The following is a 72,089-nucleotide window of genomic DNA, read 5'->3' as shown; positions in this document are numbered from 1 at the left end:
TATTCGTTATAACTCGGATTTGGGCTTATAATATATCGTTGGAAAGATCTTTTAAATCCCCATACAAATATTCAATCATTGGACCCAGAGTATGGACCAAAATAAACTGGAATAAACATTTTTATAAAAAGGACACGAAATGAATGATTTTAAAGGACACGAAATGAATTATTTTGGGTTTAAATGCACGAAAAGAGGAAAATAAGTTATGGTTTGGGGAAATGGACTAGGAGTTGGGTTGGTTCATGAAATGGAAATGTGGATTTAAGCACTCCAAGATTAAATACTCAACCCGACCAATAATGGCGGTGAAAGGTTGTTCATCATCGGGTTTGATTTTGGGGAGACATTTTTAGGTGTCTACAATTATATAAAGACAAATTAGAGTTATAAGTTAAATCACAATATTACACTTTCTCCGTTTTTTAAAATCACAATATTTCTTTCTTTCTTTTTTTTTTTTTTTTGACAACGATCCAAATATAAATATATATATATATATATGTATATATATATATATATATATATATATATATATATATATATATATATATATATATATATATATATATATATATATATATATATATACATATATATATATATATGTATATACATATATATAAACAACAACAAATACAATAAAAAACGGAAAAGACTCTCTTAGTCTTTTTAGGATGTTAAATCATGTTTTTTTTTTTTAAAAAAAAAAAAAAAAAAAAAAAAGATGTTAAATCACAACATTTACAAAACATAATTTTGCACACACTCTTTTGACCGTCTTTTGTAATTTATACATTAAAAATATAATAGTAAAATTGTGTGAGATCTTGTTAGATTTTCCCGAAATATATTTATATAATATCAATTTTTTTAATTTTTTTATTATAACACAACTAAAAATATGTAAATCATAAGATGTATATACACACATGCAAGTGACCATGAATATTATGATTATTCATTTAACTTTTTTTATAAGCTCAATTTTACAGATTAAAGTGTGTCGACCCTTCTACCACACCTCTTTTTAAGGATAATTAGTTAGAACAGAAAGATAGTTTAAAATAAACGTTATTAAAACTAAGAATAATAATTAAAAAAAAACTTTTAGTAAATGAAATTAACCCTTAAAAATTGAAATGAACTCCATATAAACAAAAATAAACTCAACTAATGAAGATAAACCTAAATGAAATGAAAAATAAATAAAATAAACAATTAAAACCCAAAATAACGAAGATAAAAAAAAAATAAACAAAACCCACCACAATAAAAGCAATTTTTTTGTGTGTGTTTAGAGAGCCACACAAGGGCGGGGTGAGAAATGATCTCAGGATCACTTGAGGCTAGGGATGGCAACGGGTCGAATCTGGACCGGGTCCGGATGGACCCGGATCTAGATCCGTTTTAGTATATAGGATCCATATCCGACCCGGATCCGTCGGGTCTAGAAAATGAAGACACGAATCCGGATCCGTCGGGTCCAACGGATCCGGGTCCAAAACGGGTCCAATATATTTTGCCTAATTTTTTTGCAATAAATGTAATGCTCGGGTCAAAAAAATTATTTTAAACTTACGTTGTTAGTTATTAAGTTAAACCCCAAATTAACCAACTTATACACTCATATTTTGAATTAAAATTATAAACAACAAAAAAAAATACGATGTTAAATATGAGCTAGTGAAAAAATAACGATGATATATATAATATAAGCATCCAAAATTCTTTCTCTTGAAAGGGTTAATCTTTATCATTACTAACATTATCAACATTTTTAATAAAGAAACAAACAATTTTAGTTTTTTTTAATAGGAAAAATAAAAAAAAGGGTCCACAGATCTGGATCTGGGTCTAGGGCTCAGACCCAGATCCAGATCCGTTTTTGTCAGCAGGACCCGGATCCGACCTGGATCCGTCGGGTCCAAAATTTGAAGACCCAGATCCGTGAAAAACGGATCTGGATCCACGGATCCGGGTCGGGTCCAGATCCATTGCCATCCCTACTTGAGACCAAGAAGGAAGCTCTAACCACTTGAGCTATCTCTCACTCTCTAAAAAAAAGAAAAAAGGGCCGGCGAAAATTTGAGTACTTCTTTGTTCCTATTTTTTTGCTCCTTTGCAAAAATACGGGCCAAATTAAACATTAAATTCTTTGACGATAAAATATTCTAAGGGCCCGCCTGGATTGGGTGAAATAGGGGGGTAATAGTTAATGAGGTAATAATTATGGGCTTTTGCTTCTGCCTGGATTGGGGTAAATAAGTTAGGCCCGTAAATTTTCCCCCCAAAAGGAGAGAAATGCATTACCGTAGCCCCCCCTAGGGTAACTATTCACCTGAAAATTATTCACCCAATACAACTCATCATCATCCTCTTCTATAACTCAACCACCATTCTTCTCTTTTTTTCCATGGCTAGATATATCTTCCAGATTTCTAGGTATACATGTCATCAAATTATTTTTTCAATTTTACTTTGACATTCTATTTTATATCAATTTGAATTTTTTTCCCTTTTCGATTTTATTGTTTGGTTTCGAGATAAAAAGAAAACAAAACTAAAATTTAAACCTAAAAATTGATTTAGATCCGTGGGATTTTTCTTTTGAAAGCAAGCTAATTGTACTATTTGTAATGAAATTGGATTGATTCGCATATTTTGCATTTGTGCATGTGGAATTTTTGGTTTTTTAAAAATTTAATAAATAAATGAAAAAGATAATGTTGAATTTTTTTTAATTAATTTGACAGTCATCTAAATCAATGAATGTTCTTGTTTCTAAAAAAAAAAAAAGATTGCTGAATATCCAAAATTATTCTGCAAATGTACAACCAAAAAAGAAATAAATAAATTTGCTGAACAAAGTGAATTGCCCTATAGGCTGTAAGTCTGTAACCATTACCTTCATACCAAACCAGTAAAAATATTACCTTTGAAAAAAGTGTCCCCCTAAATTAGTCCCTTGTAATTATTCTTCTCATAAAATCTACCCCCTTAATTATTAACCTTAATCCAGGCAACCCCTAAATCTATAAGAGACAATATATTTGGATTTGTCTCATTGTATATTTTATCAATATCTATTGTAGTTTTTATAATTTTACACGCCAAATGGAGATAAGACCGTGAAGCCCCAAAAAGTTAAAGGAAAAATTGTTAAAAATAATATAACCTTTGGCACATTCTTTTTTAATAACACAACTTTTTGATTATTTTGTAATAATACAACCTTAAGGGAAAGTTCATATTAAACAAGACAAAATCGAATTTTTGGTTGGAAAAAATGGAGCAAAATATTAGATTATTAGTGAACGAGAATGTATAACATGCACTAATTTCTACTCCGTACCATATCTTTTAATATTTCATACTCTTTCCGTGTTTTAATAAGTATTACATTTTGGCCAGCACAAAATTTTAGGCACTTTTATTAACTCAAATAAAATAAGAGGTAAGTGGGATAGTTAGAGTATTAAAAAAATTGTACAAGAAAGATAGTAGGTTTAATAGTTTATTGAAAAGTAACGAATGTGAGGGGAAAAAAAATAAATAAAAAAAAATAAGTATTGAGTTTGAGGGAGGACCATGATAAGAGAGATATATATATTATTAAAGTGTAAATTTTTTGCCAAAATAATGTAATACTTATTAAAACACGTCTGCATTTGATAAGTGTAAACTTATTAAAATACGGAAAGTGTAACGAGTAATATGTAATTTATACTTATTAATGATTAAATATATTATTGGTCAACATTTTACATCGATATGTGTACCAAGTTATCAAAAAATTACGATCGAAATACGTAAATAGAAAGATTTTTGTAAAACGGATGAAGTAATATATAGTGTATATAAAGGTGTCCTGTAGTCTATACGATTATACCTATAATGTCTATATACTCCCTCCGTTTTTAATTACTTGCTCCATTTCTCTTGGGCACGTATGCCGATACTAATCTTTGATCAATTATATGTTTAATTATCAATAAGTATAAATTCTAACAATTAAAAATTAATAATCTATTCATTAAGACAATTCCAACAAGTACCCACAAGACTATATTTTTTCTTATGTATAAATCACAAACATTAGTCAAAGTAGGACAAATGAATAGTGTAAAAAATAAAAATGGAGCAAGTATTTAAAAACGGAGGGAGTATATAATAACTATCCATGTAATATAAAGGAGAATACTTCCAAAAAAAAATGTAGTTTATCACTTCATATTAGTAGGACATGTTTGGTAGATAAACTCTAACCTACAAAAAGTCACCAACGTAAGCCCAAAAAAAAGAAAAAGAAAAAAGAAAAAGAAAAAGCAGCAAACTCAGTAGGACATAAATGGAATTGTGCAATATCTTTGTACTGTACAACTACCCTTTAATAGCAAACCATCAATTCTCTTTTATATAGTATAGATGGTGATTATTATTATTGTTGTTGTTGTTGTTGTTGTTGTTGTTGTTGTTGTTATTATTATTATTATTATTATTATTATTATTATTATTATTATTATTATTATTATTATTATTATTATTATTATTATTATTATTATTACTGCACAAACAATAAACGATAATTATTAAAATTTCATTATAAGCTCCAAATCATAAACGTTTACAAATATAATTTCCATTACAAGAAGTTCCAAATTTCCTTCGCTATATTAAGTTGTTCTTCGTTCATTACAGCCTTATGATTCTCGTTAAACAAATCATAATCTGCTCTTGGTTCGATTTCTATACCACTATTCAATGGGTATATCCAACTCATGTAATCGAAAAAAATTGTGAAGTATGAATGCAGCAACCATAATCGCCAATTGATGTTTAGTGTCCATATTTGGCATCATTGTCAGTATTTTCCATTGAGATTTGAATTGTCCAAAACATCTCAAATCATTCCAATGATTTGTTACTTGTTTGATATTGAATTGCTTTCCATAATTTACGATCAAAGTACTCACTATTCTATCCCAATTAAGCTTTAAATATCCAAATTCTTTCATCTCCAAGCATATGTCCAACAATATGTTCGTACATTCTTCAGACCATGCTACCCTACCAGCCATTACACTATGATAAAAGAGCACTTTGGAATCAATATTTCATGCATAAATTATAGACATTAATGTTGAATTGGCACCAGGATTATAATAAAAAGGATTCTTTTGAAATAAATGAACTGAAGATAAAATATTAATTGTGCTTTACATTTTCATCGATATTACTTGCATTAGGTCAAATGTAAAATTCATGAAATCAAATAAATGTATATTTTCCTACATTATTAAAAAAAAAAAAAAAAAAAAAAAACAATGGACAAATGATAAAATTAATGACATAGAGTGTTGAAGTATTTACTTACGATGGAGATAAAAGACAAACAACCTATTGAACAGATGAATAGAAAAATATTTTAGGAGATTGATTTAGAGTGTGAAAATTATGACACGTACTAAGATGTTTTACATAGGAAAATAGAGGTGTTACCCATAATTGTTCTGAATATTGAAATATGAAATGATAATTTTCAATTCAATTTAGTTAACCATTTTACATTACCAAAAAATTTGTAAAATTCCCTATAACAAAAACAAGTCAAATCTATTTTTTCTATATAACAAAAATCTATGACAAATTTAATCTGTAATTTAGGTTTTTTAGGATCCCATTTTAATACTTTCTTATAAACAAATTCATTTATGATGTGGGATATTGTAAATAATAAAATTATCAAATATTACAAGTCTATTACCTTGTACTATCTGATAATATTAATAGTTTTAGGTTTCTTTTAAAATATTTGTAAGGGATCTAAAATATTTTATAATAATAATAATAATTTTCCTAACAATAATAATAATAATAATAATAATAATAATAATAATAATAATAATAATAATAATAATAATAATAATAATAATAATAATAATAATAATAATAAAACATTAATATGTTTTTTTAAAAAAAAACATTAATATTGGTTAAAATTAAAATTAGAATATTGAAATAATTAAAATAAGTTCAGATTAGAAAAAATAAGTTCACATCAGATCAGATCAGAAAAGATAAGTTCAGATCAGATCAGAAAAAATAAGTTCAGTTTAGATCAGATCAGAAAAAATAAGTTCAGATCAGATTAGATTAGAAAATATAAGTTCAGATAAGATAAGATCAGATTAGATCAGACCAGACCAGATCAGCTAAAATCAGGTGAACTAAACAGGGCCTTAGTCCTTGATAAGCAAGAAGGTTATCCAAAAAATTGCTACTTCTAGCTCAAGGTATTATCTTTATTCCTTTCTTAATTTCCTTAATTATTATTATTATGCTAACTAATGTGTTTGTTTCCATTTCATGTTACCAATAGGGGTAATGACGATATTATGTGCTAAATTAGCCCTAAATCTTTCATTACTCTACATTAGAAATCCAAGCCTATTGGTGAGTGATAGGTTATAAAAGAGGGGGGATTAATTGCATTTTGCATGGCATCTCTTTCTAATGCATTTTAAATATAAAAGGTTAACACAATCATGTGTTCGTCTAAGATATATTTTTAAGAATAATTTCGTTCTTAAAGTGAGCTTAAAGACCTAAGGAATTAAGAGTTTATGTAAAGGATGTTCAAGAGCGAAGAGTTACTTACCACGTCCCAAAGATGGCCTATAAAACAACCCTTACGTCCATAAGTAGTTCAATTTCTTTAGCTCAAGTGATAGAACTTTTCAAGAGTTTTCCAACCGTATCTCACAATAATTTTTTCGATTTTTCTACGAGTTTTAATGATATTTTTAGTTTAAGTTATCAAAGAGATGAAATAGGCACTTTTTCTCTTAATTTTTTTTAAAAAAATTGTATTAATTTATTTTTAAGAAACTAATGGTGTCATGGAACCTATATTACACTATATTATTTATAGAACTTTTATTATTAAGAGTTTTAAGTAATTTTAATTTTATCTAGAGATGACTTTAGAAATAAGAGTTTTTCACAATCTTTAATTCTAAAAAATGTTATAAAATCTTTAATCTTATTTTAAAGATGACTTTAGAAATAAGAGTTTTTAACAAACTTTAATTCAAAATGTTTTTGTTTTAAAAAATCTTTAATATTATTTAAAAGATGACTTTCGAAATAAGTGATGTCTTAGGGACTTTAATTTTATTTTAAGACGACTTTAGAAATAAAAGTTTTAATAGACTTTAAAATTTTTAATAATTTTGTGAACCTTCTTATTTCAAACCCTTTTGTAACATAAGAATGAATCATAACTTTGCTTGTTTGTTTTAATAATTAATGATAGTTAATATAAGGTTATGGCCTCATTTCCAAACATGAGGTTAAGATTAATTATTTAGTTGTATAAGGTTGTAACAATTATCCATTTCCATAAAAATAAGCTTATATCCCATTATAATTACCCGGTGGATTAATTGACAATCGGATATGATTAAATAGTTTATTGTTCCCTTTTATTTGGAAGTAAGGCCTTGACAGGTGTCGTGTTTTACTTAGTCAACTCCATTAAGCCTAAACACGTAACCCTTAAAACTTTACAAAAATTACCCTTGAGTTTTTTTTAAAGTGAGATTATACAGTGAACCCTTACGGCTTAACTCCAAAAAAAAACCTTGACCCGCCAAAAAGTCGTCAATTGGGACGCATTTGTTGAATTGTCTTGTTCAAAAGACATTTTTGGTGATCACAAATCGGGGTGATTTTCCTCAACCAAGGTGGTTCATTTTACTTTTATGAGCGAATCCGTCAAAGATCACAAAAATCCCACTTACAAAAATGACATTTATGTCAACTACCCAAATTACAAACCCAATGGGATTGGTTACTTAAAACATGGCATCAGTCCGAACTACGAAGGTTTTGATCCGTGAGTGAATTCAAAATCTCACTATGATCGGTACGTAGTGCAACTTTGGCGCTCAAACCTACCTTATATTAATTATTATATCAATTTTTTTGTGATTAACCTGTCTTAAAACTTGATTTTTAACAACGCAATAGTAAGAGCTCGTTCCTTATAACAGAAGGGAAGACGAGTTCCAAACATTCGATTTTCTTAACCTAAACCCCGAACCCTGTGCCTTATTTATTTTTTTGGAGTTAACAGTTATTTTTTTTGTTTTATTTCTTAAAATTGACCGTCTTAAAATCCGTCCTTATTCGGATAAAAATAAGGTGGCAACTCTAAGTTTTGTTTATAAGTCCTATCAGACACTTAAGTGGAACTTTTTTAGACTAATCTTTTGTCCACTAAAAACCAGGTACCACAATGGGATTCTCGATCATGAGTGACATCTAAAAACAGACAATTCTATCATACTCCGTACTACTAAGGAACCTAAAGCAACATGATGAGCTATGCAACGGAACAAGACTAATAATCACACATTTAGCAACTTGGTGATAATAACTAGGAAAAATTGCTCCCATTAATCTGAACTTTGCCTCATCCGCCGAAAATAATCCCAACTTTCGTTTATTATCTATTGCACCGAACTTTAGGGGGTATTAATTTTCGTTGCACCCAAATGACTTGCAACCAGTCAATCAGGTAAACATTTTGAATTATTTTTTTTTTGCACACGTGTCAATATGTAATTGGTTGAAAAAAATAGAGAAAAAAAAAATCCTAAAACTAACCCAGCTGCCGCACCTCCACCACCACACCACCACCATCGACAAATTCCCTACTCACCACACTACCACCACCGACGCACTCCCTTCCTAGCCATTACTACCAGAAAACCCATCAAAGGCCTGTAGACACCCATTTGTGTCTCCCCAAAACCAAACCCAGTAATGAATACCTTTCACGTCGAACCATAATCGAATGAGGTGAAAGTGTGAAAAGTCTAGTGTTGCGGTTAGTTTTTGTTAAAATTCTTTCTTTCTGTTTTCGAAAACCCACTCTATTTTATGAAAACGTCCATTCCAGTTTAGTTTGGTCCATGATAAGGGTCCAATAATGGTGTAGTAGGATGGAGCTTGAAAAGACCTTTCCAACGATATATTATAAACCCAATTCCGATGGATAATGAGGAAGTTATGGCCAAAATACTAAACTGGGCCCAAACCGGATTTTACCTACGACCCAATGATCATGAGGAGGGTCCAAAGGTTTAATCCTATTCCTAAACTAATTAGGATTGATTAGAATCTTCTATAAGTTTCTAAAATATCTTAATTATCCTTTTTTTGAAAAGATAAGATTAAGGAATTTGATTTAAATATAAAATTTCCTTTTTTTATAAAACTTTCCTTTTTTAAAGTCCTAATTCTATTCGGATTTAAACATGTTCAAAGACAGTCAGATATTATTTTCGTGCCTCATATTTTTTATCCAAATTTTATATGGTTGGATAGATCTTGAAATTATATTTCCAATGATATATTATAATAATAATTCCGAGCTATAACGGAAAAGATATGAATAAGATATCAAACTCTATCCAAAACTGACACCGTCTCACTATTTCGTTCATATCTTTTATTCTACAATATATTTTAATCTGATTCTAATTGAGTTAGAAAGTAGACTTCAAGATCTTTCCAACGACATCTTATTCATCTTATTCCAATTCCTGGATCAAAAGATATGATAAAAACAAAATCCGCAAAAACTGCTATCTACGAGTTTTATTTCGATTCGAATTTGGATTCTTTTCTTAATTCTTCGACCCTCTTTTTTCCTATAAATAGAGGTCATATCTCCCCGTTTTCATTCACCAATTCTCCTCATTCTTAAGTTTTCATCTACAATCATCATTCATTGTTTTTCATTCACGAATTCTCAACAAACATTAATTCTTTAGCATTCTTTTCTTTCTTCAATTCTTTCTTGCTTTTTCATACAAAATTCCGCATTCGCAAGATCTAGAAACACCTAGCCATATTCGAAGTTTTCTTCGCCCTAGACGTGAAAGGTTTAATTTCTGAGGGTTTGGTCCCAAATCTCTATTTCAATTATTTAATTTAATTGTTTTGATTATTATTTTCCTTGAAGTTACTAACGTGTGTATTTTGTTATTAGAAAGAGGTACGAAGCATCAAAGTAAGTACTTTAATTGATTAATTGATATTATGATGTAGAACTCATGTTTATATTGTTATTATGATATTCCTAGTATCATGTCTAGGTTAATTTTAATATCAAATATGATTGCTACGATGCTTCCTATGTTCTTCCTAATATTTATGATTGTTAATATCATGTTAAGGCTAAAGATTTAATTTTTATTGCTTAGTGACATGCTAGGGTTTGTTATTAATCTTGTTAGTATCATGCCTAGGATCTTGCTATTTTTATTATGCTTTAATATTAACATGAACATGATTATGATTATAATCGTTATAATTTATGATTATGAATATTATTATTATTATTATTATTATTATTATTATTATTATTCATGATATTGATTATTTATTCTTTGTTGCTTGATATTTATTATTTATTGCTTGATCACACCTTTCATGCATGTTTAAAGGGAATTTGGTACTTGTAATCATGCTTAATAAGATAATTAATAATCTTGTTTAGGGTTAATGTGATTATAATTCAAGTGATCGCCAATAATAGTTTGTTTGTGCATTAATATTCAACCAACATAGATTAAACAGGTTTAGGGTTAAACCTATTGATTGCATGTTAATCAGAAAGCGCACATAAATACGATCAGAATAAAGTAGAGGCCTATTATTAGGGTAGGTTCAATCTCTTTTAGGTTGGATTTGTACCATCATCCCCGAACCCTTATTTGGTTCATGACCTTATGGAGTTGACGATCTCTTGGATCGTTAAGGAGTGTAACCTTCACCTCGTGATGGTTTACAAGTTCCTTAAAAACTTGTTGGCGACTCTTTTGCTCTATCTTCTTCCCTTTTGGACGCCACCGTACTTTAGTGTATGATCACAGTGGGGTTCAAGCTAGTGGGATTTAAAGGCTTGAAATTATTCCCTACAGTTTTTGGCAACTCCACTGGGGAGGATTTCTATTTTAATTCCTGAATTTGTTTCGGCAATGATTTAGAATGAGTGGATGACACTCGAAAAGTTCTAAGTATTTCATATGCGTAATTTTGATTAACATTATTGTCATATGCATAAAAAAGATCTCATTGGAAAGACCATCCGTAATGAGTTAAAAACATAGGATTTTACACGTAGGAAATTTGAGGAATGTCTTTCACAACTAGGACTGAAATAACACCGCGCGAAACTGGAAAATTTTATCGAGCACAGAAAGCTGCTGAGGCATGTGGGAAGTAGCGTCAGAGGCCAGAGCTTGGCGCCAGACTTTTAGCCGTAGCGCCAGACGCCAGTATTGGCGCCAGGCGCTACAGTTAAAAGTTGGCGCCAGTCTCTGTTTGCTGGCGCCAATTTCCCCCAATACCGAGCCAGAAATATGCGTTCTAATTTCGACCGGTTTTTTGTATTGTTTGCTCGATCCTACTTCCTGATTGAATTTTTTCTCACTTTTCTGAAACCCATATGTGTTCTACATATGGACATAACCCTCTGGGAATTCATGCTCCATCTACCCGATTTAACGCTCCGTGCAACAAAGGGTACATCCGAGATGTTGAATTCACCAAACCATGGAAGCGAGTTTTTTTTTCTAAAACTCGCGGTGTCCCATCCACTCGCGCCAACCCTTCACGGTTAGGCTTCCGCGCGGTGCATCCGGACAATTAACCATGGACCCTCTATTGACTAACCCATATCCCGAACTTTAGAGAACCAGAGCCATGGTTAGGTTGCAAACTCATTGCATCATATTGTGCCTACTTGACTAATTGTGCATTATTTGTTGTGCATACTCTATGAGATTTTTCCTAACCGTTTGTTTGACTTGTGTTAATACTAAATAAACTGATTAATGACTAAAGGACTTTGTTTAATTAATTAATTAATTAATTTGAGCTAATAAATAAACATAAAATCGAGTCATAGTTTCTTTAAGTCAACCCGGATTTTTATTCCCGTATACTGCACAAACGTCAACTTGTTTTGGTCATATCTGGAGTTCTAGAAAGAACTACGAGTCGTACAACCTATGGATCTGTAGCCCCGAGTTTTATCTTTAATTCGAAGTTGGTTTCATCCCAATCAGAGTCGCACATAAAAAGTTATGACTAAAATACCACAGTCTGTCCAGTTTAATACATATACGTGAAGTCTTAACTTAGTCTTTACTTGAGTCTAGTCACATAGCCTAGCCCCATGGTCATGACAAAAGTCTCAACATGTCACCTACACTCACTAGTCTTAGCACACACTTTGAGTACGCATCACCATGGCCATTTCTTAGGTTCATGCATGAGTCGGTCTTTTTCGTCGTTTAAGTTGGGGGTACATTCTATTCCTAATTCTTCATATCCCTCCATCTAAATCTCCTTTCACATTCTATTCCAATTTTTCTTCACTTCCTCCATCCATTGCATGTTGAATAAAGTTTGAGTCAAATAATTATCAATAAATATCCCCAATTTTCTTTTCCACAGTACTTGGTCGAGGAGAGAAGGGCGATTAATCAAGGACAACCGCTTTATTCAAATCTCGCTTTTTGATAAACCGATTCGTCAAAAGAGGAAGGCTAAGAAGATAATGGCAACTCAAGAAGAAGTCAATGATCTTAAGAACCAACTGGCTACTGTGACTGAGACACTGAAACTTCTCGCACTTAGGGTCGATGACCCCGTGAAGCAACAACAGATGAACCTCATGCAAGAGAGTCTAAGCAAGCTATCTAGTGACTATAAATTTCAGGGCATGAGTTCACAAGGGGTCTCGCTGGACAAGGAACTTCTTCCGCATAAGTTCAACGCCACTGACATCCCTAAATTCAAGGCAACAGATAACCCTTACTTCCATCTAAGAGCTTTTGAAACTATAATGAGCATTAAGGGTATCGATAAGAAAGTCTTCCCCTCTCTGTTCCCACTATCTCTCGAAACCGTTTGTCAACAATGGTTCTTTTCTCTCGATAAAGAAAAAACCTCTTCTTGGGAGTCGATAACAAACGCTTTCATAGATAGATATAAGTGCAACATCCAAGACGAAACAGACCACAGACAACTTAAGATGTTAAAACAAAAGGAAAACGAAGGGTTTACTTCTTTCTTCAATAAATGGAGGGAAACTTCCGCTAATATGGTCAAGGATCCTACCGAAAAAGAATCTGTGAGGATGTTTATCAAAAATATCCAAGGGAAGTATTCAAAGCACTTAAAGTACCAACACAAGTTAGATACTTTCAAAGCTGTCTATAATATAGGCATTGACATTGAAGATGACCTTCTGAAAGAGAATGGTGCGAGAGGAAAGAAGAACGACCATCCTTCTTCTTCCTCTCCCATTAATGAAGTACATGCCACGAACGCCTCTAAACCACGAATCCAAAGATCAAAAAGGGTGTTCACTCCACTTGGTATAAGTTATGAAACGGCTTTCGAGAAGCTACATCACAAAGGACTAGTCATGCCCATAGGGCCCATCAAAGATCCGGTTCCAGAAGCCAGGCCACCTAAGTGGGATCCTAATAAGCATTGCAAATATCACCAAGGAAAGGGTCACGACACCGAGGAGTGTTGGAAACTCAAAGAAGCTATTCAAGATCTGATCGATGACAATGAAACTTCCGAGATTCTAGCCATCGAAGATGACCAAGCATCCTTTGATCCATCACTTCTTATCACACCTGTAGGAGAGCCCGTGATCGAGACAACTTATATGACCTCTCTCGATGAAGTGGCCATAATTGAGGAGGATGAAAGTCTTTTCTTAGATAATACCAAGGAAGACTCGTCAAGTCTAAAAGAGGACATTCGAAAACGGCAAGATGTCATTGCCATGCTTTTGAATGTGGTAGAAGGATTAGCAAATCGGGTGATGGCCATCGAACAAAGTTCTCGCCAAGGGTTTAATGAAGAACTCAATGCTCCTAAGCCACAAGCAAAACGGACCATTGAAGAATACACACCAATAAGAATGACTTACAATGAAGCCTTTGACTGTCTTCACGGTCAAGGTCTCATTCACTCCATTGGTCCCAGTCAAGACCCTCCATCTGAAAAACGTTCTCCTAATTGGGATCCAAATTCCTATTGTCGATACCATAAAGGTCGGGGTCACACTACTGAAAAGTGTCTCTCCCTCAAGGATCGTGTTCAAGACTTCATTGATTCAAATCTCCTTCATGGTCCTCCGCGCGACAAGAAGGCGAAGATTAGTAACAATAGTATCAGTGGCTGTAAAGGGAAGAAGAACGACTATCCTTCTTCTTCCGAAAACACCTACTCTAGTAATAGTGTTGGTACTTTCGACCTTAGTGAGATCCTAGCCATGGGTAATCGAAAGCAACCGAAAAGGGAATTTACCCCTATCGTAATTAGCTACGATGATGCTTTCAATCGACTCCATGCCAAGGGAATCATTACTCCCATAGGACCTATTAAAGATCCCCCACTTAAGAAAAGATTGCCTAGTTGGAATCCAAACGAGCACTGCAAGTACCACCAAGGTAAGGGTCATGCTACTGAGAGCTGTTGGAAGCTAAAGGAGGCTATCCAACATTTGATTGATAACAACAAGCTTCCCATACCTCCAGTTAACAAGAAGAGCGAGTAATGATAAGGGAAGCGGCACAAGATAAGAGACGAGCTTCAACGACAAGATTTTATGACCTCTTTTTCTATTTCTTTTTCATTTTTTCCTTTCCCCAATAAGTCTAGCATAGGCACCTTTTCTTTTCCTTTAGATTATTTTTGTAGTTTTTCTTTTCTTTTCCCTTTTTAATAAAATGAGCATTTATTTCCTTACCTATGATCATTTCATTATATTGCATTAAAAAAAAAATAAATAAATAAAAAAAAAAAAAAACCATGTCAAATTAAGTACAAGGTATACCAATGATTTGAGGCACCCCTTGTAGCCACATCATATGTCCTTTCACCTTTCAAATATGCAATCCTTTCTTCATAAACCACTTTGAGCCTCGTCTAACGATAGACCTTTCTTTTTTCAACCTACATCTATATAACCTTGGGATGGGATGGTGTGCAACTTATGCAATTTTCAAAGAACAAAGCTTGAGTGATTTCAGAAATTCAAAAAATAGTAAAAATAAGCAAAAGCAAAAAAATAAATAAAAGTGTACAAAAGGGAAAGTGTTCCAATGTCTTTGATATGAAAATATCTTCGATACGAACACGTCTCAGATTGCGTCTCTTATCGAGTGCTCGAGAAACATGAATGCCAAGTGAGTGATAGACCGCATGATCGGGATTGTCCACACTTATAAAAATGAAATAAATGCTAAAACAAAAGAGAGCTAAAAAACAGTAGAAACTCAAGCATGAAAATACAAAGATTCAGAAGCAAGGTTGCACACCTTGGGGGCTTGTCGAGGGTCTTGAGCCTTTTATCCTCTTCTTCTATAACCTTTAGCCTAACCACGTCACAACCCTTAAAAAGACCTTTTTGAGGTATACACACTTGTGCGAGGTTCGACTAGAGCTACGTTCGGCCTGATTCCTAACGGATACGTAGGCAACCTCCCATCGAGGTGCGGCCGTAATAAACATGCATTCATATTCACATTCACACACTTGCACCATGATCATATCAAGGAATCTCCAATGCTCATCCCTTTTCACTTAGAGCTAGACTTGGGGGCTTGGTCCTTACATCATTAGCTTACCTAGCCTAAGAGTCACCATTATTTGGCTCTTCTAACAATATGTTTTTCCACACACTTAGCTCTTGTGGCCTAGCTTTAGTATCACTTTCACACACTGCACAGATACATGACCAAATATACTTTCCCTTAGGAACCCTTTGTCATGGAATCTTAACACAAAGCTGAAGCATGCCTTGTCATATCAACATCACTCATCATTGCATCACGAAGTACGAAGTGCTTAGCCTCCGTGCCTAAGTTACCCAAATACTTTCATCATGGAGTCAACAGTTGAGATAGCCTAGGATGAATTAATCCTTGCACCTTGAGAAATAGAATCAAACAATATTTGACTAAGCTCATTCAACATGCATTCATACACTTCAATTCTTTTTCACGTCTTTCTTTTTCGGGAGAAAGTCGGTACCCTCCACAAAAATGACGGAAATTTTTGCTTTTTGCATTTTCGAGTCGCACGATCACATTACAATGCACACACGAGTCATGTACACATTGAGTCATGTCGTGCCATATCACTTTGATTTGAGTCTAACACATGTGCCAAACACTTTGAGTCGAGTCAAACTCGAGTCAGTCAATCAGCGAGTCAAGTTAATACCTTGAGTCGTGTCAAGTAGATGAGTCAAGCAACATTAAGCCTTAGGTCAACCCTAAGATAATTAAAGAAATTGGCAAAGTTCTATAGTAAAAAATAAATACAGGTGCAGCAGAATAGGGAGGACCCTACTCCAATGCCTGGCGCCAAAAATATTTCAGCAACGACAGAGCTCGAAGCCTCTGAGAAAGGTGATTTCGACTTCATACAACAATTTTGGGTTCCTTGGTGCGCCAGTTAGCCCCTATAAGCAATTTGACATGATTAAGTAGTCAGTTTGATTACAATCACAATAAGGGGTCGACCTGATGAAAGATCGTCTCGCTTAGCTTAAAGCGCCTAAGATATGGCTCATTACGGAAACACCGACATACTGGTTTTAGCGAAAGCAAAGTTCAGGCGAGCTTTAGAGATCGACAAACGTTGGTCTTCGGAAATTTTTCTTCAGAACATTATCGCAACAAACATTCAAGCACCGAAGCTCTTTTGTTCAGAGACGCGTGAACATTTCCATCAAAAGCTCTTTTGCTCCAGAGACGCGTGAGCATATCATCAAAGCTCTTTTGTTCAGAGACGCGTGGACATTTCATTCAAGCTCTTTTGCCCCAGAGACGCGTGGACATTTCATTCAAGCTCTTTTGTTCAGAGACGCGTGGACAATCCTTTTCAAGCTCTTTTGCTCCAGAGACGCGTGGGCATATCAATCAAGCTCTTTTGTTCAGAGACGCGTGGACAATCCTTTTCAAGCTCTTTTGTTCAGAGACGCGTGGACAATCCTTTTCAAGCTCTTTTGTTCAGAGACGCGTGGACAATCCTTTTCAAGCTCTTTTGCTCCAGAGACGCGTGGACAATCCTTTTCAAGCTCTTTTGTTCAGAGACGCGTGGACATTTCCTATTATTAAACTCTTCGCTCAGAGACGCGTGGGCATCCTATTATCAAGCTCTTCGTTCAGAGACGCGTGGACACATCATTCAGAAGATCATATCAAAAAGAAGCTCTTTGTTCAGAGACGAGTGAACATCGAAACAGCAAGGTGGCGTTTCCTGGATTATGGAGAGTTGTCACAAACAACTGAGGATTGTTTCAAGAGAAGCAATCTTCGATAGTATTCCCTTGGACGTGGAATATTATTAATGCGAATGGAGATTGTTTCAAGAGAAGCAATCTTCGATAGTGTTCCCTAGGATGTGGAGTACTATCATTGCGGAGAGGATGGTTTCAGGCGAAGCAATCTTCTAATTTGGAAGCAGTTACAGGCGTAGCGGTTTTCAAGTGAGGTCATCAAAACAACAGTAAAGCGGCAGCAAATCGGTTACTTTCAGAGACGTGTGCTCGACGGTGCAAGATACGCGTTTCTTAACTCTCTTATCTGTTTAACTAACATTGGTTTGTAGGTATCGGCGTTACAAGAGTGATTTAGGATCGCAGAACGTTCTGAATCATTCTCCGTCCCTATCGATACTTTGACTTTTGTTTTCGAAACTTGCGTTTCTCCAAACTCAGTCAAAGTGGGGGCTTCTGTAGACACCCATTTGTGTCTCCCCAAAACCAAACCCAGTGATGAATACCTTTCACGTTGAACCATAACCGAATGAGGTAAAAGTGTGAAAAGTCTAGTGTTGCGGTTAGTTTTTGTTAAAATTCTTTCTTTCTGTTTTCGAAAACCCACTCTATTTTATGAAAACGTCCATTCCAGTTTAGTTTGGTCCATGATAAGGGTCCAATAATGGTGTAGTTGGATGGGTCTTGAAAAGACTTTTCCAACGATATATTATAAGCCCAATTCCGATGGATAATGAGGAAGTTATGGCCAAAATACTAAACTGGGCCCAAACCGGATTTTATCTACGACCCAATGATCATGAGGAGGGTCCAAAGGTTTAATCGTATTCCTAAACTAATTAGGATTGATTAGAATCTTCTATAAGTTTCTAAAATATCTTAATTATCCTTTTTTTGAAAAGATAAGATTAAGGAATTTGATTTAAATATAAACTTTCCTTTTTTTATAAAACTTTCCTTTTTTAAAGTCCTAATTCTATTCGGATTTAAACATGTTCAAAGACAGTCAGATATTATTTTCGTGCCTCATATTTTTTATCCAAATTTTATATGGTTGGATAGATCTTGAAATTATCTTTCCAATGATATATTATAATAATAATTCCGAGCTATAACGGAAAAGATATGAATAAGATATCAAACTCTATCCAAAACTGACACCGTCTCACTATTTCGTTCATATCTTTTATTCTACAACATATTTTAATCTGATTCCAATTGGGTTAGAAAGTAGACTTCAAGATATTTTCAACTACATCTTATTCATCTTATTCCGATTCCTGGATCAAAAGATATGATAAAAACAAAATCCGCAAAAACTGCTGTCTACGAGTTTTATTTCGATTCGAATTTGGATTTTTTTCTTAATTCTTCGACCCTCTTTTTTCCTATAAATAGAGGTCATATCTCCCCGTTTTCATTCACCAATTCTCCTCATTCTTAATTTTTCATCTACAATCATCATTCATTGTTTTTCATTCACGAATTCTCAACAAACATTAATTTTTTAGCATTCTTTTTTTTCTTCAATTCTTTCTTGCTTTTTCATACAAAATTCCGCATTCGCAAGATCTAGAAACACCAAGCCATATTCGAAGTTGCCTTCTTCCTAGACGTGAAAGGTTTAATTTCTGAGGGTTTGGTCTCAAATCTCTATTTCAATTATTTAATTTAATTGTTTTGATTATTATTTTCCTTGAAGTTACTAACGTGTGTATTTTGTTATTAGAAAGAGGTACGAAGCATCAAAGTAAGTACTTTAATTGATTAATTGATATTATGATGTAGAACTCATGTTTATATTGTTATTATGATATTCCTAGTATCATGTCTAGGTTAATTTTAATATCAGATATGATTGCTACGATGCTTCCTATGTTCTTCCTAATATTTATGATTGTTAATATCATGTTAGGGCTAAAGATTTGATTTTTATTGCTTAGTGACATGCTAGGGTTTGTTATTAATCTTGTTAGTATCATGCCTAGGATCTTGCTATTTTTATTATGCTTTAATATTAACATGAACATGATTGTGATTATAATCGTTATAATTTATGATTATGAATATTATTATTATTATTATTATAATTATTATTCATGATATTGATTATTTATTCTTTGTTGCTTGATATTTATTATTTATTGCTTGATCACATCTTTCATGCATGTTTAAAGGGAATTTGGTACTTGTAATCATGCTTAATAAGATAATTAATAATCTTGTTTAGGGTTAATGTGATTATAATTCAAGTGATCGCCAATAATAGTTTGTTTGTGCATTAATATTCAACCAACATAGATTAAACAGGTTTAGGGTTAAACCTATTGATTGCATGTTAATCAGAAAACGCACATGAATACGATCAGAATAAAGTAGAGGCCTATTATTAGGGCAGGTTCAATCTCTTTTAGGTTGGATTTGTACCATCATCCCCGAACCCTTATTTGGTTCATGAACTTATGGAGTTGACAATCTCTTGGATCGTTAAGGGGTGTAACCTTCACCTCGTGATGGTTTACAAGTTCCTTAAAAACTTGTTGGCGACTCTTTTGCTCTATCTTCTTCCCTTTTGGACGCCACCGTACTTTAGTGTATGATCACAGTGGGGTTCAAGCTAGTGGGATTTAAAGGCTTGAAATTATTCCCTACAAGGCCTAACCGGCCGTTTCCCCACCAAAATTGGGCACCAAAAGTGGCCACAACGCAACCCCCTCCCTGAAATCGACCACGTAGATTGGCCACAAATGGCCGAAATTGGCCGATGTTGGGGCTAAATACCCTACACCAGCCGATTTCGGCCGTTTGTGGCCGATTTCGTGGCTGATTGTCGAAGGGGTAAGGATTGGGCGTTGTTGGGAAAGGGGGTTTCGGGGGTGGGGAGGGGGTTTAGGAGGTGGTTGGGCTGCTGGGGAGGGGTTTTCGGGGGTGGGGGAAGGGAAGGGGTGGCTGGGCGGCGGTTTCCGGCAGCGGGGGAGGAGTTTTCGGGGATGGGCGCGAATTTCCGGCGGGGTGGGGTGGTGATGCAGTGTTTTCCGGGAATGGGGGTGGTGGCTGGGTTTAGGAGTTTTTTTTTATTTTTTTTTTAATTTTTGTTTTTATTTATTTTTTCTTTTTTTTTTATTTTTTTTGGACCTATCACGTGTTGACACGTGTCTAGGTAACTTGCTACATCAGGTTGGATGACTTGTTGGGTGCAACGAAAATTAATACCCCCCAAAGTTCGGTGCAATAGATAATAAACGAAAGTTGGGATTATTTTCGGCGGATGAGGCAAAGTTCAGATTAATGGGAGCAATTTTTCCTAATAACTAAGATAATGCAAAGACAATCATCCCAAGAACAATAAAGATCCCATTGACTCTAAATTGCCTTTCATTTCCCAAGAGGAGGCGATTTTCAGTGAACGTATACTATGCAATGATAATAAAGAAGAGTTAAAGGCAAATACTAAAGAAGACAACTCTTTTATATGCTAAAACCATATTCAGTCTTGGACAATTTTATGTGGCACCATTAAGGTTCACTTCAAGAGAGGAACTTTAAATTCTTATTGACAACAAGGAAAGGGCACCACAAAATCCCTACCTTATAAAAAGTACAAGATTACTCTTATGAATAGTGTCATGCCAATTATGCCCTTTAAAATGTGTATTTACATATATACCCTCACTAATGTGTATAAGTTTTTGTAATGAATAGTGTTTGGACAATTATACCATCTAGACTATTTATTCACTCTCTTTAATAATGATTACTTGTAAAAAAAATTAATAAATAAATAATAAAAATAATTAAGAATAGTGCATGGAATTTATACCCCTTAATATATTTGTTTATATTTTTTTCTTATTAAAAAGTTGTCAAGAACTAAATTAGTGATGTAAGGTTAAATCGAAAGAGATTTTGGATATGGCTAGCTATTGCGCGCGTTAGCTGCTATAGGGGCCTGTTCATATTTACTGAACTGATTGGAGCTAAACTGAACTGAACTGAACTGATTGGAGCTGAACTGAACTGAAAAATTAAAATGCATAAAAATATATGAAAATGTTTATGAAAATTAATGATAATATATATAGTGGATTGTGAAAAATATAAAAGTGTTTTAAAAATAACTCTGTATTTTAAATTATTATATTTTAAATTATTAAATTTTTGTGTATTATATTTTAAATATATATATAAAAATAAAAAGTATTCTTCAATATTTTACTGTAGTCAATCGTTGCTTGTTGTACTCTATACAATTTTGTTCGTTTACATGAACTAGGGATTCCATTCACGCACCAAGTTGAAGTCATGGGACTAACAGAAGATCATACTATGTACGATGATAACAGAAAAGCAGCTATGGATATTGTACGAAACCAAATAACTAATCAGATATGGGAGTCAATTCAGAGGAATGCCGAGGTAATGGAGCAACTTAATGAAGAAGAAGAAGACGAAGAACTAACCGATTATGAAAGCTAGTAACTAACTGTTGTGTAGTACTCTCATTTTGTCAATGAGTTCAACTATAAAAAAACATGTGACCATTTTGAACGACGAATATAATTTAAAATAATAATAATAATAATAATAATAATTATTATTATTATTATTATTATTTTTATTTATTTATTTATTTATTTATTATTATTATTATTTTATTATTATTATTGTTATTGTTATTATTATTATTATTATTGTTATTATTATTATTGTCGTTGTTGTAATATGCTAAAACATCTAAAAACAAAAAAAATTAACAACTGAGCTGAACTGAAGTGAACTGAACTGAACTGAGCTAAACTGAACTGAACTGAACTGATTGGAGCTGAACTGAACTGAAAATAAGTAAATATGAACAGGCCCCTAGTTATACAAAAAATATCGTCTACGAAGAGATTTTTGAAAATGTGCATCCATTTTCAGTACATTAAGAACATATTATGAATATTAAGAATGCTTTACAACCCCACAATGCAAATGTAAATGTAACATCTTATTGTCTTACTTTAGTTTATCCTAAAAATCAATTAACAATCTGGAACACGAAATACGTATTAGGAGTCAAAAAAGCACATACATAATGGTGGTTAGGTTTTAGTCCACTCCCAATTATTGTTGGAGATCGAACATAGATCCTTTCTACCAAGTGAAGTCCCAATCACTACTGCACCAACAACCAATTGGTAAAAAACATACATAATACTTTGTATTAAAGTTAAATTATTGCGAATTAATATGAAATGGAGTACTACGTATTATTTTGACAATTCTTACTTTCTTAAGTGTACAAATGAAGTCGATGACACATTCATATTTTGGAAGACAAGACACAAAAAAACGTTATTGGAAAATCTTCTCACATTCTTAGCAAATGGTAGGTACAATGAAAATACCCAAATTAAATACCACTACTCTAACAAATCCTTTCAACTACTAGCACTAAACCTCTGAAATCTTGAAGCTTACTCAACTAATTCAACGAACTTCGCACTTGCTTTTCGATGTTCATCATCTTCCCAGCTATTCTACCATCGAATTTCTCACAACAACATTGTCAAATGTATGTAATTTAACCATTCCTAGTAATTTCAACTCTATTTTTCGTTGTTTTTTGTTTGTTTCTAATTTCAGCTAATTTGGATGATGAATCAATTTTGAAATTGCTTGCTAGTAATGCTGAATTCATTCGAACTATACAGTAGTTTTGGATGTTTTTGATGAAACTGTTGCTGTAATCTGAGGTTTTGTGCTTCAATTAATTGCGAAAATACTTTATTTTTGCTGGATTTTGCTTACATTTTTCTGAAATTGAACTCATTTGTGTAAATTTTGAAATTGTAAACTTACCTCGAATTGCTTCTTAGTGTTTGATTCACGATTTCATGCATTGCGATAGTGAAAATTACGGAGCATTGCGTTTGATCCGTTAATTTCGGGATATGTTCTAATTCCGGTATCAGTGTTATCACATTTCGAACATATTGTGCTTGAATTTGCTACTCATATTGTAACAATAATAATTCTTGAATTTGTTGTAGTGCCTAAATTATTCTGTATCAGGATGGTACTTTGTTTTTGGAGGTAACAAGTCGAGTTTAATGATGATAATCTTGTTCTTAATATTTGCAATTGTTCTGACTCTTGCAGTTGATTTGATCTTACTATAAAATCTGAGACCTGACCAGAAAGTATCCTAGCTTTCGAGCTCTATAATGGCTTCTCCAGCGTTGAGGAGCTTTAAGAGTATGGGACCGGAGGGTCAGTCTCAGACTGCTCAAAGTGCTGGAGGGTCTACAAAGGGTTTGAATATACAATATGTCGTACAACTCACTGAGGTTGGGGAGGGTCTCATGGCGAAAATGTATAGACTCAATCAAATTTTAGATCATCCGGATATGGTCAACCATTTGTTCTCGGAGTCTTTTTGGAAAGCTGGTGTGATTCCTAATTTTCCAAAGATATGTACATTGGTCGCAAGGAAGTTCCCGGAGCATACCAGCAGATTACAACTTGAGCGTGTCAGCATTTCCTCACTTTTGTTAATTTTTGTTTCATTTTTTTGGTTATTGATAGTATTTATTGGTATTAATATTGATGTAGGTTGACAAAATTGCTTTTGATTCATTAACGGATGGTGCTGAAGTTTATCTTCAAAATTTGGAGCCGTGGGTTCAGGTTTGAATTCATTATTATCTTGCCACATTTCACCTTCTTATGTTGATTTGCATGTCCATGCAATAAGTGTAGTTATGAATGCAGCACCACCAACAGTATCTTAACACCTCTAATTAGGCTTTTGTGGAGGGCAAGGTAGAAGGATTTGATATACTTAGGGCCTGTTCTGTTCCGTTGAAGTTCAGCTCAGCTCTTCAGTTCAGCTCAGCTCTTAATTTATGTCTAATGATATTACTAATGATATAAAGCCAAATTTCATTCTTTTAAGCTCTTATTACAACGACAACAACAACAAAAACAATAATAATAATAATAATAATAATAATAATAATAATAATAATAATAATAATAATAATAATAATAATATTAACAACAATAATAATAATAATAATAATAATAATAATAATAATAATAATAATTGAAATAATAATACTAATAATAATAATCAATAAATAATAATAATAATCATCAATAAATAATAATAATAATAACAATAATAATAATAATAATAATAATAATAATAATAATAATAATAATAATAATAATACTAATAATAATCAATAAATAATAATAATAATCATCAATAATTAATAATAATAATAATAACAATAATAATATTGATACAATTCATTGTTCAAATGGTTCTATTTTTTTGATACATATTTCTCTTTATTTGGGGTTAGAGCATCTTTAATTCTTTATTTGTAAGATTTGTTATTAATTAAAGGAAAAGAGAGTGGGTTAGGGTGTTGGGTCGTAGCAAATTTTAGCTTTTCTCGTTGGTTCTTTTTATTTTTTTTATTTTTTTTTATATATATATTATTTTTTTTAAAATTTGTTTAAATGGGTTAGATACATGTAAGTGTTTTGTGTTCTTTTGTCCTAATACTATTTTATTTTTAAATTAAATAGTATATGTGTTTAAAATGTTTAGAGGTTTCAAGTTTTTAATATATTTTCCATACATTTTATAATATATTTTCCATACATTTTATAATTATAATTATATAGTATATTTTTCGTAAATATTTTAATATGTACATTTGTATATACACATATGTATAGTAATAAATAATCAAAGATCACTAATCCGTAGTTAAAAATCACTAATTAATAAGTTCAGCTCACCTCAGTTCAGTTCAGTTCAGCTGAGTTCAGTCAATCGGAACAGGCCCTTAGCCTTTCCCTTGATAATGGAGAGGCAAATCCATGAATAGTTCAATGAGCTGTTTTGACATAATTAATGCTCTATTGTAATTCACAGTCTAATGAATCTTTATCCTGGGTGCCCCTGAAGCTTTGAATCTTGATGCAAAGGCACTGCCTCTGTGTCACATTGTTATGTATCATATGGTGCATTATGAAGAAGTAATTTGCAATGTGATTGTTTTCTAGCCATGGCTATTCAGATATTCCTATATACAATTTTGCTGTATACAATGTTGCTACATGTGTATTCATAAAAGTCAATGAAAATAGGGTATTCAGTGATTGACTTTATGTAATCTCATCAGCTGCTTCTTGATTTGATGGCATTCCGAGAACAAGCGTTACGACTTCTGTTGGATTTAAGCAGCACAGTGATTACTCTGCTAGTAAGTGTTCAAAATAATATCTCATCAACTCCTGTCTCCTGTAATATGTTTAGTCATTGTTTTGGGGGAATAAAAGGGGGTTGGGGTGGGGAAGGGGAAGGATGCAGCTATTTGGAGTTGCTAATGTGACAAATGTTTTGGACATCATGTTGAATGTAGTTTTAGTGTCTGAACATTGTAGCTATACATTTCTTTCTTTGTAAGTGTTCGAACTGGAACTTTTATCTCTTTAGGTTGATTTTCCAGTTTCAGCTGGAATTTTGTGCAATTAACATAAGTTGAAGCTAGTAAATAAATTTTCCTATTGATTTAACATACAATTAGGGGGTGTTTGGTTAGAGCATTGGAAACGAAGTGGAAAGGAAACAGAGGGGGGAAATGAATCATGTAACTATTACCTTTTTTATTTGTTTGGTTTGATTATGGAAAGGAATCAATTTGTGTTTGAAGGGGGTAAGGGTATTTGTTACCTTAGGTTTTAGAGTGGTAACAAATGGGTGGAATCCCTTACCCTTAGGTAAAGGTAATTGTTACCAAATCTTTTTACCAAACATTCGATAATGGTAATGGTTTAACCAAATTCGTTTCCAACCTAAAAAATACACTAACCAAACATGCTCTTAGAGTATAGTTATATCATCTGTATTACAGAGTACATATAATGATATCAGACTTTTTAGAGACCGACAACATCTGCAAATGGAATTTATGCAGAAGTTTATGATTTTAAGGATTGTCAGTAATGCTGCCATTTTATGCAGCATGACTGGTGTTATTATACTTGTCTTCTGTGGCACTTCTTAATGTTTACGGTCACCAATTCATTTCACCTCCGTTTGTCATCATACTCATGAAGAAGTTAAATGAAGATGTGCAGAACTTTAAATCAAATTTCTAATCAGTTGGAGAATTTATCTTGCAGCCTCATCAGAACTCATTTATACTACATGCGTTCATGGATCTATTTTGTTCATTTGTTCGAGTGAATCTATTTTCTGAAAAGGCAAGTACTTTGCCTGGGTGTCTTCTCTTCCTAAAAATTTCATTGTTTATAAATTATTCTTGTATCTTCTGTCGATAAATGTCACTTTGTTATGGACAGGCCTGAAATCTTAATAGTTGTTTTCAGTATAATACTAATATGTTGCTGCTTTCACCTCAGATACCTGGGAAAATGATGCTGCAGATGTACAACCTTTTACACGGGATTTTGAGGAATGACCGTGATTGTGATTTTTACCACAGGTAGAATTCTTGCAAGCTTCAACTCAATGCTATCTTGATGATGGACCTATCTTTTTATCAATTTGATCATTATGTTTATTTGATTATTAATACGTGTAACTTGGATATGATAGTTATGTGACCTGCCTACCACTAAAAAAACAGTTAGAACCCCTACAATATTTATCTAAATTCTCTTAAAGAAAGTTATTTTTTTTCATCTTCAAATAACGAATATTATTGGCTCTAAATGTCATACTAAGAAAATGTCAAATTTAAATGATAATTAAGATGATTTAAAAGATAATAGTCAAAAAAATTTTCAATATTTAATATGATAACTCTTTATCATCAGTCATTTATGGAGTGCTTGATAAGTTGATACTCCCTCCGTCCCCATTTGATTGTCACTTTTGCCATTTTGGATGCCCCCATTTTTGTCACATTTTTATAATTATTAAGATACATAAAAAGACTTTTATACCCTCTTTTTTTTTTGTCCTTATTAAGTCCTCTCCTATTTTACCCTAACATTTGCCATAAAAATTGTGTCAACTTTTGACTAATTTAATGTTTTACTCTTGAATCTATCAATTTATCTTTCCCTACTTTAATTATTTTTTTAATTGGAAATGTCTCTTTCCCATGCACTTTTAGTACTTTATTAATTGGAAATTTTAATTTCCCATTTACTTTCATTACTCCACATTCTCCACCTTAATAACCGTGATTTTCCTTCAAAAGTGTCAAACAAAAGGGGACGGAGGGAGTATTAATTAGCGTGACAAGATACTCCCCCCTTTTTTCCCCAGAAACAGGCAATTTCTACTCTACTGTCTAAATGTCTTCAGAAAGGATTGCTGAATTTATTTCTTAATATTGAATACAGGCTGGTTCAATTTATAGACTCCTACGATCCACCAGTCAAGGGGCTTCAAGAGGACCTGAATTTTGTCAGTCCACGTATTGGAGAGGTGATAATACATGCTTAACCTAATTTTCTTATGCAAAAGAATTCTTTGAAATCTTAATCATGCTAAGAGAAAATGTCTGTTATTGATGCATGTGATCTATTTTGTGGTGTTGTTTACTCTATCATATAAAAATTTGCAAAGATTTTTACTGGCTGCTTCTCTTCCATCAGCAACTGAAATGTGGAATGAAGGTCCTTAAGTAGTTGTATGTCGTTATGTGCACAAATTGTTTGAAATGGTTCAACACCAGTTACATATAGCAGATTTGGCGACCAAATAAGTATATTCACCCTACTGTCTATGTGTCACACCTCCGGAGCTGTGACTCTTGTGAGATAAGAAATTATCTTTCTCTACGACTGTCAAGTGGCTACATATCTTTTAAAAAGGTTTTTTTAGTTGTTGGTTTCAATTGGTCAGCCGTCAGCTTGCCTTTTGTTAAGCAGCATCTGATATTTAATTAATCCACTTGAGGTACAAGGGGATGAAGTATTAGAATTGGTTTATGGGCCGAGGTCTTTTGGGATAAAGCACTATAGCTTGCTTCATTGTAGATTTTATTTTAGTGGTGGGTTTTATTACATTGAAACTTTAAATTAGTATTGTAGTAATACTTCATTTTGTTTATTAAATATTTTAAGTTTCATTCCCATGTCTTTATCCTGAAGTAGGTATATTTTCATTTAGCTAGCATTCTTTTCTTTGTAGCTTAATATCTATAAAGGGGGAATATTTGTTCTTGTGGATGCACTCTACAGGAGTTTTAAAGGCTTTCTTTCTAGCAGACTTTCTGTGTCACTGGCATTGCTGCTATATGTACTTGATAATACTTTTTGTGCTGCTGCTCTGTTTGGCTTTAACTTGTTTATTACATTACTCCAAACGTGTTTCGTTGAAAGACTTTACTAAGAGCTGGGTTTTATTTGCTCCAGAAAACGATTTTTGAATAATAATTTTTTTATGAGTAGATGCTAATGTCTAGCATCTTGTAAGCTATGTAGTGACATCTGAAACTGTTTCCAGGTTTTAGAAGCTGTTGGGCCTGTTATATTTTTATCAGCAGATACTCGGAAGCTTAGAAATGAGGGTTTTTTGAGTCCCTTCCATCCTCGATATCCAGACATACTTACAAATTCTGCTCATCCCATGGTTAGTGTGCATACTCTGGTCTTGATCTTTACTTTACTATCTCAAAGCCATCTTATTCATACTGCATATGTTGGATTACACTCGCCAAATATGTGAAAGAATTTCAGCTGCTGGATTTTGAAAAAAGGATAAGAAGGTAGTTTTAATGTTAAATTTTATTATTTGTCAATAAAACACTGCTTCTGGACCACATGTTGACATGTGCTTGCAATTTCACCACAGCAGGATGCTCCATATATATATAAGATTCCTTCATGTATTAGCTTTGATACGGGAAAATGATTTTCACTGTCACTTTCTCATTTTCTCTCTACAGAGAGCTCAAGATCTAGCAAATGTTACATCCTACCGGGAATGGGTGCTTCTTGGATACCTTGTTTGTCCAGATGAACTTCTGCGTGTAACCAGCATTGACATTGCTTTGGTACATTCTACATCTGACTCCTTTTACTTTTTCATATTTACATAAAAAAGTTGTATGGAAGATATGAGATGGATATGTGAGATCATAGCCTAATCCGTTTGATAATGCAACATTGTTTTTGCTTGTGTAAATTCAAATTTTATTGATGTTACTTGTCTGATATTTAAGTGCTTCCTGTTAGTTCTTCAACTTTTTACTTACAATGACATTTATGATGATATGTAGGTTGTTTTGAAGGAAAACTTAGTTCTCACTTTGTTCAGAGATGAGGTGAGGTTTTCATTTCTTACTTTGAAGGATGTAGGTTGTGTGGGATACTGGATAGTTAATCAGGAAATGATGTCAATATGCAGCATATATTGTTGCATGAGGATTATCAGCGATATGTCTTGCCACGCATATTGGAATCAAAGAAGATTGCAAAGGCTGGTCGTACAAAGCAGAAAGAAGCAGATCTGGAGTATAGTGTAGCTAAGCAAGTTGAAAAAATGATAAGGTACAAAGGTAGCATCCATATAATTCGGATTAAAAATTCTCAAACAAGAAGTATGTGCTGAATTAGCCAGTAGTCCTATTTTTCTTTTGTAGGCACATGTAATGTTTGTGGTTGTACATGTTCTGAGTGGCAATATATGCTCATAGGCTCATAAAAGAGTGCGATTTCTGAGTGGCAATATGTGCGCATAGGCTCATAACCTCGTAGTCAAACCTTGCAACGAACCAACTACAACGAACTAGCGTGGTGTTGATAAATAAAACGGACGGAAGGTTGATTTGGATAAATAAAGCTCGAAGCTTTCGTACAATCGTCAATGGCTTTAGGCCATCACTCTCCAAGACTCTCTAAACTTAATACTTTCTGCCTGCCTTCTCTACTCTAAGCTACATCTATTTATACTACTACTACAAGCATAAGTGGCACAAAGCCTTAATTACCACATGTACTACTCTTGTCCTCTTACTATTTTAGTGCAATAACAAACAAACAAATAAAGGTGCTTTGTCCCCTGCTCAGTCCCCTGTTCCCTTCTGCGGCTGCTACCATGGTAAGTTGTTGTTGTTGGTGCAAAGCCCCTGCTGCCCTCTCTGTCCTCTGTGGTAGGTGGGTGTCACGGGTGGTGGTGGGAGTGGGTTCATTGCAATACTCCCCCCCAAAACAGCCACCTTGTCCTCAAGGTGGAAGGCTGAATTTTGCGCTTGGAATGTGCTTGAACTAGCAAGTGTGGGATCGCCCTTAATCTCAATCAACTTCCCTTCCACAGAGAAGCGCATTACTTGTCGCTTCCAGTTCGTAGTCACCGGGCCCAATTTTTCCAGCCACTGTACACCCAGAATGACGTCGCACCCCCCTAATGAAGTGGGCAAAAAATCCTCTTCTATCACCAACTCTTCACTGAGCTTCACTCGTAAGCCACAACATTGCCCTCTCCCCTTTATAATTTCACCGTTCCCGAGGAAGACTTCAAAAAATGGGTTACCAGAAGTGGCTATCCCAAGCTTCTCCACTGATTGAAGCGAAATAAAATTGTTAGTGGCGCTGGAATCGATCATTACCACCACCGGCCTTCCCTTGATTTCTCCGGTCACTCTCATCACCTTCGGGTTAGTTAGCCCGCCCATCGAATTGAAGGAGGCGGTGACCGGAATTTGCTCAGCCACACTCGCCGTAATCTCCATGGCTGTAAACTCGCCTTTGCCATCCGCGTAATCCTCCTCTACCAATAAGACGCTCAACCCCTTCGCGGTGCAAACATGGGTGGGTCCTGTCCACCTACCATCGCATTTGAAGCATAGCCCCTTGTCTTTCTTGTCTTGCAATTCTTTCTCCATTAGCCGTCGCACTTCACCACTGAATCGGGAGTGGCCGGAATTCGTTCGTGTTTGGGAAGAATTAGGTGGGTTGTTCACGGAGGCTATGGAGGCTATTGATGACTGGGGTGCTTGGTAGGAACTTGAGTAGGTTCGATTTGGGTTGTGCGAATTGGTTGGGTAGTTTGTGGTGTTAGTTGGATTGTGGGTGGAGTTGTAAATGGGACGGTTATGGGGGTGGGCTGGGGTATTTTGGGGGTTAGCTTGTGTGGTGTGAAATAATAAGTTAGAAGGGTTTGAGCTTTGGGTCGGCCCATTCCCAAGAAGAGTAGAAGCTGAGCTTTTACTGAAATAAGAATAGGGTACGGAAGTAGAGCATGCCCCACCCGTTTCCCTTAACGCGCTGACCCGATTCCTCTCCTCTATCCGTATAGCCAGGTCCATGGTATCCTCCAAACTAAACGGGTTGAGCATCCGGATCTGTGCCCTAACCTCTTCTTTGAGACCATTAATGAAATGACCCCTCATCAAACTCTCAGGGATATCAGACAACGGAGATGCTTTCTCAATGAACGCTCTCCGATACTCGACCACCGAGTTGACTTGCGACACCGCGAGCCACTGCTCCACCGTGGAGGGTTCCAGAGTTAACGGGCCGAAATTGCAACAAGACGCGCGTCTTCATGTCATCCCAACCTCCAAGTGGCCGGCGTCGACTCTCCCACTGGTACCACCTTAGAGCATCGTCGTACCACCTTAGAGCATCGTCGTCCATGGCCACCACCGCGGCCTGGATTTTCTCCACCTCCGTTAGATGGTAAAATTGAAAGTATTGTTCGCTGCGGAGTATCCACCCATCGGGATCGGACCCGTCAAAGATGGGCATGTCGAGCTTCCGATATTTCCACGCACCCCGGCCGTCGTTGTTCTCGCCTTGGTGTCGGTATTGCCCTCCAGTCCCCGGTTCCCATGTGCCCCGTCGTAGGCCGTTAAAGCCTCCTAACCCCAGTGGTGGTTCGTTAACTCCACTCAGTGGTTGTGGCTGCTCCACCCCGTCGTCCACCGGCGTGGGCTGCTGAATCGGTTGTTTACCCAAGACCTTGAGGACGCCGCGAATTTCGTCCAAAACCTTGTCTTGTCTGCTCGTTGTCATGCATAATTGTTGGGTGATGTCCCGCCGGAAGCGGTCCATTCTACCCTCCATCGTCTGTCTCACCTTATCAATGGCTTCTTCTTGTTGCTTCAACAACGTTTGCTGAAGTGAATTCTCTCCATCTCCTAGCTTCTCAAAAATTTCTTCCACTCTTTCCTCGAGCGCCGCCACTCTCTCCGGCGTCACGGTCAGCGGCGTTGGAGGCATGTCGGCTCTGATACCAACTGCAATGAACCAACTGCAACGAACTAGCGTGGTGTTGATAAATAAAACGGACGGAAGGTTGATTTGGATAAATAAAGCTCGAAGCTTTCGTACAATCGTCAATGGCTTTAGGCCATCACTCTCCAAGACTCTCTAAACTTAATACTTTCTGCCTGCCTTCTCTACTCTAAGCTACATCTATTTATACTACTACTACAAGCATAAGTGGCACAAAGCCTTAATTACCACATGTACTACTCTTGTCCTCTTACTATTTTAGTGCAATAACAAACAAACAAATAAAGGTGCTTTGTCCCCTGCTCAGTCCCCTGTTCCCTTCTGCGGCTGCTACCATGGTAAGTTGTTGTTGTTGGTGCAAAGCCCCTGCTGCCCTCTCTGTCCTCTGTGGTAGGTGGGTGTCACGGGTGGTGGTGGGAGTGGGTTCATTGCAAACCTGTGCTGTTTGTGTAGATCTTTGGAGTCTGTTCATCTTCCTTCAATCATTACCTATCAACTCGCTAAACCAGACCTCATATTTTACAAACTCATTTCGTCATATTGAATTATATGGACCTTCACTCTGTGTCTATTTTCTAGATAAAGAGTATTGTAAGAAACTAGAAATAGAATGAGGGAGAAGTGGAGAACATGAGCAGATTAAACGGTGGCACTTATCTACATGGCTTACAGCTCAACACGCTAAACCAGACCTTATATTTTAAAACATTGTTTTGTCATATTGAATTTTTACTCTTCTCTCAACACCGCCTGCGTTGGTTTAGACATGTAAGACGGAGACCCGAGGGGGCACTGGTATGAAGAGTGGAAGGGTGGGACCATGAAGGGGTTAAAAGAGGGAAAGGGAAGCCGAAAATGACTTGGTTGGAAGGATTTAGGAAGGATATGAAGTATATGGATTTGCATGAGGATGAGTATGAGGCATTGGATCGTAAGGGATGGAGGAGGAAGATTTTTGTCGATGACTACACGAAATAGTCAGGATTAATCACTTTTGGCTCATGTAGCCAACTCCACTTATGGGATTAAGGCTTTGATTGATTGATTGTCTATTTTCTTGATAAAGAGAATTGTAAGAACAGAACGAGGGAGAAGTGGCGAACATGAGCAGAGTACACGGTGGCACTTGCTTACATGGGCTGCAGCATCAAACCTCAGCTATAGGAAACACCATTAGAAGATCCCATATACAGACAAACCACCATTAGAACATCCCATTACATAAAGTTGGATGGAGGCTCTTTTAGGCTTATCCCTATAACTGAAAAGGAATTGTTCTGTTATACTTTTGAACCCAAAAGCTAACAGGCACTATTTTTATGATTTTTATCTCTATTAAGAATAAAGCCTAAAGGTCCAATTAACTAGACATTTTGATTTTCAGTCTGTTGCCATCCAAAGTTAGAATATTTCTCTTTAATACTCTTTCTAGCTAAAACAATTCCCTTAGGTACTCCAATTTTTAAAAAGTTATATTACTTCAATCCTTGTGGTGGTGAAGGGAGTGAATTCAGGTTAGTTTAATTCCTTCCGCATGTAGTCGCAGAAGTTTGAACTAGTTACTAAATGTGGTATTGCCTTCAAGCAAACCAATTGCATTGTTTTTATGCATCATGCTTAATTTGCTAGTGGTCATGATGGTAGAGTAGACAATCGGCAAACAGGTTTGATTGTCTAATAAAGTCCCTGAGTATTGCAAAATTTGGCAGTGGAAGGGAAAACGTTGACTTGTCTCATTATGAGCTCTAGGAATAGAGACTTAGTAGGATTTTGTACTTGAACTGATCAATCACATTGATTCTACTGGGAAACCAGTGTGAAAGAGCTTATTACGCCTTCTGGATGGAGTTTCAAAGAGGAGCGACTAGTGAGAGATTTTATTGGCTTTAACCTTCTAAAATCAAACATAATTCCTCGTTAAGTAACCAAGAAACTGGTTCTTGATGCCCACTAGATTGGTGTCACCCATTCAGAAAAATAATTTCACACTATTTCTTAAAACTTATATTCATCCTTTGTTGTCTATTTCATTTTTATTGGGATTTATTAAGAATCTCCATTTTCCTCCCCTCCTTTTTTCTATCTTGTAACTATCTTTCCCCCTCTAATTTGTTTTTTTACATTTCAAAAATATCTGTTGTGTGCACTATTATTAGATGGATTGACCTAGAACCTCTCAGTATGATACACTATGTTCAGGTCCTTAGTGTTGAACTGGGGAATAGTTTTTCCTAGCTTATTTTACATCATTTGATGACTTGTGAAGAGTACGGAAGCAGATATGTAGTCTTGCTTGTTAGTTTAGCTGTCAAATTGTCATCAGTTTTGCTATTCATGGGTGAGGGCCAAAGAAATGCTATCCCAAAATTTATCTCCAGCATGGTTGCAGTATAGAAGATGCTAATCAGATTGTTTTCTTTTTCTTCTAATTTTCTACTTCCTCCATTTCACTAAAATTGCAACAGCTGTGGTTGGCACTGTATTTTAATGCAACAGCAGAGAGGCTGCAAAAACTTTAAAGTAAAGTGAATTTTTAAGGAAGATGTATAGGAGGGGAGAAAGAAAGTGGTCAAGTATGAATAAAGTAGGTGTGAGAAGTTGTCAAAAAAAACAAAAAAAAGAAAGAAAAAAAATAAGGAAGTGTTTCAATTATTTTGAAACATCCTACGTAGGCAAGTTTGCAATGTAGTGAAATGGAGGAGGTATTAGTAAGTCTAAATGATTGTCATGATGTCTGAAATTATTCCACTCTTCCCAGTGAAGTGCATGAACAAGCATTGCTATGCTGTGATGCAATACACCATGAAAGGAGAATACTTCTAAAGCAAGAAATTGGAAGAATGGTTCTCTTTTTTACCGATCAGCCTAGTTTACTGGCTCCCAACATCCAGGTATATTTACAAATGTTGACTTCATCTGTGACATTTCAATTCAATTACTTTTTTTTTTTTTTTTTTTTTTTTTTGCTCTTGCTATCTATTGACAACGCTTTTTCTGTGATTATAAGATGGTGTTTTCAGCTTTGGCATTAGCTCAGTCCGAGGTGATATGGTACTTTCAGCATGTAGGAATTATGTCATCAAAGTCTAAGGCTACTACTCATACACTACCTGTTGAAATAGTAAGAAATTTCCCTTCCCCTCTTATCTTTCGTTAAATTTTTTATGCAGTTTAAAAGAATAGCTGGATTAACTATGTCAGAGCTGTTAACTTATATGCAATGTCTGCTGTTGTCCTAAAATGTTGAATATACTTGGGTTCTTTTTGTTTTTGAATTCCACTTTTCTGAACTCTTTCCTCCTTTACCACTCTAAATTTGATTTCAGGACCCAAGTGATCCAACTATTGGATTCTTATTAGATGGAATGGATCACCTTTGCGGTCTAGTTCGCAAGTATATAGCAGGTTGGTCCACTTTCAGATTTATGTTTTGTAAGGCTAATCTAACATCATGGACGAGGAAGTAAATCTTTATCTGTGATACTCTCACTGTCCCTATATAAAAGACCCATTTTCTCACGGACTTGGGTTGTTTAAGAGAGAATTTGTAGTGGGTCATTGTTACTTAAAGTTCAATAAAAACAAGAAGATAGTGGAAATAGTTTGTTGGTTCTTGTGGAAGTTAGAGATTTTACACGCACACCGAAACACAACAAAAAAACAAGAAGAGATTTTACACACACACACACAACGAAAACACACACACACACACACACGCACACACACACGCACACAAAACCAAATCCATATGAAGTAAAACTGTATTAAATCAATTTTCATTCATTTGACTTTACATGTAGCGTTAAAAACCTCCAAAAGTAAATTATATTGATTTAAAAGAAACTGGAATCAGTTAAAGAAGTTGAAAATTATGAAACTACCATTAATGAAACTGACCACACCTTGATTGTCCGATTATGATGATCTAATGACCCAATCAATTTGGTAATTTGTCATCATTTAAGGCTATGGTTCTCATTCTAGGCCCACAGATTTTAATTATACTGACAATTTAGATATTGAGATATTCTTTACCCATTGTAATTCATGTTCTTCAATTTTAGTTTGTTTCTCTAAAAGTTATTTTAGGTGTTCAAAAACTTGATTTTACCTTGATTCTAAAGTTCTAAAATTCAAAGGTTGATTTACCTTTTATATAAACACAAGAAGTATGAAGATATAATACTTGTATTAATAGAGAAAAAATTTAGAAGACAATAATAAAATCACATATTCCAGCTTAAAGCTTGTGTTTTAAGTAACTTTAGATACTAAAATGCGCTTTTTGAATTCGCGTTATAAAAAATTAAGTGTGTTGACGTGTTGTTCTAAAGAAATATTGCGTGCCCTGCAAATTTTGATTTTCTAAAATCAAAGGTTGATTGAATTTTTTTTTTCAATTTTTATTTATTTATTTTTATTTTATTTATTTATTTTATTTTATTTTTTGTATTGTAATAAAAATATAAACATATAAATTTGATGTTATAAAAAAAGTTTAGAAGACAATCTATTGAAAAAAAAAAAACTCACATAGTTTGGCTGAAGGCTTGTGTTTTAAAAAGCCATAGGTATAGTTTATGCATTTCAAGCCCATATTCTTAACTTTTTCCTCCATTACTAAATATTTGCACTGTTTCTCTTTACATGGTCATACTTTAAAAACTTTGACCATAAATTCTCATTAATTTATAAAGATAATATAGCCAAGTGTTATCTTGTTAGAAGCATTATTTTTTTTTTTGGTAAATAAGTAGTATTATTGCACCAAAATGGAAACAATCAAGTTTCCAAAAATACAACTGCTTAGGCTGAAACAAAACAGCCTAAAACAAGCCCTATACAAAAGACTCTATAACACCAGCCCTATATAGACAAAGCTTCTATCCACTCTCTATTTTGTACACTTAACTTCGAACTATTCACACTTAAAAGTCTAGCTTTTACCTCATTCTTAATCTGTCTAGCTACCACAGGAATATGCATAATCTTCAACTCCAAGAAAGCTGTGTTTCTAACCCTCCAAATATGGTACATAACAGAATACAAGTATTCAGGAAGCTTTTCTGGAATCCAGATCCGAGTCTATTACAAACTCTAGCAACATTATTCAGATGTATTCTTTCAGGCCCAAAACCAAGCCAGCTCCTGATTTCAATCCAAAGAGTACTACTATCCTTACAGTTCCAGAACAAGTGATCATGAGTTTCTGGCACATCAGCACATAGAAGACAGTTTTTCAGTCTGCTGAATATTTATGTGCAGCCTATCTCTAATTTTTAACCTTTTCTGAATGGCCATCCAAGAAATAAACTGATGTTTGGGAACTGCTTTCTTTTCCCAAACCAAAGAATCCCATCTGCATTTTTCCTTTCCAACAATGAGCAAATCATAACTTCTCTTGACACTATATTTATCCTGCATTCCTGCCCAATTAAGGCAGAAATATAGACACTCTTCAGCTTTTCCTTTACTTCTCATACTTTCTTCGAGTGCCAAATGCAATCAATTCTAGGCCTGTAATTCATCCAGTTCTGTCCTTCTATATAGACAACATTAACCCATAAACATGCTTCCCCATTGCAGTTATATTCCAAAGTTCAGCATTCCTGATACCCAGACCACCTTCTTTCTTCTTACAACACACTTTATCCCAAGCAATATTCCCAGGTTTATTGCTATATTTTCCATGCCAAAGAAAATTCCTACATATGGCATTAATGCTCTCAAAAATAGACTTGGGAAGGATTATAATTTGAGACCAGTACACCTGGATGCTCATGAGAACAGAATTCACCAGGACTAGTCTAGCAGCAAAAGAAAGGTTTCTAGAACTCCAGATCTTAGAAGCATTTCAATATGAGCATTTTATACTTTTAACAATGCACTATGAAATATATTTATGGTCAACACAGTGCATTGGTTTTTACTAATGGTGTAATTATTAGTATAGGAGGACGTAAGTATATTGCTATGAAAGATGTTTATATTCTAAACCTTGAATTTAATGTTTTATAAACCAAGGGTTTATAATTTTTGTTATAGATACAATAATTGTAATGAATTTTTTTTACAATGTGTTCAAACCCCATCAAATCTTTCTCTCTACTCCATTGTTGCTTAAATGTTTCGTTTATTAAGCTCGATTTGTTTTAACAATTTCATGTGTTAAACTCAAAATGTCGACTATTCTAAATCATACAATTTGAAATTTGAGCTCATCTATCAATCTTTTCATTTGTGCTTTTTATGTAGAATACTAAGATTACTACAGGATCGTCGGATTTTTTTATCCATTATTTAAGAAATCAATTCAAATTGATGTTAAGTTTTGTTCATATTGAAATGCAGCAATCCGATGTTATGCGCTATCCTATCTGTCATCCTGTGCTGGTAGAATTCGTTTTTTGCTGGGAACTCCAGGAATGGTGGCACTGGACCTTGATTCAAATTTAAAAGGGCTTCTTCAGAAGATACTTCAGCACCTGGAAAAGATACCAAAGCCACAGGGTGAAGACATGTCTGCTATCACTTGTGATCTATCTGTAAGTAATCCTTAGAAAGCTAGATTCCTTTCTCTTCTTCCCCTTCCCTTAATGTTTACTTATTTTTCCTGTGGTATGCTATATTTTGAGTATGTGTTTTACCCGTCAAATGTCATACTTAATTAGAATCTTCTGCTTAGCTAAAATGATAATAATGCTCATCTAAATATTTTTGCTCCACGCTTGAGCAGGCCATTGATTACTGTTGATCATGTATCATGCTGTCCTTGATTATTTAACTTCTCATTAACTCCTCGGTAGCTATTTATTTTGTATTCTTCTATTTACCCCTTACTCTTGTACTTCTTGCTCCAAAGTATGGGGTTCAATGCATTTAGCAAGCTCACTTTAAATTCAATTAATTGTAAATACTACGTATATATGATCTCAGAAAATTTTATTAATTGATTGTGAAAAATGAATGTTATTTGGTTATGCTAGGAAATAGGGATGTGATTCTATATCTTTATCAGTTATAGTCCTTACAGACTTATAGAAAGTTATTGGCAGAGAGTAGTCAAATTGTCAGAGTACCTATTCTCTATTGCTTTACTATACCTTTAGTTCTTCTTTGACTAATCTTAATCCCTCATTCCCCCTACGGCCCTTCTTATAAGGGATAAGCCACATACACCCCCACCTCTTGGGATCTGCATTGAAAGTTTTTCATGTGGATGCTGCTGTTCCTTCTTAAGAGTTTAATCTGAGGAAGGCCTGTCAAAATTAGAGATTGGGATTACTGGTGAACTCTGTTTCTTGTTTTCTTCTGGACTCTTCTGTAAAAAAATGTCATTCAGGACACCCTTTGTGTTTTCTTCTGTAGTTCCAGTACCATTACTTGCTAAAAGCAGACTAAAAATTTCAATCCTGAGGTCCTAAAGTGTCTTTAGCTTTTTTTCTAGTTTGGGTTTCTCTGAGAAAGTCAATGCTAAATTGTCAATTGCGATTGCAGATGCATAAATCTCAAACAGCTCTTTCACTGATATGTGCTATGTGCATTACTCTCTTGCTTTTGTAGGGACCACAGTTAACTAACTTGCTAGTATGTTATTGGGTAAAAGTTTACAATTTGCCACCTAATATTGGGAGATTATCGTATTTATTGAATTAACACTAGAAGAAAATGTTGGGGTCACACTGGTTTTAGCTGTTTATCTATAAATTAGCCAAAAATGTTTGTCTCTGGATAATTAAGGACGTACTCTGTAATCAGTTAACTGGATATCTTGCGAGTGTTCGTGTATTAGATGGCTCTTGGTTTTCTATGGAGGTTTGGTACTTCATAATGTATTATGTTTATACGTGATGCTGCTCCCTTATGAGCCAAGATACGGAAGCATTTTTAAATAAAAGCCAGTTTAAGTATTGTTCCCCATTAAATGAGTACATAAGCAAGTTCAGTGATCAAAACTTGTGTCATTGATATATGGGTTATTGAGTGCCTCAAAGCCATCTAGGCATGAGCAAACTCCTAAGGTAGAACCAGCGTTTTAGAAGAGGCTTGATGGAGGGGCTTAATCCATTTCAGTTAGTTAAATGTAATTAGAGCCCCTTGAAAAGTTCTATTACTGTATTACCTGTGTCATTGTTTTGCTGATGAGGTATGGGTTGGTCTTGTTCTAATTTTAACAATAAATTTCTATTCAAATAAGTTCAAATAGTTTTAAGCAAGTCCAGATATCAGATATGTTTATGTAAGTTCTAGTATTAACCAAATTTATTCTGATGTAATTCCGGATATGTTCAAGTAAGTTCAGATTTCGAGTATTCAGGTGAAAAAAAAAACTCTCTCCTCTGAACACGTAATATGACTCTTACAGCTCATTTACATTGCCAACCATTGTAGCTATTTTCAAAAGGAATGACTTTTTGTCATTGTATTATTCTATTATCTGTGTCCCTTTTATTTCTTATGTTACTTTTATTATTGTATTCCTCCATTCTATCCCTTCAACAAGCCTAATTAATGTTACCATGACAGTATAACAAAGTATAGCTAGTATCTAGGAGATACTTGTATGAACTCAATTTCATCAAGTTAATGCATGCTATCTTTTTCAAAAAAAGAAAAAGTTAATGCATGCTACAGAATGTGAGTAATATATTTTTTGAAGACTGATCAACTGGGTAGCAACTTGCCTGACAATACTTTATTTACTTTTTAGCTTCCTTAATATCGTATTTTCATGTAGCCCTTTGTCTAAATTCACATATAGTTTCTTAACAATTTTCCTAGTTATTTACAAACTATAAATATTCCGCTTTGCGGTTGAGTTATTCTCCGTGTGCTGGGTTTAATCTACGTGGTTTAATTTTGTATATTTGCCATGATATTTGCTGTTGCTTCATCTGTTATTATATTCAGGATTTACGTAAAGATTGGTTGTCAGTGTTAATGATTGTCACGTCCTCTCGGTCATCCATTAATATAAGACATCTGGAGAAAGCTACTGTTTCTACTGGCAAAGAAGGCTTATTAGCAGAAGGAAATTCTGCATATAATTGGTCCAGGTGATGCCTATCATTCATTTCTCTCTTTTGATGATTGTAAGTTACAACTGTGGTAATTGTGATTTGTCATCCGTTAATGTTTTCTTGTTACTAAGGCCCCGCTTCTTCTTCTTCTTCTTCTTCTTCTTCTTCTTCTTCTTCTGCTTGAACGCCTTAATCTCATAAGTGGGGTCAGCTACATGAACTAGCATGAGGACTTCCCAGAAGGCCACCCATCCTAGTACTAAGGCCCCATTTGGTTTGATGTAAAACATTTTCAAAACATTTTCAATGAAAAATTAGTGTTTATGGAAAACATATCCTCAAGGAAAATTACACTTGCAAGATAGTTTTTTCTTTTTTCCTTTGTTTGGTTCTTACAAGAAAAGTTAAATAGAAATTAGAAATAGGAGTGGAAATGTGGGAATGGATGAGAGGAAAGTGAAAAGGAGATAAGGAGAAGGGAGGAGAATGTGGCTTCCCTTGTTTTGTAATTATAGATGCAATTTTCCACCATCGGGAAAATTGTTTTCCACCCCTTCACAAACCAAACAAAGGAAAATGGGAAATAATGAAAATCATTTTCCATGAAAACATTTTATATCTAACCAAATGGGGCCTAATTGGAAAATGTTTTTTTTTTTATTATTATTATTTTTTTTTTGCCTGATATTCGCCTCCAATAGCTAAAGGTAACTAAGGAGTAAATGGAGCACATGTAGACCTTGGGGAGTGGTACCCTTTGCTATTGAATGTACACTGTGAATAAGCATCTTTTACATCTGAATTTTTATGTGCAGATGTGTTGATGAACTTGAATTACAGCTTGCAAAGCACGGAAGCCTCAAGAAACTGTATTTTTATCATCAACATCTTACATCGGTGTGTTCTCACTTCATGTGCAAAATGGAAAAAGTTACTAGATGCTATAAGTTTATGCTATCAGTCTGTTGAATATATGTCAGACATGTAGCTTAATTACAATAACGAGACTGACGTGCTATTGCTACAGGTTTTCAGAAATACCATGTTTGGTCCTGAAGGACGTCCACAACACTGCTGTGCATGGTTAGGTGTTGCAAGTAGTTTCCCAGAGTGTGCTTCTCACATTGTTCCTGAGGAGGTATTTTACAGACAAATTCTTTAGCCTATGACATTAAAAATATAATATTACCTTGCTTATTGTAAAAATCAGCTGATTGTATGATGGATGGAAGTTTGTTGTATATAAGGGAGACTGTTATTTCAACTCATCATTTACTCTTTCACAAATGGGCATGGAACCCTCACGGCCTTACCCGACACTCCAATGCTCACTTAGACACTTCAATCATTTGAACCACATAATTGTAAATAAGTGTAGGAGATAAGTAGAAATAGGACAGGAAAAAAGAATTTGTGCTCACAAATAGGCTTTAGGTAAGATTTACAATATAATTAACAACCAGGTCAGCCTAATATGTGTGTATATGTATTTCTACAACATAATTTATGCAAAAAGCCTTCTAAAACTAGGAATAGGTTCCTTTTATGCCGTTTTCCCTCACTCGTGTCCTATTTTAAGAAAGTGTCCCCATGTCTATTAAACCTAACATTTCATTTACTTAGATATGTATCCGAACCCGACACTCAAACCCGTGCCTGAGTAACATTGGGGAAACTTAATGGGAAATTCTTATTTACAAACATAGGGTGTTTCTTTCTTGTAACATCTTCAGGAAAAAGTTCTTTGACAAAGGGCCTTCTAATATTGGAAGAAGCCTTGGTTTCACACTTGTAGATTATTCCATGAAAGGAAAAAAGAATGTGATATTCAAGGGGGTTTTTATATGTGTATGTTGTTGGTTTGATTGACTAGGAGTCACTTGATAAAAGATTAACTTTTGTTTTCTGAAATTCAGGTTACTAAAGTTGGACGGGATGCGGTTCTTTATGTTGAGTCTCTAATTGAGTCAATCATGGGCGGGCTGGAAGGTTTAATCAATATTCTTGATTCCGAAGGAGGATTTGGTTCTCTAGAGATGCAGGTTAGGACCAGATATTATATATTTTATAATTTTGCTAAAGAAGTTCCTTGTAACAGGATTTGGGATTTATGTATTTCAGCTTCTTCCAGAGCAAGCAGCTGTCTACTTAAATTCTTCAACAAGGCATTCAATCCCAACAAACAAATCCCCTAGAGGATTACCTGGAATGCCTGGCCAAGAGAGTTATCCTGAAAATAATAATTCTATTAAGATGTAAGGCCTCTTTCTTGTAGAATTTATAATTTTAGGAGAACAAAATCCTAGGACTCAAAAAATTTAAACAACAAAGCTGAAATATCTAATTCCTTCTGTATCAGGTTAGAAGCTGCTATGCAGAGGTTGACAAATCTTTGCTCTGTTCTAAATGACATGGAGCCCATATGTGTATTGAACCATGTTTTTGTTTTGAGAGAGGTGAGACATCTGCCTGCTGTTTCAGTTCTTGCTTGCTCATGGCATGGCAATTATATACTTTATATATAAATTTTATTTTATTTTTTTGTCTTTGTATTTGATGCATATGCTAGAAAGAGTACTCCATTTCCTATTTTTATGTGTATAGAAGTCGTCTTCCATTTACAAATAGGAGAGGACACCTAAGATCCATTTCTCTTACTCCCCCTGTTCCTAAATTCTCACAGCAATTTATTTTTGACTTTATACATATTTAACTTTGACTACATTTTTTACTAATATGTAAAAATCATATGTTATTGTTTGATATGCTCATGGATTAGTCTCAATGTATTTTTTTCAAGCATTTCATTTTCATGTTTTTATCGTTTTGGGACTAAGGATATGTTGTTGTTGTTTATTCATGTTTTTAATTAATACATAATTCAATATATTGGTCAAACTTGTGCATTGGCTCGATAAAGTGAGAGAAAACCAGAAAGAATCATGATAGTAGAATTTTGATGGACCTTTCCTTCCCCTTTCTTTATCGAAACATATTGTAAAAGTTGGACTTTTGTTTTAGAGGAAGCAGAAGGCTACAAATTGTGTTTCACTAAGGTCAACATCTGAAATGGTAGCAAAATAATCATGTTGTATCTCATGAGTATTAGCCTGAGGCAAGATAATGTAATCTCCCTAGATACATTTAGCAGGGTTGTCAAAGCTTTTAATTTCTGCAGGCAATGCTTACCTTGGGTATTAAATATTTAAATACCCTTCACTTAAGAAAAAAGTCAAAAACCTCTTTTTTTTTTGGTGGGTGGTTAATGATGCCTGGTTGCTGTTGCTTTTTGGGATGTTATTCTGAAAGAATCTTTTTGGAAATTACAACAATTTTGTTGTGATGGAAAGTGAAATTATTCCAATTCAAACAAAAAAGAAGTTACTCCACTATGGCATCATCTCTTTACTTTCAGTAGTATTTATTCAAAGGGGTAGCAACTAACTAGCAAGTGCTTCAGGCTTATCATTGTCCCCTTAAAACTCGAACTTGAAAATTTATCTCCCTTGTAAACCGGTAAAGAATTATTCAACTTATATCGGGAGTCTTGCATTTTTTTCAGAGGGGTAATAAAGGAGAAATCCAAACTAATTCATTTAGAAACCCTTATTGCTCCTCCTCAATAATGAATATTATAAAGTATACAATATCACTCAAATCATGGTCATACATTTGACCCTTTTTTGCTGTGGTGGAAACCTCACTTCTGATGGTCCTATGTGCATCCTTTTAAGCTCTTTGTGTGTTTTAATTCTAAAATGTTTCTTTAAATTGCAGTACATGAGGGAATGCATTCTTGGGAACTTCAGAAGGAGACTGCTTTCAGTTCTTAAGACTGATAATGACCTTCAGCGTCCTTCTGTCCTGGAATCTCTAGTTCGCAGGCAGATGAGTATAATCCATCTTGCGGAACAGCATATCAGCATGGACCTAACCCATGGTATCCGGGAAGTTTTACTTGCAGAAGCCTTTGCTGGACCAGTATCATCCCTTCATTTGTTTGACAAACCCATCAATCAACAAACAGGGTTAGCCGCTGAAACAATTTGCAACTGGTACATTGAAAACATTGTAAAAGATATATCAGGAGCTGGTGTCCTATTCGTGCCTGCTCACAAATGTTTTAGAAGTACAAGACCCATTGGTGGATACTTTGCTGAGTCTGTAAGTGACTTTAAGGAATTGCAAGCATTCATTCGTCTATTTGGCGGTTATGGAGTTGACAAGTTGAAGCAAATGATGAAAGAGCACACTGCTGCACTTTTAAATTGCATTGGAACTTCATTACGGTCAAACCGTGATATCTTGGAGGCTATTGCAGGAAGCTTGCACGCTGGTGATCGCATAGAAAGTGATGCTAATACAAAGCAGATTGTGGACTTGGACACACTGGTTGAATTTTGTGTTCAAGCAGGACAAGCCTTGGCCTTTGATCAGCTTATTTCAGACGCTGCTGGTGATGTACTCAAGGAAGATGCACCGTTGATATATTCTTTGCTGGAAGGGATTGTGCCACATTTGCCTGTGGAAGTTCCAGAAAAGAAGGATATCAGGAGGATGAAAGAGGTGGTAAATAGTATAGGCGTCATGGGTGATCATGACACAGAATTTGTCAGATCAATCATGGAAGACATAGGGGTTGGAAATGATAATTCATGGAACTTGTTGCCTTATTTATTTTCTGCTTTCATGTCATCAAATGTCTGGAATACAACAACATTCAATATTGATACAGGAGGTTTCAATAACAACATCCATTGCTTGGCAAGGTATGTATACTGAAACCAAGCATTAGTCAGTCATCGACAAGTTGATGATCCCTTCTCCTTGTCACATGCATACTCATTGTAACATTTATTTATTTATTTATTCATTTTGTATATTTTTTTTATTTGCTCAAGTTTGTGCTAATTGAGGAGTAATTTGCTCTCCCTTTTCTTGAATTCTGTACATAAATCATTTTGTGAATCCACCCCAATCTTGTATCATTAGCTTGTTATTGCAACACAGTTCAAATTTGCATTGAATACATTCTATTAATACATTACTTTGTCATACAGATGCATAAATGCAGTGATTGCTGGAAACGAATATGTCAGAATGGAAAAGGAAAATCAGATGGCAAATGGGCATGTTGATGAAAATCTGCAAAATCAGATGCAGGGCTCATTAACAGCTGAAGCAAGTGCCAAGTCTACTTTACTGCTTTTTGTAAAAATGTCAGCTGGGATGATTTTGGACTGCTGGCATGAAGCTAACCGGTATGGTCATAATTCTATCCTTTGATTGGGTCCATTTCTAAATCAATGATTTCATACCTCTCCATTTAATATATATGCATTATTGTTCTTTCTGTATTGCTTCTGCCCTTTTTTCATCCAGTGTAGCTGGATCTGTTCATATATCTTTATTAAGGTGCTCAATATGTAGAATATCTATACCTTTTTAAACAATTCATGTTGCTAATGGCATGACCTTCGCCAGCTGATTTGTAGCCGTCAACATATAACCTTAAGTTGAGCCATCAGTTTTCTTTGCTTCTGAACCGAGTTAAAAATAGTTGACTAGATTATAGCCCTTGTAATGCCATAATTTGGAAATACAGAGTTGGTAACCTCTTATTTTTGTCTTGGGGCTTCAGGGATGCTTAAAAAATTTGTAAGGGTTTGCTTTCTGTCAACCATTGCCGGTCATAAGTACTGGTTTCTGTGAGGCCTTGATGAGGTTGTACTACAGATGTGTATGTTAAACTTTTGCTGGTTATTAAATTTATTGTTAGTCACTAGTCGTCTATGTTGCAAGCTAAGATAAATTGAAATCATTAAGGGGGAAAAACACAAGTAGTTGCTAATTCCACCCAAGGATGAAATGATAAAAAGCTTTCAACTTTACAGTGGGGCACTGTTGAACCTCCTGAATCTGCCTGATACATGAAATAGAAAGTTCCATTGCTTTATTAGAAATGTGTAAAGTCAAATGGCTTTAAAAAGGATCATAGATATTATCACTTGTGTACAGTCCTGGCAAACTCTGCTAACCTGGACTTTGACTCCTCTTTTACATATTAACTGCGACATTACAACATTGTTGATTGACACTTCTTGTGAATCTTTTGCAGATCCGATCTAGCGCCCAAGCTTGTATTCGTAGACCAGCTGTGTGAAATTTCTCCTCATCTTCCAAGAAGCTCACTGGAAGCCTGCATCCCATATTCTATTATTCGCTCATTATATAATCAGTACTATGGGAATTCTCCCTCATTGCCATTGACTTTACGAAATTTATCATCACCTCGAAGCTCACCTGGAGTATCACTCATGCATAATTCTCCTGCATTCCGACACCTCAGAAATGATACAACTCAGCCGTATTCTGATCAGTCAGGATACTTCAAACAACCTTCAAGCCAGTCATATGATGCTGATAGTGGAAGTATCCAAAGTAATGACCGGAGACAGCGAAGAGGATCTGGGCCTTTAGATTACAGCTCAAATCGTAAGGTGAAGTTCAATGAGGGATCAACCTCAGGAAGCACAGGGCCTAGTCCTCTTCCAAGGTTTGCTGTGTCAAGATCTGGTCCAATATCATATAAGTAGGAAGATAATTTTGTCTAATAGTTAATTTGAGATGATATTGAAGTATCAATGATTAGTGAACTACAGCGTGTTTTAGGCTGCTGCCATCAGATAGAGTTCCTCAGGCAGAAACCAAGTCTGCGCAGCTGTAATTTCTGTACTATTATCAACTGAGCATGTTAACCGATACGCAGCCATTGTAAATGTTGATGGGCTATACTGAAGTAGGAAGAAGGGTTAATTTCCACCTTGTATTTAAAAATTTCCCTGTAGATTTGTTTATTACATTACTGAGTTTGCTGAAATTACCATAGTATGCACCATGTAATTTTGAGCATTTTAAATCTTATTAAAATTGGTTTTATTCTTAATAATCTTTAAATGTATGCCGATAATATCTTGAATTTTTTGCTTCAAATTTCACCATTTTTTTAATTTTATATTTTATTTGTTGAAATTTAAGGAGTGGGTCTTTTATTTTCTGAAAAGTTGTTGCAGTAAAATACTTGCTTATGGTGAAGAAGACACTTAAAAGTTAAAACAGTAAAATAATTAAATCTATACACGAAGTTACTGCTATTTTAAAGTTTGTATATCCCAATTTCCATGAACCTTTGTAGACTGCCTTTCAAGCGTGGAGGCTAATGCAAAATTGTTACAAACAAAATGTATAAGGCAATTTATTTTATATTTTTATTACAACACTAGACTCAGAACTATACTCATTACTCAACTGAGCTGATACACTATATGAAAAAGATTGTTGATCTGCTTACTGTGAACAAAAACAAAGCTCCTACAGCTGCTTCACCATAACGGTATACACCCTTTGGATTGCGCTCCTAGATAGCAATAACGAACCATTGTCATTTTTTAAACTCAATGATGACTAACTGGTGTTGAAATCAGTCAGCTGATACTGCACTTCATCCTCCCAATTCCCAGAAGCTCTCCCAACACCCAACCATTCTAAAACTGATCTCCAAACAGCCACAAAAAAAAATCGCGGTTTTGATAGATTTGCATAGCTGCACGACCCTGGCCGAACATACATCTTATTGCCCTTGTTAAGCTGTATATAGTTGATTAGTTGATAATTTGATATAGACGGCGTATACTGCTGTAACCCTGTAATATACTGACTCTAAATGGCAAGTCCCTAAAACAACCTGCTACAGCAAAAATATTCCTAACAACCCAGTAACAAATATCATTATATTGGCATTACTTGAATGCAAAATAGATTGTAAGCATTTCATATTTCATAATATGAAAAAGACAATTATATACATTGATGAATTTTGAGGTTTATCACATTATATTGTCATTGGCCATTCTCAAACAAAGAAAAAAACAAAAAAACCTAGAATATACAACATGACCAACTATCTAATAAATCAACTATACACAACTAGTTGAAACATACCAACAACATTTGCCTTTACACATTATAGTCAACTAACTCAACTCCCACCTCAATTTTGAGTGGGACAAAAAAAAAAGAACATAAAATCTAGTAGTACCAATAATTATTTAACAGATATATAAAATGACCAAAACTCAAAACCCCCCACCCCCACACCCTCCACCATCACCACCATGACCACCACCATCACCATGATGACCACCATACATTCCACAACCACCCGCGTCGCCACCGGTAGCACTATAAACACTTGTACGCCGCCTCGCCCTGCCTCGACTACGCTTTTCCGGCTTGTAACCATCAGCACAACCAAATATAAGCATTGATATGATTGCAATAGACATAATTACCAAACATATCAATAATATCAAACCCCCTGAATTACTACTACCCCATAACTTAAATATATCAACATGATTTTCACTTGTAAATCTCAATATTCTTGCCATGTTTTTTTTTTATACTTGTTTTTTTGTAACTCTTGTTTTGGATGTGAACTTTTTTTTTATAAGAATTAGAATATGTTCTGTTATAAGAGCAGAGGGTATTTATATTGTTATTACCTATTATGATACCTTATCTTCAATGATTTTAAATTGACCGTTGATTTTTCTAAACTTAACAACCATATTATAGATTAATACTAGATAGATTCTTTTCTTAAAGTATTCCTAACTTTTTTCTCAAAAAAAATGTTTATCTAACATATATTTCAGAAAAGTTTAATTTGATAATAGATTATTCATAATTTAGTTAAATAAAAAATTTTATCAAAAATAAATAAATAATAATAATAAAAAAATAAATAATTTCTGTAAATACAGCTATGACAATTTATTTTTATTTTTTTTTTTTTGAAAAAACAATTTATTTATTTATTAAACACTATAGTTTTATTATAATTATGAGAGATTTGGGATCAATGGCGGTTAGTATTGACTTTTTCTGAACATCTAAGCCGTGCATTTAAGGCAGAGTGACCGTCTGAGATATAAGTAAATTGACCTATAATAAGTGCCTCACAAACAAGCTTGTAAGAAAAAATAAACAAGCTCGTCAAGTGGACGTTTGAATCAAGGTGTTCTAAAAAGTTCTGCAATCTGAAATTCTGAATAAATAATTGATGTAATAATTAAGGGTATGTTTGGTATCATTGTACATATATTTTTTATTTTATTTTATTTTTTTTGCAAAATCATATGATATACTCCATAGAAAAAAGAAAAAGAAAACATATGATACTTCCTCCGTTTTTAAATACTTGCTTCATTTCTCCACGTCCGGAGTTTTAGGAGAAATTGGAGAAAGTAATAAAATATGGAGGTTGTGGGCTAGTGGAAGAATAGGAGGAGAGAGAGTATTATATTGGGTCCACTAAGTGTGAGAAATGAATTAAATATTGTAAAAGCTTTCCATAAAAAGAAATTGAGCAAGTATTTAAAAACGGCTGGAAAAGAAAAGTGGAGCAAGTATTTAAAAACAGAGGGAGTATATGGTATTAATGAATAAAAAATTGGTCAAATATATTAAAATCATATTAATTTTAAAAATTGTCAACATAAGTGAAAACACATTTTACGTGTTTCTTGTTTTTAATTTAAAAAAAAATAAAAAAAAATGAAAACAAAAAACAATGTCAAACAAACCCTAAATTAGTAGATGTTAATCACTCTTCTCATAATATACAAAACTATAATTTATAGTCAAAGTAAAGAAAAAAAATTTTAAAAAAATTAATGTTTTGCATCATTTTTGGTTTTTAGTTTTTTGTTTTTTTTTTTTAAACTAAAAACCAAAAACAGGAAACAAGAAAAAGGTATTTTCACTTTTTTGTTGTCAGTTTTCAAAATTATTATGATTTTAATAAGTTTAAATAATTTTTTATTCATTATGTGACATATATCATATATTTTTATACAACAAAAAACCAAAAAACAGAAAACCACAGCAATGTCAAAAGAACATGATATAAAGTTGTATCTCTCTTAATGAGTAGTTTTATAATAGCATTTTTTTAAAATATTATTGTTAATATGTAATTAAAGGTATATGTGGGGAATTTTTTTTTATATGTGGGGAAAGATTATGTCTTAAAGATCATGCAAATAGAGAGGCGATTGTCTTCAATTACATTCAATTAAAAAAACTCTCTTTAAAAAAAACCCTAAAATTTTCTCGGTTCTCTCTCTTAAAACCTAGCCACCATAGTTAAACTTAAGGGTTTCCATCAAATTTTATCAGTGGTAAGCCCCAAATTCTTCTTAATTTAATGATTAGCCCAATAAAGATCACCAACAATATAATGATTATAGTCAGTCCCTTCATGTAGGGTTTAGTAAGTCCTTTCATGTAGGGCTTAGTATCGTTTGTTTGTTTTTAATGTGTGCATATATACAAGTTTGAAAGATTCGTCTTGCAAAATTTGTGGAATTGCGAGTCTATTGGTATAGGGGAGCAGATTTAAAAGATTTGTCTTGCAAATTTGCATATCTTGATGACCAATCAAGTTTTATCACTTTGCAACTATATACATTATTGGAGCTCCGTAAAAAAGGATGCAAACACATCAAAAATTATCCACGAGCAGTTCAGAAACAACGTGCCATTAGTTTAAAGGTGTTTAATTCTTGTATTGAGAATTTCGATCTCTTAAGGAATGATTGTAAGTGCTCAATGACTATTATTATTTAATGATTTCACCCTCCCTATTCCATTAAAAAAAAATATACAATAAAAAAAAAATATTTTGATATTTGGAAAATAGTGGTAGAGACAAATAAAAAAAGACTCACTCAATTATAATTTTTTCTTTAGAATAAACACAAAATAAATCATAGTAGCTAATTATGTGAATAGTGGAGAACTAATGTGAATATGGAGAAAATCAAAGCGTATTTAATAAATTGGTATCTACGAAGTATGTTTTTATAATGTATATTTTAACTAAATTGGTACTCCGTATTTAGGAATAAATAGTATTGTAGACACCCAAATGTGTCTCCCCAAAACCAAACCCAGTGATGAGTGTCTTTCACGTCGAATCATAATCGAATGAAGCGAAAGTGTGGAAAGTTTAGTGTTGCGGAAAGTTTTAATTTCTTTTCTCTTCTCTCTGTTTTTGAAAACTTATTTTAAGAAAACAGTCAATCCAGTTTGGTTGGTCCATGATATGGGTCCAATAGTAATGTAGTTGGATGGGGCTTGACGAGAGCTTTCCAACGATATATTATAAGCCCAATTCCGATGAATATTGAGGAAGTTATGGCCAATTTACTAAACTGGGTCCGGTTTGAGCCTTATGTGCGGCCCAATGATCTAGAGGAGGGCCTAATATGATTTATCATTCCTAATGCAATTAGGAATGGTTTTAGTCTTCTAGATTCTTCTAGAAGATTCTTTTCATTCCTAATTCAATTAGCATTGATAAATTGACTTTTGTTGATGTAGACACCCATTTGTGTCTCCCCAAAACCAAACTCAGTGATGAGTACCTTTCACGTCGAATCATAATCGAATGAAGCGAAAGTGTGAAAAGTTTAGTGTTGCGGATAGTTTTTATTTCTTTTCTCTTCTCTTTGTTTTTTAAAACTTATTTTAAGAAAACAGCCAATCCAGTTTGGTTGGTCCATGATATGGGTCCAATAATAGTGTAGTTGGATGGGGCTTGCCAAGAGCTTTCTAACGATATATTATAAGCCCAATTCCGATGAATATTGAGGAAATTATGGCCAATTTACTAAACTGGGCCCGGTTTGAGCCTTATATGCGGCCCAATGATCTAGGGGAGGGCCTAATATGATTTATCATTCCTAATGCAATTAGGAATGATTTTAGTCCTCTAGATTCTTCTAGAAGGTTCTTTTCATTCCTAATTCAATTAGCATTGATAAATTGACTTTTCAGAGTTTTAATTAAAATCAAATAGCATTTTCGAGGAAATTATACGATTTTATCCTCCAGTACGGCAAACTTATCTGATTTTCGAAAACGCGTTAAAACCAGGCTTGGCGCCTGACTCCAGGCATTGGCGCCTGGAACCAAACCTGGCGCCTGGCGCCAGTTAGCCAGGGTTTGCGCCAGCTCTGTTTTTCGTGCGTCAGACTCTGTTTTGTTTATTTTATCTTTTTGGCTGATTTTCTCTATAAATAATGTCGTAAAAACTCCGTTTTCATTCACCAATTCTCACGAATTCTCATCAACAATCAGTTTTCATTCGCAATCTTTAATTCTCTAATTCTCTCTTCATTCATCCATCTCTCTTCTCAAACCTTGTTTTCAAATACAAAATTCCGCATTCATTAGACTTAGATACACCTAGCCATATTCGAAGTTGCCTTCGCCCTAGACGTGAAAGGTTTTAATTTCTGAGGGTTTGGTCCCAAATCTCTATTTCAATTATTTAATTTAATTGTTGTTTATTATTTTCCTTGAAGTTACTAACGTGTGTATTTTGTTATTAGAAAGAGGTACGAAGCATCAAAGTAAGTGCTTTAATGGTTTTAATTGATATTATGATGTAGTAATCATGTTTACATTGTTATGATATTCCTAGTATCATGTCTTGGGTAATTTTAATATTAAATATGATTGTTGTGATGCTTCCTATGTTCTTCCTAATATTTATGATTGATAGTATCATGTTAGGGCTAAAGATTTGATTTTTATTGCTTAGTGACATGCTAGAGTTTGTTATTAATCTTGTTAGTATCATGCCTAGGATCTTGCTATTATTATTATGCTTTAATATTAACATGAATATGATTATGATTATAATTGTTATAATTCATGATGATTATGAATATTATTGTTATTATTATTTTGATATTATTATTATTATAATTATTATTTATGATTATTTATTATGTTGCTTGATTATATTTATTTTTATTGCTTGATCACACCTTTTATGCATGTTTAAAGGGAATTGGTACTTGTAATCATGCTTAATAAGATAATTAATAATCTTGTTTAGGGTTAATTGTGATTATAATTCAAGTGATCGCCAATAATAGATTTATTTGTGCATTAATAATCAACCAACAAAGATTAAACAGGTTTAGGGTTAATCTATTGATTGCATGTTAGTCAGAAAGCGCACATGAATGCGATCAGAATAAAGTAGAGGCCTATTATTAGGGCAGGTTCAATCTCTTTTAGGTTGGATTTGTACCTTCATCCCCGAACCCTTATTTGGTTCTAGACCTTATGGAGTTGACGATCTCTTGGATCGTTAAGGGGTGTAACCTTCATCCTATGAACGGTTTACAAGTTCCTAAAACTTGTTGGCGACTCTTTTGCTCTATCTTCTTCCCTTTTGGACGCCACCGTACTTTAGTATATGATCACAGTGGGGTTCAAGCTAGGGGTTAACGCTTGAAATTATTCCCTACAGTTGACTTTTCAGAGTTTTAATTAAAATCAAATAGCATTTTCGAGGAAATTATATGATTTTATCCTCCAGTACGGCAAACTTATCTGATTTTCGAAAACGCGTTAAAAACAGGCTTGGCGCCTGACTCTAGGCATTGGCGCCTGGAACCAGGCCTGGCGCTAGTTTTGGTGTCTGGCGCTAGTTAGCCAGGGTTTGTGCCACCTCTGTTTTTTGTGCATCAGACTTTGTTTTGTTAATTTTATCTTTTTGGCTGATTTTCTCTATAAATAACGTATTAAAAACTCCGTTTTCATTCACCAATTCTCACGAGTTCTCATCAACAATCAGTTTTAATTAACATTCACCTACAATCAGTTTTCATTGAATTAATTCTCTAATTTTCTCTTAATCATTCTCCATCATTCATCTTTCTCTTTTTCTAAACCTTGTTTTTGTAATACAAAATTCCGCATTCACAAGATCTAGAAACACCTAGCCATATTTGAAGTTGCCTTCTCCCTAGACGTGAAAGGTTTAATTTCTGAGGGTTTGGTCCCAAATCTCTCTTTCAATTATTTAATTTAATTGTTTTGTTTATTATTTTCCTTGAAGTTACTAACGTGTGTATTTTGTTATTAGAAAGAGGTACGAGGCATCAAAGTAAGTACTTTAATGGTTTTAATTGATATTATGATGTAGAGATCATGTTTACATTGTTATTATGATATTCCTAGTATCATGTTTAGGGAAAAGGTTATAATATCAAAAATATATTAAATATGATTGTTACGATGCTTCCTATGTTCTTCCTAATATTTATGATTGCTAGTATCTTGTTAGGGTTAAAAATTTGATTTTTATTGCTTAGTGACATGCTAGGGCTTGTTATTAATCTTGTTAGTATCATGCCTAGGATCTTGCTATTATTATGCTTTAACATGAATATTATTATTATTATTATTATTATTATTAATTATGATTGCTATGATTATGATTTTATGATTATAATGTTTATTATAATTTTATTGTCATGATTATTATTATGTTGCTTGATATTTTATTTTTTGCTTGATCACACCTTTTTGCATGTTTAAAGGGAATTCGTACTTGTAATCATGCTTAATAAGATAATTAATAATCTTGTTAGGGTTAATATGATTATAATTCAAGTGATCGCCAATAATAGATTTATTTGTGCATTAATATTCAACCAACATAGATAAACAGGTTTAGGGTTAAACCTATTGATTGCATGTTAATTAAAAAGCGCACATGAATACGATCAGAATAAAGTAGAGGTCTATTATTAGGGCAGGTTCAATATCTTTTAGGTTGGATTTGTACCTTCATCCCCGAACCCTTATTTGGTTCTAGACCTTATGGAGTTGACGATCTCTTGGATCGTTAAGGGGTGTAACCTTCACCTCGTGAACGGTTTACAAGTTCCTAAAACTTGTTGGCGACTCTTTTGCTCTATCTTCTTCCCTTTTGGACGTTACCGTACTTTAGTGTATGATCACAGTGGGGTTCAAGCTAGGGGTTAACACTTGAAATTATTCCCTACAAGTATACAAGTACTCATATGACTATATTTGATCTTATGTATATAGTATAAACATTAGTCAAAATGGTGTATAGTGTAAAAGTCAAAATGGAACCTTTTAAAAAACAAAGTGAGGGTACATATTATTTATTAGTTTTTTCTAAATGACGCACTTTGCTTCAACGTTCATTTTTTTTTTAAATGACATATTTTGTCTTCTGAAAACATATTGTACTAATTTTCATTATATATCTTCTCTTCAATAATCTCTCACGATAGAGATAAGAGACTAGAGTAGTTGGGTAGGACTTCGACTTGCAGGCTTGAGGCAAGGGGTGAGACTAGAGTAGTTGGTTGGAACTTCGACTTGCAAGCTTGAGGCAAGGGGTTGAATCTTACCTAGTATATTCTAAGAGTGATTTCCTTTAAATCTCCCTCTTTTAAGACGGGTTTCCCATTTTATAATTTTTCAATTGTCTCATATGGGTCCCTAATATGTAATTTTCTAACAAATAACACTACTCCCTCCGTTTTTTTTAAGTGTTACAATTTGACCTTTTTGCTATTCACATAATGATTTTGACTTGATTAGTTTACTAATCTAAGGAAAACAAATATTATTGTATAATATATTCTTGGATTCAGGGTATACTTTTATAATATCAAATTTCCTATAATTTTACTACTCCCTCCGTCCCCTTTTGATAGTCCCTAATGGACAAATTTTAGTCCAAAATGTTCACTCCATTTGCCTTTTCCAACAACCACTAATATTAAATTTTTACCAAAATTCCCTCCAATTTGCAACAATATTTGTGCAAATTTAATTTTCCCGCATACATTTTATTTTTCAATGTACTTTTATTACTTTCTTTCTCTAGTTTTTTGCATATCCAATGTCAATTTACTTTTTCAATATATTTTAACTATTCTTATTTGTGTTTATTAATTCCTGTGAAAAATGCTCATAAGGGACTATCAAAAGGGGACGGAAGGAGTAACATATAATTCGATAAATTAGTGGTCAAGGTCATATCTCGGCAATGCGTATTTGATCAAATTATAACAATTAAAAAAACACAAAGGGAGTATATAAGCAAGGGCGAAGCTACATGGGGGGCGGGTGGAGGCCCGGCCCCCATGGACCAATTTCGTGGCCTTTAATCTTAACTGCTAGCCCCTATAAGTTTTCGAATAAATATTATCTCCGTTTCATATTATTTGCAATGATTTGACATAAAGTAGAGAGGAAAAAATGTCTAATCGTTGCAAATAATATGAAACAGATGTACTCCCTTCGTGTTTTTAATAAGTGTTACAATTTGACCAAACACGCCGAGGCACAAGTTTGATTGACCATTAATTTATGTTATTATATATTAGTAAAATTATAGAAAAGTTGATATCATGAAAGTATATATTATAACGAATCTAACGATGTATTATACAATGACATTTGTTTTTTTATATATTGGTAAATTAATCAAGTCAAAAGTTCAAAACCATTACGTGAATAGTGAAAACACTTATTAAAACACAAAGGGAGTAGTAATATTCTTGTAATAACTTAAGTTGTATTTAACAATTGCCGTAGTGGTTTGAATCCCATTGTTTGGGGTTTTAAACTTTTAATTAGATCCTAGGATAAGCCCGTTTTCACATTAATTTTTTATTAAAGTTTTAGTCGGCCCCTATAGCTTTAAAATCCTGGATTCGCCCCTGTATATAAGTATGTATGTATCTCCCAAAAGGGTATCCCAGATATTGAAAGGAGTCAATGAGTAATGAAAAATAATAAAATATCAACACTATTTAAAAGAAATATTCCAAATGGTTTTATAATAGCACAAGGAGTCAATGGCTGTAACTCTTGACAATTTGAAATTACCTAACGTCTATGCAGCCCTAGAGATGTCAGTTTCTGACCCGAACCGTTAAATCCGACTGTTTCGAACCGATCCGAAAAGGAACTGAACTGTTTAAAACCCGATTTTTGGAAATCGAAAACTGACCCAAACCAATTTTTTCCAAACCGAAACTGAACTAAACCGAATTTGTGCAAACCGTTACTAACCCGACCCGTTATCAAGCCAAACCGTTACAACCCGAAACTGAAAGCAACCCAAACTGATTACGTTTAAACCCGATAGTAACCCAACCCGTTTTAAACCGAAAACCGTTAAAACCCGATAAAAATCCGATAAACCTAAATCGTTCCAACCCGTAACCCGTTGTGACCGAACCGGTTATAATCCGTAACCCGTTGTGACCGAACCGTTTACGACCCGTAGCCCGTTATGACCAAACCGTTTAAAACCCGTAACCCGTTATGACTGAGTCATTTACAACCTGTTACCCAATATGTTTATGATATAATCTGTTTCAACCCACTACTCGATAAACCCAACTTATTTATGACTTGACTTGATTATCACATGACTCGTTCCTACCCATTATCTGACTAATTCGACTCGATAATCATCCGACTCAATTTTAACCCGATATGATTTTGATTAGAAACCCGTTTCAAATTGGGTAAACTCGTTTTCAAACCAACCAAGTTCAATCTAAACCGATTATAACCGAAACAATAATGGTTGGACCCGATTTCACCCGATCTATTTTGAACCGAAACCCATTTTCGAACCGACCCAGTTAAACCCAAACTGATTATGACCCGAACCAATTACGACCCGTCCTGATTAAGACCCGAACTGTTTTTAACCGAAACCCACATTAAATGGGCTAAACCCGTTTTCAAACCGACCCAGTTCAACCCAAATTGATTATGACCCGAACCGACTAGAACCCGACCCGATAAGGACCCGATCCGAATAGAAACTGCAATTAAAAAAACCAAACCGAATTGACCCGATAATTTTCAAAACCGACCCGCTTATTATTTTAATCCGTTATAAACCGACCCGTTATAATCCGAAACTGATAAACCCAACCCAAACCCGAACTGTTTAACCGAATTGACACCCCTATGCAGCCCCCATTTGCCATGTGGTCGTGTGGACTAAGCCAAAGTGTACGTCTGCGAATTGCGGAAAGTTCGTTGATAAGTGCTCTTCATAAACAAGCACGTCAAACTCATTATTTTGCGCAACTTCACAACTTCAACTTGTACAGTTGTACTATTCAAATTAGAGCTGTTAAAACCGAACCGACGCGAAAAAAATTATTCGTTTCAAACTGTAACCAATCTAATTTTATCCGAGAAATTCAAGACCCAAATCCGTTCTATAGTCGAACTGAACTTAACCCAAATCCGAACTTGACCCGATCTGAACTTAATCCGGCATCGATTTGATCCGACCTGAACTCAACCTGAATCCGATTTGACTAGATCTAAACTCAAATCGAACCGATTAGATCCGACCCGAGCTCAACCCGATCCGAAATTAACCCGGCATATAGATCTAATCCAATCTGTTTTCACCCGAACATATATTAATCTGACCCGATTTTAATTCGATTTTATTTTTACCCGATCCGAATTTAGCTTAACCATAATTAATTATCGACCTTTTTATTCAAGTTCTTATACTACTATATTTACTAATTATTAATCAAAACTTTTGCATGCCCCCAGTTTACAATAATTTTATTGTACATCGAACATCTTGCGAAAAGTGACCCTATTTTTTTTTTATTTATTTATTTTTTTATAAAAGTGACCTTTTTTCTAACAAAAGTGACCCTCTTTTCACAAAAATTACTTTTTTTTTTCACAAAAGTGATCCTTTTTTTCACAAATGTGACCCCTTTTTTTTACAAAAAAACCACCATAACATGAAAATCACAACAAACCAAACTATAATATAATGCTAAAAAAAATTCATAAATAGCACAAACATTAACATAAATCATGAAAATGTTAGCAAAATGTAGCTTGAAAATTAGCAGAACATAATATGAATGGTGAAAGAAAAAGTTAAAAAACAAAAAACAAAAAAAAAAAAAATGAAATTGACATATTGCGCCATTGCGGCAACAAAATTCCAACAAAAAAAAAAAGAAAAAGAGTACTTGCAATTAGATCATCTTCTTCCTCATTGTTTTTACTGAGCATCAATTTGCAAGTCTACTGAAAATGACGAAATCAATTGATTTGAAAACTTCAAAAAAAAAAAAAAAAAAAAGGAATTAATCTACATCAAACTATAACTAAGGCCCTGTTCTTTTCACCTTAAAAAAAAATATTAAGTAAAAATAATTTCAGTTCAGTAAAAATAAGTTCAGTTCAGTAAAATTAATTTCACTTCAATAAAAATAACTTCAATTCAGTAAAATTCAGTTTTCTTAAAGAAGAATTATAATAGGAAATCAGTAAAAATAATTTAAGTTTAGTAAAAATAAGTTCAGTTCAGTAAAAATAAGTTCAGTTCAGTAAAAATAATTTCAGTTCAGCAAAATTAAGGTGAATCAAACAAGGCCTAACTTGAAAATCGAACAAACAAAGATTGCTGCAACAAGCTTGAATTAATAAAAAAAGAAGAGAAATCAACCTTGACTAGAGGATGGAGAAAAAAAGGAAGAGAGATAAAGATGTCTGAAAGAAAGAAGAAGAAATGAGATGAGGAGAGAGAATAATAAATTTTGGGTGGGGAAAATTTCGCACGTGTGAACACGGGTCTTGCTTTCCTGTTTTGTCCGCCATTCATTATATAGTGTACATCGGATGTAATTGAACATTTTGTGATTATTAATAAGTTGACGTTTTTTACCACAAAGAAATAATCCGGAGTAACAAGTTTACTTCATATATACCAATTATATAAAATTACTTTCTATGCTTTATATTCGTCTCATCTAAAATTTGTTACAAATAATTTGTTATACTTAAATATTAAAACCTCTTCTTTCAACTCGATAAAAAATATGATACATGAATGACTTGATATTGACCCAATAATAAGATAAAAACTCAATAATAACTCTAGTTTAAAAATAACTTTATTTGGATATGAATTAGGCCAACTCGATTAAAGTCCAACCAAACATAGAAAGGAATTGAATTAAAATTGACCAATTAATGAATCAATAGATCAACCTTATCTTAATCAAACCGAACTTGACCCAACTGAAATCATTCGAACTGAAATCAACTCGACCCAAATTCATCAGACCCGAAATTAACCCGGTTAAACTCGTTATGAACCTAATCCGAATTTATCTGAACCAAACATGAACCGATCTGGATTTGACCCGACCCATATCCGATCTGGACTCGATAGACCATGACCCGAATTTGATCCAACCCAATTTGACCCGACCCGATCCAAATTAAAAGAATAATTTTAACCCAAACATATTCGACCTGAACATATCCGACCCGAATAGACCAACCCAAACTCCATCCGGTTATCTGAATTGACACCTCTAATTCAAATAGTTGATGAACTAGATTACAACCTAGTCTATTTATTTCATTGCAAGGGTGAGAATTGATCCCAAGATCTCTTGGAAGTAGGAGGGAAGCTCTAACCACTTGAGCCATCCCTCACCGTCTTTGTTATTGGTTTGTAGACAAACTTCTTAGGGTTCATTTAGTTCATAAAGTGGTATGGCTGTATGAGTTTGGAATTAGGAACGAAATTAGGGTGATATGAGGTATGAGGTTGAACTTGATTCTTAATACATTGTGTTTAGTTCTTGTTTAGGAATAAGTTTTTTTTAATTTTATTTGATACCTAAAGCCTAAAGGTGTGGTACGAGCCATACCCACCTGCCCCCTTCGTTTCTAAACCCCATACTTTGTAGGTTTGGCTCGTTTAAGGTATGGGTTGGTAGGGGTTTTACTCATTTCAACCCTATACCTCGCTCATACCTAAAACCTACGAACCAAATACCCCTTATTACTAATCAGATTTGCAAAGGGTATGAATTAGTGAGTAGTCTGTAATACTTAGGGGCCGTTTGGTTCGCACGAGGGAATCGGAATGGAATGATCAAAGGGAAAGGAGAAGAATGGAATGAAAATACCCTATTTTTGCTTTGTTGTTTGTTTTTAAAACAAAGAAAACATTCCCACCACCACACCACCACCACCACCACCACCACACATTTCATCTTTCTCAGCCGCGTGAGCCTCGACCACCCCTCATCCTCACCCCCACCGGTTTCCCCCTCCCCTTGTCAGCGCCGACCACCCCCACCCAGCCTTCCCTACACTCAGTCCCACCCCGACTCCTACACTCAACCCCACCTCGACTCTCACCTCAAACAACCCCCAAAAACCAGCCCCCTCTTCGGAATTACCCCTTCCCCTGTTTTTCAGCACCCCTAGCCCTAATTTCGCACCCGTAAAACCCAAAAAATCCGAAACCCTAAAAAACGGGTTTTCTAGGTTAACGGGTTTTTGGGTGGGGGATTAAAATTGGGGGGCCGGAAAAAAGGGGAGGGGGCAATTTCCGAGCAGGGGGGTCGATTTTTTGGGGGTGGTTTGGGGTGGGGATGATGGTTTCGGGGGAGAGGGAGATCGGGGCTAGGGGTGGTTTTTGCGGGGGAGGGGGTGCAGCGATGGTCGGGGGAGGTGCAGTGGTGGTCAGGGGAGGCTCGGCGGTGGTCAGGGTAGGGGCGGTGGTGGTCTGGACTGGTTTTCCGGTGGTGTTTGTAGGTGTGAAGGTGGTGATGTGGTGGTGTGAAGGTGGGTAGGGAAAGGGAATGGGAAAGTCTAGGGGGGTGGGGAATGAAGTTGGAAGGATTTGGGGTAATGAGGAGGGTAAAGGGAATGATTAAAAGTGCTAAACAAACATCAACAAAGGGAATCAAGCCAGTTGATTCCCATTCCCTTTCCTGATTACCCCCAACCAAACGGCCCTTTAGGTGATAATTAGATGGGGTAAATTGATTAAAAAAATAGTAAAAAGTTTTCTGTTTGAAATACATTTATTAATTGGGTCCTTTATATTAATTGGGTTCCGCTCGGGAAGGGGAGGGGTGGGGGTGTTTTTCGGCAAGGGGAAGGGGAGGGGGTGAGGTGTTTTCCGGTGGGGAAAGGTGTGGGGGCTATATTGTTTTTGTTTTTTGTTTTTTTTTTTTTTTTTTTTTTTTTTTTTTTTTTTTAAATATACGATGTATATATTTTTGAATACTGAAATTGCTACCACTTGACATTTAAAAGGAAAAAAATCTTTTAATTAGGTCACTGGTCATTTGCCCTGCTAAACTAAAATGTTTCCTAAAATTGAGATTATTTATATTAGGAAAATGATAAACATATCACTTAGGGCTATGTATAAGAACCTAAAAAAAAAAAATCTTAAGGATAACTTAACATTAATTACTCACGCATAATTTTATCATCTATTCTCAAATCTCAACTTAATTCCATTTTAAAAAGTACATTAAATGCTTATATATAGCTCTAAGGAGTAGGGCTATATATATCATTAATTCATTACCCTTTATATTATACAGTGTGTCCCAAAGTTACATTAATAATACCAAATTTTCCTAAACAATTTTGATATGATTATGACCCAGCATTCTTTTGATGCATGCTGATGAAGATACACAGTTCATAACTTCTAATATTAGACATCTAACAAATGCAAGTATAATAAGCTGGATTCTCCAAAAGAATGAAAAGTTGGACTTTGACCTTATTAAAGATGGAAAATTTAACATAAAAAAACTCGCGAAAAGAAGGAAGACTGATGCAAACGGGTAGTACCTGAAGGTATATACAAGGCTATCTTTTGCAAAAATAACTCCCAATTTCCTTTACATTTACAAGTTGCAACAAATCAGCAGACAAACAGATTACTGCAGAACAGAATACAAAGAAACCAGCTATATGCTCTAGTTACAATAAAGAATGGCACCTATCTATTATATATTTTCGATTGAATCAGTAATATGAATTGTTTGAACTTGCTGATGAAACTATACAATTTTCGGGAATAGTAAATGACACAAACCAAATTCCTTCAAAAAGTTGCTTTCCAATAGTCTCTAGTTTTCCAATATTGGTGCGAGTTCCTACAAAAATAAGGAAAATGTTAATTCAGATCAAATCAAGTTATTATAATTAAACAACAGGAATAAGCAGCAAGATGAATTGAAGATTAATGCGAGCAGAAATATAGACATACCCCTGCAGACTGGAACAACATATCATGCAGATTAGCGGCCTTCAGCAGTCTTTCCCTTTTAGGATCCACAGGGGATGCTCTGAAAGCATGATTTGCTAAATATGACTTGGAAGGAGGATTTCTTGAAGACATAGAAGGCAAAGTACGAGAGAGCCAAGATTCAGATGGAGACTTCGGTAGTAGTGGTGTCAGAGCAAGTGGAGAGCTGCAATTTTTTGAATGCTTCGTACTTTTAGCATCTTGTTTGGATGGCTGTTTAACAATAATTAAATTGACATTTTGTTCAACTTTCTCCAAACATTTCATGTCTTCCCCGATTTCCTGGAAAGATTTCTCTGAAGTAGACACTGCACTACAATAAGTGGTATCTGAACTTTTAGAATGGGTCATCGCTTTTTCACCAGCACAGATATCTTGCAGTGAATAGTCAACTGAGGGGTTCCTTCCCCTGGATTCTGATGAGCTTGAGTTTGAATGTCGAGATTCTACCATTCTTTCATAATCTACATACAAGGTCTTTTCTTCTGCAGGATTTACAAGACAAGATATTCTATCGGTTTTAGGAGGTGCTGCAAATTCTAATTCTGTGCAGTCATTTTTAGGCGAGTTTACCCTATAGCCACTGAGATCTCTAGGTTCTCCAGGCAGACCAAGAAACTGCTTCTCTTTATCAAGAAATCTCTGTGGTGATGCAATCTTCTCCCGCAACATGCCTTTGCGAACCAAATGGATATTCATTAATGATTCATTTGTGGGAACAGGAGCATGTTGGTGACTGGTTCTTTTCATTCCACCTCTTTCATTTTTTGTCCCAACCTGCATAGAATTTAAATTGCTTCCTTTTTTAGGCCAATTGCATTAATGTGAGTTATATAATTTTGAGAAGCGCATTGTTCACGCCTACCTTGTTTTCATCATCTCTAAATGCTCCTGCATATGTAGATCTTGTGCGTACACTTCGGACAGAGGAAATTACTTCCACATGATCTCTCATTCCTGGTATAGGATTCAACATACAAAATCTTGGCAATAAACCACAAAGTTTGACTGATAAGTCCTCTGGTCCATCAGATTCATCCTCCTCGTCTGCTTCCTCACCTATCTCTTCACCATTGATCCTTTGAAGAAAGGTGTCCGGAGTTGAGTAATATTCTGGGAACTGCTTTTTCAATGTTACTACTTTTGTTATTGGTTTTTCCTGCTCTCTGGCTACATTGTGTTTTCTAGAAGCAAATGGAGGTACTTCTGAAGCCACAGCTTTTGCAGCAGGAAGAAACCTACCCATCATAAATTCTTGTGTCTGAGGATCTGAAAAGGCTCCAGATGACTCTGGACCATCCAATCCACTCACTCCACTAACACTGCAGTTATAGAATGACTCAGTCCTAGAAAGTGTATCTCGAGCATCTACATAGGTCACATCTTCATCTTCTGAGCTAGAATTATACTTTTCTTCTTCCTTCTCAGATCCTTTAACATCCAGGTGGTCCTTGTTTGGAGAAGAAGTCTCTATTGACTGAGGAATGCTGATTTCTGCTTGGTATCTCGAGACAGAAGTCGGCGAATCTTTCTGGATTTTGTCTGTTTCTTTTTGCATATGAGTTGCAATCCTCCCTGGTGGCAATTTTGGAGTAGGAGGCAGCCATTTGAGAGTAACTTTTCGTGATTTGTTTTCATCCTTTGGTCTTCCTGGCATTTGCTCCCACTTAAAAGGAACAACACCAGGATTTCTAACTGGACCTGATTTCAGCTCTGATTTATAGTATGGAAGAGGAGGCAAACTTGAATGAGAAACAAGATCCTTCCTTTTGTTTTCAGGTGGAGCTGTAAGTGATGAGCCACGCCTCACAGAGAGAATGGGTTGGTTAAAATTCAATTGTTTTTGCTCCATATTCTTCAATTTCATGAAACAAAATTTTCTGTAAACAGGATAAACCATTAAGTTGTTAGGAACAATGAAAAATTAAATCTATAGAAGAAACAAAGACACATTTATGGAGATAACAAGAGGAGACAACGAAAGGTACAAATTATGCACGTTGATTGCCAATTCTTATAGCTGCGCACTACAAACTATTGAAATACCTAAATAACAATCATGTACAGGTAAAATGATCATAACTTAAATTTATACACTGTAAAAGTAGTTTGCATGCCTGGAAGTCACACTATCATTGGATTTATATGATTTTAAGGCTGAGACCCAAGAAAAATGAAAACAAGAAAATCAAATTTCCTGACTCACATCACTAACATTAAAGGCAATTCACAGGCATCAATATCCCCAGTGAAAATGGTGTGCTGGACTGCTGGTTAGTGTTAATACATCGTTAAGATATATAAGTCTCTTCATTGACAAATAATCAAGGAATACATAACTCTTGATGCAATTTTCAGCAATTGTTGCCAAAAGCTGACTCCCTGATTAGCCATCTAGAGCAATAAGCCAAATGATACACCTCACCCTTCCATAAGTTTCAAAACAGACTCACACCATGGTTAACCTGTCAACCCCCACTACCATTTACCCCTCCACATACATCTTCATGGTCCCAAACTGAAATCCTTAAAGTGGAAAGGTTTTTGTGGCGCCGATAAACAAGCATTTGGTATACACTACATATATCCATGTAGTGGCAAGACACCAACGTTATGACTCACATGCTCTTGTTGTAATTGAATTAAAACATATCAATGGCATTCATTATTATATAGTTGAATAGTACGACACCGCTATTATCAACCAGAACATTCTAAAACACGACATTTTTTAGTATAGGTGGTTCTTCCTTTGGAAAATATTGAGTCAAACACAACAAACACACACACACACTGTTCTGCCCTCCCTCCCAAGTGAAACTACTGTCCTACAGCCACCTACAGCCAGAGGGAATGATAATGCATTTGACAGCAAAAGTTTCGCATACTTCACTTAGAAAGCAGTTTACATTTGAAAATTTAAAACCTTTCTCAAGTTTACTAGCTATTTTCTAGGAACAATGTGAATGTTGTAGAAAGTCTAAAACCCTGAGTCAAAATCTCAGACTTATGAGTTCTAAAGTTTCAACTTAATTTGACTTACTTAGTTACTTTCAATCAGAAACTAGCCTACCTACCTTGATACTCCTATTAAATACATTGAAAATTTACAACATGTCAACATGCACGATATAGAATACATACATAACTACATAAGTAATCTTTGATCACAATAACTTCATAAACGAAAGTGAATAAAACCAAATAAAATCAATCAAATTCATTACCAACAAAGTCAAATTTCTTCTTTTTTATTTACTTTTTTTTTTTCTTTGTTGGAACATTTCAACTCACCCAACTCCATCAAAACATTAATCAGCTCATAGTTTCAAACTCATATCCCTATTTGTTTCAATCATTTTTTTCACAATTTGAAAAAAAAATACATAAATTATCCGAGAAATCCAACTCCATCAAACACTATGATACCAATCATTGTTTCGTATTTTCAAATTTCAAGAATTTGGGCATACCAATTACACTTCAATAATTAAATAATTGAAAAAAAATTGAATACGAAATTAAAAATTAGCAAAATTCAAAGCTTACCCAAAAAACCCAATTCAGTAATCAGTAGAAAAACCAATCTTAATCCAAAAAACAACCCAATAAAGATTGATAGAGAAAGACACACACCTGAGAGAAAAAGGGTTTTTTTTTTTTCCAAAGTAGTAGATGAACTATTTGATGAAATGATTGAATGAAAAAGAAAAACTTTAACCAAATCTTTATCTTTTTCACAAAACCAAACTGGAAAGCAAGAAAGAAAGAAAGAAATGTAAAAGGAATAAAAGGAGATTGAGATTGGAAAATGGAAGAAAGAGAGAGAGAGAATAAACCAAGTTGTACGCTTTTGTTTACTTCACCGCCGAGGTCACAGTTTCGCCATTACCAATGACAATTTCCCATTTTTATTTACTCAAATTTGTAACTGCTACTGTACTTTCATTTATTTTGTTTGCATGTGTTTGTAGGAAACTTTGAACAGAGAAATATAATTAATATAAAGTTGATAATGATAAAATTTATTAATGATAAAATTTTTAATATCTTGTTTTTTTATTCATTATAAATTTCTTAGTCACAAAGTGTTGGATCATGTAATGATGCATTATTAAATTGAAGTGGGGGTGTTGTTATTGTCACACATTCATTAATCATTAGTTTATTACTCTAGAATTGTTAAAAAGAGAAGGGGTCAATTTGGCATTATATTAATCATTTATAGTAGTGTTTAGGTAAGTGGAGTAGAAGTATGTAGCGCAAGTAATTGTCAATGCTTAATTAATTAAAAAAAAATAGTGGTGCTATTAACACTTGTAATAGAGTGATAGGAAAGTTTTAGATCATGCAATGAAGTAATGTATGCTGGAAGCCTCGAAGAGTTGAAGGTATACTAGCAGTACTGTCAAACAGTTGAGAGTTCGGGTTCGGTTCGGTTTGAAATCGGTTCGGTATTAAATCGATTCGGTATTAAATCGGTTTAAGTGTCTCGCGGGTCGGTTTCAGATCGGTTTAAATAGTTATCGATTCGATTCGGTTTCGGTTTATTTTTGAGCGGTTTTAATTCGATTCAGGTTGTAAACAGTCCGGGTAGTAAATGGTTTGGTGCAGACGGGTTGTGGTTTGTTAACGGTTCGATGTAAACGGTTTTTATCCCAGTTCGATCAAACAGTTTCGAGCTGGAAACAGTTTCGGGTTAGAAACAGTTCGGTTCTTTTTCGGTTCAGTTTATAACTAATTCGGCTATTTTTCGGTTCAGTTCATAACTGGTTCGGTTCTTTTTCGGTTCATACTATGATACTAATTTGGCAGGAAGATATTTTATACTATGATAAATTTTCAATTAATATTAATTTGGTAGGAAGAATTTTTGTACTATGATAATATTTCAAATTCTTAATAATGGTTCTTTGTACTATCAATAGTAAGATTATTTTGCTTAATCCATATAATTACATTAAAAAAAAGTTGGGAAAAATAATAATGCTTGATCGGTATTAAACATGTGTGCATAATTAAATTTCATTTAAAACACCTTTTAACTTGATTTTAATATTCTCTTTATAGTAAGCATTTTGTAGCCGATTCGATTATAAACGGTCTGGTTCATAAACGATTCGGTTTACAAGCGGTTTGGTTTATAAACGGTTTTGTTTATATACAGTTTGGTGCAAACGGGTCGCGCATTGTTAACGGTTCGGTGTAAACGGTTTTTATCCCAATTCAAATGGTTTCGGGTTGAAAGCAGTTTCGGGTTAGAAACAGTTCGATTCTTTTTCGGTTCGGTTTTATTTTAGTTCGGTTTTAAATTGGCTCAGTTCATTAACGGGTTCGGTTCTTATACGATGTAACGTTATTCGGATCGGTTCGGTTCGGTTTCGGGTTCATTCACATACGGTTCGGGTTGGTTTTCGGTTAAAAAAAAACGGTTTTTAATCGGTTCGGTTTTCATTAGAGTTGGTTTATTTCGGGCAATTAAACGGCTTCGGTTTGAAATTTGACAGCACTATATACTAGTATGCCATATATCTATGTGAAAATACATTTAGTTTAGCAGAAATTCTACACTAAACAACTCAAATTGCTATGTATAGATAAAGCAACGTACTATAATGTAAGTGCGTCTATGTGGGAACATACATGAATATGCTTGACAATCATCAAAAGTTAGATTTGACATATAACTATAGAGATAAAAAAAATAAAAAAAATAAAAAAGGAGTCGCCAATAAGTTTTTAAGGATTTTGTTAACGTTTATGGATCATTAAAGTCAACCACAAATATGGACAAATTAAAAGCAATAACAATTTGATCAATGAAGGTTACACCCCATTCATGATCCATGAGATTACTAACTCCATAGAGGTCTTGAACTATGTCTGGATATTCGGGGATGAAGGTATGGATTGAGTTATGAACCCATTATCGCCCGTATAAGCCTCTACTCAATTCTCATAGTGACATGCATTATTTTGCAACCCAACAGACACACAAACAATATTCAATTCGCTCTAAACTAATTAATCTAAGTCGGTTGAATATTTAATGCATGCGTTAATCTAATTATTTAACCACTTGAATTAAGAAACAAGAATAGTAGGAACCTAAACTGATTGTCACAATTATCATATTAGGCGTGATTTTCAATTAGAAGTTATAATTAAATACATGCGATATAGGTGATGATCAAATAAATTAAATAAGCATGCATAAATAAAGGAAGCAACATGATAATAACTAGAGAACGAATTAAAAGCTACCTATACATGATACTAAATAATTATTATTAAAATTCTAGGCATGATACCAACAAGATTAATATGACGCCTAAACATGATAAATCCTAAACATGATGCTAGTAATCAAAGAATAAAAATAATTAGAGTAATAAATAAAACAAGAGAATTAAATACTCACTCCATGTGTAACTTTGAATACTACATCATGAATAAATTGTTAGTAACTTCAATAAAATATATAAATCAAAAGAATTAAATTAAATTAAAGAAAATAAATTAAATTGAGTTTAGATTAAAACCCATAGGGTTTATGATAAAACCTTTCACGTCGTGGACCGCCGATAGAGCTTCAAGTGAAGTGTTGATGTCTAAGAGCACTTGAAACAGGAATTTTGAAAGGATTAGAAGGAAGAAAGTTTAAGGGAATAAAAGTATTAGGCCGGGAAAATATGAGCAGAAAAATAGTGTTCGTAGCTCCAAAAGGCTATGGAATTTATAGAAATAAAACTGGAAAAGATAGACTATCACATTGTTGAAATTACAAGAGCATCAAGCCACGTCAGCTTTCGTCGCTTGACAACATTTCTTTCGCGCGACACAATAGAATCTTTGTTTTTGGGGTTTTTGTTTTTATCATAACTTTTTATCTCAATCTTGTATTAATGCAATAATATATTATTGGAAAGCTCTCAAAGTCTACTTTCTAACCCTATTAGCTAGAACCAGGTCCTTATTTAGATCCAAAAATATAGTCAAAATATTGTGTGTCAGTTTTGAATAGAGTTTAATTTGGTATTTTGAACTAGGAACTAATCTCAGCCATTGATCGCAATTCATCTAATGGCTCACATTGCACCCGCTCTCATTAATGGCATTTCCGTAATTTCGCTGTTTTAAAAAAAAAAGATTAGTTTTTTTTTTTCAACTTTTAAGGCAATTTCATTTACTTTAAGACTGATTTCATTTACTTTTACTAAATTTGCATTTACATTTGAGAAATGAAACTAGAAACTACTTTATAAAGTTAAAATATTACAAAAATGCCTTAATGACACGGGAAGCATGTGAGTCATCCGATTAATATGATCTAAGGGCCTAGATTAGTTCCTAGTTCTTATTTTAGCCTCTGTTTGTAATCCCCCGTATTTTTAAA

General features: G+C 34.3%; 2 protein-coding genes across 4 annotated transcripts; one reads left to right on the top strand and one right to left on the bottom strand.

The window, feature by feature from the left end:
• Positions 1 to 22,723: 22,723 nt before the first annotated feature.
• On the top strand, positions 22,724 to 48,553 carry LOC145558563 (protein NAP1-like). Its single transcript, XM_081619840.1, has 24 exons — positions 22,724 to 22,949; positions 23,537 to 23,907; positions 23,990 to 24,064; positions 25,579 to 25,659; positions 26,582 to 26,662; positions 26,822 to 26,904; positions 27,773 to 27,857; positions 28,881 to 29,006; positions 29,323 to 29,430; positions 29,656 to 29,700; positions 29,784 to 29,926; positions 35,373 to 35,505; positions 35,622 to 35,735; positions 35,941 to 36,019; positions 38,966 to 39,159; positions 41,525 to 41,670; positions 42,450 to 42,531; positions 42,662 to 42,772; positions 43,551 to 43,676; positions 43,756 to 43,889; positions 43,994 to 44,090; positions 45,412 to 46,403; positions 46,695 to 46,895; positions 47,753 to 48,553. Exons 2-24 carry the CDS (start codon positions 23,602 to 23,604, stop codon positions 48,228 to 48,230), a joined length of 4,020 nt encoding a protein of 1,339 aa, XP_081475966.1. The 5' UTR covers positions 22,724 to 22,949; positions 23,537 to 23,601; the 3' UTR covers positions 48,231 to 48,553.
• Positions 48,554 to 64,365: 15,812 nt separating this feature from the next.
• LOC145559861 (uncharacterized) lies at positions 64,366 to 68,665 on the bottom strand. 3 transcript variants are annotated; one of them, XM_081621140.1, is made up of 4 exons: positions 68,533 to 68,665; positions 65,559 to 66,573; positions 64,655 to 65,470; positions 64,366 to 64,541 (listed from the first exon to the last, which is right to left on the bottom strand). In XM_081621140.1, exons 2-4 carry the CDS (start codon positions 66,558 to 66,560, stop codon positions 64,515 to 64,517), a joined length of 1,845 nt encoding a protein of 614 aa, XP_081477266.1. In that variant the 5' UTR covers positions 66,561 to 66,573; positions 68,533 to 68,665; the 3' UTR covers positions 64,366 to 64,514. The 3 variants fall into 3 exon arrangements, with proteins under 3 accessions (XP_081477266.1, XP_081477267.1, XP_081477268.1); XM_081621141.1 differs by lacking the exon at positions 68,533 to 68,665 and adding an exon at positions 68,243 to 68,506; XM_081621142.1 differs by lacking the exon at positions 68,533 to 68,665 and adding an exon at positions 68,330 to 68,506.
• Between the last annotated feature and the right edge of the window lie 3,424 nt (positions 68,666 to 72,089).

The sequence above is a fragment of the Chenopodium album genome, chromosome 9, assembly GCF_948465745.1.
Source record: "Chenopodium album chromosome 9, dcCheAlbu1.1, whole genome shotgun sequence".
Taxonomy (NCBI): domain Eukaryota; kingdom Viridiplantae; phylum Streptophyta; class Magnoliopsida; order Caryophyllales; family Amaranthaceae; genus Chenopodium; species Chenopodium album.
The sequence above is the reverse complement of the archived record's forward strand: the minus strand, read 5'-3'. Positions and strand labels throughout refer to the sequence as shown.

Coding starts and splice junctions, on each gene's coding strand:
- LOC145559861 (XM_081621140.1), bottom strand. CDS start 66,560: ATGAAATTGAAGAATATGGAGCAAAAACAATTGAATTTTAACCAACCC. Junction 65,471..65,558: donor TTAGAGATGATGAAAACAAG/GTAGGCGTGAAC, acceptor AATTCTATGCAG/GTTGGGACAAAAAATGAAAG. Junction 64,542..64,654: donor TGTTGTTCCAGTCTGCAGGG/GTATGTCTATAT, acceptor TTATTTTTGTAG/GAACTCGCACCAATATTGGA.
- LOC145558563 (XM_081619840.1), top strand. CDS start 23,602: ATGGCTTCTCCAGCGTTGAGGAGCTTTAAGAGTATGGGACCGGAGGGT. Junction 29,007..29,322: donor CAAATTCTGCTCATCCCATG/GTTAGTGTGCAT, acceptor TTCTCTCTACAG/AGAGCTCAAGATCTAGCAAA. Junction 29,431..29,655: donor CCAGCATTGACATTGCTTTG/GTACATTCTACA, acceptor GATGATATGTAG/GTTGTTTTGAAGGAAAACTT.